This window comes from Hetaerina americana, unplaced genomic scaffold (genome assembly GCF_022747635.1).
Source record: "Hetaerina americana unplaced genomic scaffold, ioHetAmer1.1.p SCAF_7, whole genome shotgun sequence".
Lineage (NCBI taxonomy): Eukaryota > Metazoa > Arthropoda > Insecta > Odonata > Calopterygidae > Hetaerina > Hetaerina americana.
The window spans coordinates 2,597,532-2,669,620 of NW_027287316.1; the positions used below are offsets into that span (position 1 = coordinate 2,597,532).

The 72,089-nt window shown below is 41.6% G+C and overlaps 1 protein-coding gene across 2 annotated transcripts; it reads left to right on the plus strand.

The window, feature by feature from the left end:
* The first annotated feature begins 778 nt into the window (after positions 1-778).
* On the plus strand, positions 779-34,905 carry LOC139696255 (androgen-dependent TFPI-regulating protein-like). 2 transcript variants are annotated; one of them, XM_071594936.1, is made up of 5 exons: positions 781-1,024; positions 22,444-22,590; positions 27,389-27,606; positions 32,096-32,247; positions 34,316-34,905. In XM_071594936.1, exons 1-5 carry the CDS (start codon positions 875-877, stop codon positions 34,375-34,377), a joined length of 729 nt encoding a protein of 242 aa, XP_071451037.1. In that variant the 5' UTR covers positions 781-874; the 3' UTR covers positions 34,378-34,905. The 2 variants fall into 2 exon arrangements, with proteins under 2 accessions (XP_071451038.1, XP_071451037.1); XM_071594937.1 differs by lacking the exon at positions 32,096-32,247 and having other exon boundaries at positions 779-1,024.
* Positions 34,906-72,089: the final 37,184 nt, after the last annotated feature.

A 72,089-nucleotide genomic window follows, 5' to 3' on the forward strand; every position in this document is an offset into this window, starting at 1 on the left:
GGTATCACTAATGCTAATGACTGATAATTGTGATACCGGTCGCCCTCTTCACCTTTCGGTGCATCGCGTGGTGCATTATACTTGTTGAAGCGACGGGTTGGATGCAGTATCGCTCACCAGCGATATCCCCCTATCACTCCCTGCCACGCGCTCCTGCGATGGCCTGCCAAGTGGTAGACAGGTGTAAATGCATACAATAGTTTTATTAGTCGAATAATAATAGGGGTATGGTAATCATCGTAGGATATAGAGCGAGGGTGATTTTTCCGCCCAACACCCAAGAGACGATTTAAAATCATTTACGTCGATTTTATTACCAAGCACTTATCCTGAAAAGGTTGAATTTTGGCCCTTTATGTCGAATTTCATGGATTAAATATCGACAAGAACAATCGGAAACACCAAAATCATCGTTGGAGGAAACCTCGCTTCGTTTGGAATCGAATCTGTGATATCCGAGTGAGGAGGCGATGATGTTTTCCCACCGTCGCGATCATTGAGGTACTTGTATGTATTCTTGTGACGCGGACCCTTTTAATGTTTTCCAGGAGTTTGATAATTTTCCCTCTGGCGCAGAGAACAATACGTTTCTAAATTTTTTATGACTGCACTGTCTACGTTTCATTACCGACGCAGAATTCTATTGCGAAACTTGACCCGAAGCACCCATTCCTCTGCCCCCACCGCCTCCGACAGCCTCAATCCTCAGCCCCCGACTGCCCCCCCCCTCCGTGGGCGGTGTGGGGCTTCGCGGCTTACCCTCCGTCTCCGCCGGCCGCCCGCTCCACAGACGTCCTCGGGGCTCCGAAGAGCAGCCGTCGACCGCGTTCCCCGCGTCCACTTCCCGGGCTAGTAGACCGCTCCCGCCGCCGGCATGGCAACCAGGGAATTCCACGTCGCCGCCTTTGGCTACAACACATGCATCTTGTGCTACTGGCTGAGCATGAACATCCCGTCCGAGATGAACGTCAACATGCCGAGCATCACGCGCTGTTGGTGGCAGTACCTGACCGTTTGGAACATGGTGATTGCTTCTGCATCCTTCCAAGGGTATTTCGTATTATTTGAGGCGCAACATTTGTGGCATGGAGAGTGATTATCTGCGCCATTTAAACAGTTTATCATGCCTTTTTAAGGACAATTATCTTCTTAGTGATAACTACTGCCCTCACTGATGCTATTAATGTTAAAAGGCCTCACAAAGTCTGCCCCTATTGGATGCAATGTATTTGACCTTAAAGTGAAAATAATCGCACGAAGTAACGGAAGCATGTCCCTTCTTCAGCATCAGCTAATATTTTATTCAAAAGGTACACTCCGTGTTTTTAAATTTTTATATCTAATTTTTAGAATTCTGTTAGCCACCGTTAGGGTGTGTGGCAGAGGGGTGAATAAACACCAGACTAATTTTGACCCTTATATTCATACCCCTACCGCGTAATCTTATTCTGATCCCTTATCGTGGAAACAAAATCATCTTAAATCTATCAGTTTTAATTTTAATCTCTCTAATTTTATTGACACGATCTCTCCTGCCGTACTACGATGGCGATAATAATACATTTTCAACATCACTCCTAAAGATACATTCTTCCAATATATACTAGAGCTTCAATCTGCAATATAACCTTCGCTGCATTGAGTAATTCGCAGCCTAGCTCCTCTAATATTTTGGATACGCTACTCAGATTTTCATGACGTTTTACGAATATACAGGGTTGCACCCAAAAGTGGTAGGACTGATTTTCTCTGGCGCGAACGGAGCGGTGGACGGAGGTCTGCCTGGCAGGATAAGGTGAAGGGGGCTCTTAGCAACAGACCGACACAAACCTCAGTTGCCTGCGGGTTGTCGTTGAGTGAGGATACCGTTTTTAGTGAAGCAATTATTTGTCCGCGTCGAAAAACAAAATGAATCTGAATTTAGAGCAACGCTATTCCGTGAATTTTTGTGCGAAACTCGGGAAGACGGCAACTGAGACCCTCGATATGATCAAGCAGGTGTATGGGGACACTGCCTTAAGCCGTTCCACAGTATTTGAGTGGCACAAGTTATTTAAAGAGGGTAGGGAGCTCGTTGAAGACGACCATCCCTCCGGACGGCCGTCGACGGCAAGAACCGACACGAATGTGGACAGAGTGAGGACACTGCCGGACACAGACCGACGCTTAACCAGTGAAGAAATTGCAGACCAGTTGGGTCTATCTGCATCCAACGTCTAACGCATTTTTTCACAGGTTTGGCCATGCGTAAGGTGTGCGCCAAGATGGTGCCGAAAATCGTGCCATGGCGCGCTCGTCGTCAGACAGCTCCTGGCCAAATACGGCGTTGCCACGTTGCCACACCCGCCCTATTCTCCCGATCTGGCACCACCGGACTTCTTCTTCTTCCCCCTGATGAAAAGACAGCTCAAAGGACGACGTTTTGACTCGATAAAGGCCGTTCAAGAGGTTCGACGAGGGTCATCAACGGCATCCCCAAAGAAAATTTCCAGCGGGCGTACGGGGAATGGGAGCAACGTTATACTAAGTGTGTAGCAGCTCAAGGAGTATACTTTGAAGATCATTAAGTCGATGTAAGTATATCGTCAATAAAATTCTTGTAAAAAAATCAGTCCTACCATTTTTGGGTGCGACCCTGCAGCTCCTCTGATCCGCACGCAATTCAATACGTTAATCAAGCCAACTTCGTGAGGATCCCATACACAAGCAGCGTATTCTAAATGAGGCCTAATCAGTGAAATATATCATTTCTCTTTGACCTCTTCATCGCTTCTCCCCAGGTTTCTTCTAATAAATCCGAATTATTGTTTATCTTTTCCACGTATTCCCCTTACGGGTTTAACGCAAGAGAAGTCGTGAGTGAGGGTAACGCCTAGGCGTTTAATTGAGTCTAAACATTCCATTTCGGTGTTCCCGATGCAGTAAACGTTCGGGAGGGAATTATTCTTTTTCCAAAAATTTATCAATAAGCACTTCTTTAAGTTCAACTCTAATTGCCAAGTGTCGCGTCAGCGCTTTATAGCCATGGTGGTCATCTGATAAAGCTGATGTGTCCTCGGGATCACGGATATCTCTATAAACCTCTGAATCGTCGGAAAGTAAACGTGTCTTACTAGAGACTACGGAGTCAGTGTAGTTAACGTAAAGTGGGAATAAAAGAGATACAGTAACACTTCCCTTGGGAACACCAGAAGTAACGTCTACTGAATTTGAGCCAACTCCATCTATCACTACTCTTTGTGCCCGACCATTCAAAAAGTCTTTGATGCAACCCAGGATATTTTTATCTATGACGTATGCTTTTACCTTTAATTAATGTAATTTACTTCGAGGTGTTTTGACGAAGGTTTTCTCAAAAATATTGCTTTTTCACTGCGTCCACTGGAACATTTCTCTCTTCCGAAGTAAAAATATCATGAACAGAAAGCGCATGGCGGGTGTTGCAGGATCTATCTTTTCGGAAACCATGTTTACGTTTCATAAATGACGGCTGACTATCGATGCGTCTCACGGTAAAACTAGTAACTTCGTATCCAGCTACAACAACATTTACGCAATACCCTGCAAGCCGTCGCCAGGACGTGTGGCAGAGGGTGGTAGGTCACCAGACATTCTACATGCATTCACTCTATTTCCTCGAGGACCTGGCACCACGCGATCCACCCAAAAACCGCGTGGAAAGGGGGCGACCGAATATCAATCATGCAACATTACTGCATATATTACGAGTATTACATGGTTAGCAGTTATTCCAATGCCTACACAAAGAAGACAAGAGCATACGTAAAAAGAGGGCAGGCACTTATGCAATTCAGACACATATTACCGGATAGTATTCTAAACATTCCGGACGGACAATTCACGAATGCAATAGACTTCATATACGTACATTCACCTCGTACACCCCACCCGGCACAAGGGAGCACGGCGGATGGTGTTGTGACGCCAGACTAGGAGAGTGTTTTGTGGGAATTTAATCTTGTAAACCCCTATTTTACCCGTACCTATGATTTTCTTAGGCGTTCCCCCTGTTATTGTTGTCGCGAATAGTGCGCGGGAAAACCATTACTTGAATCTGTCGGTTCGACAATCTAACTCTTTAATTTCGTAGCAATTGTCGGCCTTGCCAATGTAATTATAGGGGACCTAATCATATCTTCAATGTCGGATGCAAAACCACACGCTTTTAATACCTTTGTAATAAGTTTAACCAAGCATTGAGTTTTCGCATATCCAAAGGTTCCCACCCCAGATTCTGCATTAAGTGCATGACGCTTTGTGTCCTTTGGTACCAATTTTTCGCGTGCCTAGCAGCTTTTTTCTCTGTGCCCCATTCAATTCCGTAATTAATGTTTTTTGAAAAGGGTCCCAAACGCTCGCCACATGCTCAATGTGAGGGCTTACCAAAGATAAATAGCACGTTTCCTTCACTTTTTCGTCCAACAATAATTTTGACGAATGCCAGCTTTTTCAGCGCCCCTCCACAAATCGGGCGTATACTATATGTTTTCCCCAGGAAAGATCCGACCCTTGAAGTATTTTACTTCATCCAAGACGCTCATCCAAACAGCTAAGAGTGCCTTAGTTGGTAAAGTATGGTTGTGTTTTCTATTGTTTTAGAAAAACATGACGGTAGATTTTTTCGTATTTAATTTCTGCCCCCTTCCTTCACATCATTTTTGAATGTTGTTTATGTCAGTTTTTAGTGATTCACGATCTGGTTCATTCGCTGTTTCTCTGTTGATTACAGTGTCGTGGGCAAAGAGTCGTGTGCTGCTTTTTATGTCGAAGGGGATATCACTAATGTATATGTAAAATAGTTGTGGACCTTTGAAGCTGTGGGACACCGGATATTACTTTAAAATAATTGGAACTGGTACCGTATATCACTACAATAAGTTAGCCTTTTCCAAACTGCTGGTTTATCTTTCGCCTTTATCATATTTAGGTGAATTAGCTGTTGAACTATTTCCCCGAACCTCTCTGACGTATGACCAAAATGCTTCCGGATTCTCTCTAAAATTTTCCACTAAACTTTTCCTTTTGAATTCGCTTAACGCTTTCTGCAATATATTCTTGGCATTTGTCTTAGATATCTGGTAATCATTAGTGAACTCAATTCTTTTGTCGCTAGCGATATAATCCATAATATTTTCATTTTGGCGTGACATAGCCTTTGACTTCGCAGTGATTTTGAAACATCCGCGCTATCTTTTATATATTTACTGGAAATGAACTCGTTTACTACTCTATGCGTGATTTCAAGGAAGTGATTACACGCGTTTTAATATTTCGGTGATTTCTATTCAAAGGATAAACTTGATATCTTAGTGAAGAGTAGTATTTCAGAAAATATTATTTCGCTGAAATTAAGAAATATTTGCATACTTTTTTGAGAAGGTATTTCTCTTCAAAGAAATTATCTAAATATATTTAGAAACGAGTTTGAAAATTTTCTGTGAAACAATTGCGATTACCTGAACATTTTAACATTTCTAAGATTTACTGCAGTGACTTTATTTCTTTGAACCAGCCTGTTGAAACGATGACAGTGGGCACTGGCTGAGATAAAACTCGGTAGTTGATTCACGCATTGTCAGTAATAACGTGAGTTGTGATTAATGGCACCACTAGCCCTCACAAAGAGTTACAATGTTTATAGAAAAATCACTTGGCCTGTTATCTTCAATTGTAATCATGTATCCCTATATCAAGTGGAAGAGCGTTGAAGATCGTCATATCCGCTCCTTCAGATCACTTCTATTGTTTTCCAAAAATGTGAAACGAGGGAGGATTTGAAAAGTGAGAGGCAGAGGAGAGACTTACAGAGGCTGTGGTTTTCATGGAATCATTTTTTATGGAACTCTGGTCCATTCTCTGCAATAATTAACAATTAGCTATTATTATTCTGCTAGTACCCTGCAAGCCTAATTTTTACCCCTACCGTGGAGGGAACAATGTTATTCTGATCCCTTATCGTTCGTGCTTTAAATGGCATCTTAAATCTATTTTTTCTGCACTTAATCTCTCTCATTTTATTAGCACGATCTCTCCAACCGTAGTAGGATGGCGATAATAATACATTTTCAACATCACTGCTGAAGAGACGTCCTTCCAATTTATGCAAGAGATTTAATCTGTAATTTAACCTTCGCTCCATTGGGTGATTCCCAACCTAGCTGCTTTAATACTTCGGTTACGCTGCTAAGTTTGTCATTACAACGTTTTACAACTCTAGCTCGTCTACGCTGCTCGTGATCCAGTTCGGCAACCAATCCAATTTCGTGAGGATCCTATTCATAATACTACCATCATATCGTATAAATGAGGCCTAACCAACGACAGACAACATTTCTCTGACCTTTTCATCACATTTACCAAGTACTCTTCTAATAAATTCTCATACTTTGTTAGCTTGTCCACATATTCGCCGTAGTGTTTCACTCAGGAGAAGTCGTGAGTGAGAGTAACGCTAGGCATTTGAATCTATCTTTGAGTCTACCGCACTTTAGATCCCCACTTACTTAAGTATACTAAATGGTAGCTAATTTTTCTAATTGGGTCAAATTACATTTTTATATCTTTTCGTGAAGTTTTTCTGATCGGTTCAGAGTTCCAAATACCAATGGGAAAAGTAGCGAAGAGAAAACATCAGAGGGTAGCCGCCGTGGGATGGGTGGAATTTTGGCGTGGCGAAAATGTGTCAGAACTGGAGCGTTTACCGATATAAGACATAGTTTACAGGGAAATTTGAGTTTGTGGCGTTAATGTGCTGGGAATGAACCTGATGGAACATGAACCCGAGGCGGCTTGGACATTTTGCTTTTCGATGACGACTATCGCGTTGTCCAAGGGGGTGAAAATGGAGAGGGTGACAGAGTCTAAGGTCATGCCGCCAGTGATGTTTTCTTGGGGATGTCTGTGAGGTACGTAACTCAGCAACATTTCTCTTTCCTATTTGGAAAGACATAACATCGCTTTATGGATAGCTTAAGAAAACTGAATTATTTCGCATTTATTTTACTCAGCTCATTTATATGTTATGCTAAGTGAGAAAAAATCGATAAAAATTGTTCGTTGAGGGAGAAGGAAGGGGCCAAGTGGGCAACGCTCTCTTCATTGAAGTCGGTGAAATCGCTGACCTTTTTGGCAGCCGGCCACGATTACAGTTCACCGATTACTTCCATCCAATCAGATCGTCGCGAACTATAAGCTTCGTAGTACTAATCCCCCGTAATCATATAGGCCATAGTTTTAAACCCAATTTTTTTCAACACAGCCAACTTAAAATGGAACAAATCCACTTTCACATGGAGAGGGAAGCCAAAACACTATAAATTGGGAAAATCCTCACTGTACCAATACACGATATCTGGAATGAATAAGGAGAGCAAGGGTCCTAGAAAGTGAGACTTATTTTAGACGCCAAGTAAATACTTTCGAACAAAAGTTTTCTTTTAAATGAAAAGTTTCTTTCTTCCATTTACTTTTCGAAGAATTTTGGCAGCACAGCCTTCCATTCCATTCCGCCAGAGAGATGATGATGCAGTGAAATTATTAATGCTATTGGTTTTATTCATCTTGGAGCACTTTATATTGAGTGTCCGCCGTAGCAGTAAATACAAATGAAATTGGGAGACATTCCCATAGCACTAGTTACGAACAAACTCTTCCCCTGGTAACCTGATGCTGTTCATAGTCTACATCTCAACCGGATAGTGGAACGGCAAGAGAACGGAATGTTAGTCCATTTGCTGAGTTTATTGGCATATTGCATTCGCGGGTTGGGAACGTCGTGCGTGGCGTGTTCTACTTCAGCGATCAGGAATCGCGCGAAGGAAAATAGATTCCTCGCATCAACGCCTGCGCGGTAATCCCTTCCCCATAGTTCCTCGTCTGCCTTTGCAGTATAGTGTTGGTATTATCCCCTTTGAGCCACTATTAAGCTCGAAGCACTTGTAAGTTCTCCTCTCGTGTTTGCGGGAGTGCCTTCGTCTCCGTGCATACTTCCTTCACGAAGGGATTTCAACTACCCCGCCGTTTGCTAAGAAGGGTGCCCAACCAAACGAGCAGCTCATTTATTCAATTCAGAGTTTGATTTTTTGCGTGGGGTCCCGATTTCCTGACGCGTATTCGAGGTGAGGTCAAACTAACGCGAAGATTTGTCGTGACTTTTTCATTCGGATTTGCCGCATTCGTTCGGCAAGTCCATCGTATTTTTCTCTGCACAGCCTTCAAACATGTTCTCCGCACATCAATTACAATCTCAGCATGACTCCCAACTGTTCTCCATCAAGATATGCTCCCCTACTCCCAATGCACTATTAACTAACTCTCTTCGTCGATGGGTGCCAAAATGTGTGGATTACTTTTCCTAACATTTTATAGCTGAATATATTTGATTACTGATTGGAATTAAACGAAAGATAAGAGTGTTCATATGTAAAAAAAGGAAAGAGGATTTTCATCTTAATTTTCTTACATCTCCCGTACTTTGGTCAAAAAATCTTGATGATAACAATGGATATGACGTGATGATGAATTGCAAGAATATTATAGTCCACGTATTTCTGTTTGTACTGTTTTCCTCAGACAACATTTTAAGGAATAATTTTGATATTCTGCCTATTATTGCTACATACATGGACATTAGTATTAAACTAATATCTTAAACTTAATTGGTGGAAAAAAGGGAATACTGATTTTTTTGTCGCAGGTATCCTTGTGTATGTATGTATCACCGGATGTGAATGGAGCGCTCCCGCCAGGGGCGACGAAATGGTCGTCGGGCCGACCCGCGGAGGCGCAGAGCCGCATAGTGCGAATCTGCTGCGAAGGTCGCCGAAGTGGGTCGCGCCACTTACTGCAGCCGACGAATGATTATTTCGTCCGGCGGTCTCCAAAATCTACTCCGTTTTGACTGGCGTTTTGGAAAATGACATAGATTGAACACCTTTAAAATTTCTCAGCAAAGTAAATAATTTGAAATTAGGAAATTTTTGATGGTTTCTCTGTCGCATTACGAAAGTGAAATCTTCTCGGGCTCTCCGTCGAGTTAGGTCCTTCATCACGGCCGACGTTTCGATGGACGATTCGCTCATTCTTCGTCTTCAAATCGACGTCGCTTCGCAAAACCTATGACACCCCTTTTCCGAATTTCGAGCAAGTATTCCAATCCCAAACTGAAAATAAGAAGCGCTATTTCATTATGAAACACACAGATCAAGTTTATTTGGGAAAAGACTGAGCCCAGTGTTCCTGGCAGGATGAACCGAAACAGTCGCAACAGAAACGAAAGGAGTGAAGGTCGCTTGTGATGAGGTTTCTGGACTTTCGGGTGTGCTTAATAGAGTTTAACGTATCAAATTCAAGTAAACGTCTCTTAGCTTTGAAATCCATGATTTCGAAGCTAAGAGAACAATTCATTGAAAAATTCATTCCTCATCATTCAAAAGGCAGATGAAGGCAACGCGGTGTTGATAATGAATGAGTGTGAATTCATTGAGAAATGTGAAAAATGCATTGAAGAGAACGGAATTTAGGAACTGCAATCAGACCCGACGGCCAAGTTTCAACTTGAGTGCAAAAAATCTTTAAAATCTTGTTCAGTTCATTTAAAGAGTTTGAAGCAGATGGATCATATCAAATGAACCCTTCAGTACCTCGGATTTTCGGGTTACGGAAGATACATAGACCTGGATTTCCGATCAGACCGGTAGTTTTAAACGTGACTGCCCCCAACTAGCGAGAAAACTAAACAACATTTTCAGACAGCACTCGCAGCAAAATACGGAGTGAGTAATTCCATCGATTTAATCGACCGGCTATCAAAAGTGACCACCCCAAACAAGTGCATCTTAGTGCCGTTCGGTGTGTGTGACCTTTTCCCTAGTGTCCCACCCAAGGAAGCGCTGGACATTGCAGAAACCCTCCTTTTTCAGAGGTCCGTGCCTGCTCCAATCACCTTTGAACTGTATAAACTCTTGAATACAGGTATTTCACAAAATTATTTCAGTTTTTACGGTAAATATTTTGATCAATCCAATGGCCTAGCCATGGGCTCCCCTTTGTCCCCGCTACTGGCGGATATTTACATGGACCATTTTGGAAAAGGTGTGTTCTCCTCTGGTAATGGACTGACAAAAAAGGTATTGCGTTGGCATCGATATGTAGACGACGTGCTTTGCGTGTGGGTAGGTTCCAAAAGGCAACTTGAAATGTATCTATCCTATCTAAATTCATTGAATCACAATTTGGCATTCACTTGCGAAATAGAAGACAGCAATTCCCTCCACTTCCATGATTTAAATATTTATAAAATTGGCAACCTCTTATGAGTTCTCCTATCTTTCGGAAACATTCTTACACTGGCCAAGTGATTCACTTTCACTCAAGGCATTGTTTTTCCCAAAAGATATCCCGTTCTCCACTCCATGATTCACAGGTTGGTGAACATTCCCATGTCAAAAACGAATTTGGAAAAGAACTAGCTACAGTAAAAACAATAGCTAGAAATAATGAATACAATGAGCAACTCATTGATAAATTGTATTTTAATAAACTTAATCGACTGGCAATCAGAGACATTTATAAAACCCAACCGCCACAAGTCTCTGCTGCCAAAAGGCGTAGAATCCTATATCTGGTTCACATTGCAATGTGAATTTGCAAAAAACTGCCGAAAGATAAGTTTAAATTAGACTATTATTATAAATTGAGCCTCAGGAAACTACTTTCCCCCACAAAAGAATAAATTCGAAGAAGTGAAAAAAGCGGAGTGTATAAGTTGAGATGTGAGAGTCGTGCAGTGTATGTACGAGTATTTTGGACAAACCGGCCGGAAATGTCAAGAACGGGTGAAGGAGCACTAAGCCTGGCTGAAGAACAAAAAGTCAGCGCCACATTTTGCAAAACATTTATTGGAATATATACCCACGGTGGTGACTTTAAATTTGAAATTTTACGTGTAGAAAAGAAATGACTCAGTCTAGACTTAGCTTTAGAGCAGCTTGAAATTTCAAAAAGTGTACGCTCCAAAGAGAATATTGTTAATGACCTTTTGTACACCTCTCACTCCCCCCTCTTAAACTCAACACTTCTCGATACCCGCGCTTATGAGGGTAGGAACCCCTCTACTTCCCCCCCACACCCTCCCTTGACCTCAGAGGTGTGCAAAAGATTTTTGAATTTGTCTGTAGAGGACGCAGGAGAAGGAGACCAAATTAGAATAGAACGTGGAATGTTAGGACAATGATGATGACAGGGAAATTGGAGAATGCTAAGCGAGAGATGGAAAGGGGAAATATAGATATTTTAGGTATATGCGAGGTGAGACGGAAGGATAGCGGGGATTAATAGAGTGATAATTATAGAATAATATACAGCGGCGGGGACGAGAGACAACGTGGGGTTGCCATAGTATTAAATAAAGAGGTAGGAAGAAGCGTAGTCAAAATAGAGCAGGTAACGGATAGATTACTACTAGTAGAGATAAAAGCAGAACCGACGAACTTGGTTATTATTCAGGTATACATGCCACCGAGCAACCACAAGGAAGAAGAGGTCGACAGGATATACGATCAGTTAGACGACATAATCGCGTGTGTTCCCGCAGGGAAACATTTGATAGTGATGGGGGATTGGAATGCGACGGTAGGCGAAGGAAGAGAAGGTGATGAGGTCGGAGAATACGGTTTAACACGAAAATGGCAGGTGACCATGAAAGGTATCAGCTAGATTATATCCTGGTTAGACACAGGTTTAGGAACAGTGTGATAAATTAGCACAGCTTCCCGATGGCGGATGCGGACACTGACCACAATTTAGTTGTTATGAAATGTAGCGTCCGATTCCGATGTAGAGTCCGATTGTGAATTCCGATTATTCGCTCAGATATACCTCTAAGCCCTTTTTGAATAGAATACGGCAATCACGGCAGAAATGCTAAATCGCGGAAGGCACGTGGGCCGATCACGTAACACCTGACCTCTAGGAGAAGGTGGGTGCGGTTTTTACCAGTACCCCGCACTTCCTGGACCGTTATAGACCCCCGGCGGGTGACGATGATGTAATATGAATTCATTTTGTATAAATAATAGCTTAAAGTACCGGCATTAATGTTAATTTCGTACAACCTAAAGAGACTCCGGTCTGTGATGTTGTGAATCAGGGTCGAATTCGCAACCAATAAGCAACGTTTAACACTATAACTGAAAGCAGGAGGTTTCACGGGCTTTCCCTGCTCGCGGGCAAACGCCGGAACAACTGACAGTGTAGTGAGAGAATAGACTTTCTAAAAGCAAACACGAATGTCATCTCTTTGATTTTCTAATGAATTACTGAACAACCCATCCGTTAAACTGAAGAAGCCTAAATAGTACGCGAGTCGTTCGATATGTCCTTGGAAAATTCACGAGATGGAGCTCGTAGTAACGGAAAAGGTTTATTAATATTAAACCTCATCTCCCACTGACAAGTTAAAGTTTCGGCTCCGTCCATCGCGTGGATTCATTTTCATAGTCGATTGAAGCGGCAAGCTATTGTTTGTTTAGAAGAGTGTAAAACATTTAGCAGGAGTCCATGGCACATCTGCTCCTGCTTTTTCGACTGTTTTCAGTTGGATAATTGAATTCAAACTTGGCCGTCATATGAACACCATTTGGGATGTCCAGCGGAAGTGACTTCCTCCGAAATAATTGACAGACTCCACGATATGGTTTTGAATGATTGACAAATGATAGTTTTGCGAAATAGTTGAGGCTACAGGCATATCATAAGGCAGCACAGTGTTTTCAGTTTTACACGAAAATATTTGGTGCAAAAAACGGCTTCACGGCAAGATGGGTGCCGCGTTTGCCCTCCGTGTGGAATAAAGGCAATCGGGCGGTCGATTCATAGGAAGGGTTTGACCCTTTGCCGTCTTTTTTATGATGTCTTTCTGTGTCGATACGTAGTTGTGGCCGAAGCACTCCTAGACTCCAGAGACAAAGGCACAGTCGACGGAACATGGGGTTTCTGAAAGCGACCTGGCCCCGAAGAAGGCGAAGGTGAAATCGGTAGGCAAAGGGATGGCCGCGGTCGTATGGGATACACGCGGAATAACTTGCATCGAATAATTGCAAAAACGACAAATGGAGAATATAATGCAGTGTTATTGCAAATTTTAAAGAGTCACATTTTAACGAAGAAAAAATTCTATTCCATGTCGACATAGAACGGGCGCACACCTATACAGTTTCGATGACGAATATTACGGAATAAATGTTCGAGTAATTACAACTTCCACCGTATTAATTAGCTTTGACCCCCACGTACTTTTTTCATTTCCAAGCTGAAAAATTTGGTTCGGTGGAAAACGATTCACGTCGAACGAGGCGGTCATCGCCAAAACATATTCCTATTTTGAGGATCTTCCGAATTCCTACTTTATTGACGGGTTAAAAAAGTTGTGGGAAGTTGGAAAAAGTATATTGAGCTAAAAGGAGATTATGTTGAATATTAAAAAATACTACCCGAATTAATTTGTTTTCTATTTTCCCTTTTCACTCATCCAAGGACCTATTTAGTAGCGCAAACCTCGAGCACATATAGGGTTCATTCGGAAAGTGATGCAATGATTTTTTTGTAATTTATTGAGCAGATTGGCATAAATACTTATAATTCTTCAAAGTAGTGTCCTTGGGCCTCTATACATTGTTTCCAGCGACTCTGTTATGAAAGGTATGCGCCCTGGAAGGCGTCTTCGGGGACCTCTCGCAAGGTCTTCGTCAAGGCTGTTTAGATTTAATCTACGGACGAAAAATGGGTTCCTTTCAGTGCCGCCTCAATCCAAGGGAACAAAAAGAAGTCTGCTGGAGCGACGTCAAGGCTACAGGGGGGTGGAGCAGCGTTCGCACCTGGTGTCCGGCCAGAAACTCGATGACTCGTTGTGGCTTCATCTACATCTACATAATACCTCGCAAGCCGCCGCAAAGGCGTGTGACGGGGGGTATTAGGTCACTAACCGTAATAGGGGACAATACCACATGCAAAAACAACAACATGGAAAACTACACCCACAGCGCACACAACAGCAGACGACAAGTTCAGTTCATTGGCAACCATTCTTGATACTCAATCGACGCTCAGAGTCCAACAATTGTCGAACACGTGTCATTTTGATATCGGTTTAGCTGGTTTGACGGCCGCCCAGACAGCGTTGCTCGTCGTGAACCTCTTCCCGGCCCTCCTTAAAAGGCCTTTAACCACCTCGAAACTGATGAGTAGGACGGAGCAGAGTACCCGTAAGCCTCAAGAATTATTTTGTTAGTCTCCTCAAGAGATTTATTGAGTTTAGCACAGAACTTAGGGATAGCATTACGTTGCTCGATCGTCGATTCCATTTCTTTCGTGACACGGTCGGCGGGCGGAGGTTTACAATAACTGACGTCCTGACGCTCCCAAATAAGTTGTAGAGCACTGTGGCAGGGTCCTTGGGGTCCCCCCCCACCTACTCCAAGTGGTTTGATCCCACTCCGACCAATAGGAGAGTAGCGGGAAAGTACTTTCGGAACGAACCCTGTAATCCAGAGTAAGTGTTCTGATACATGCCACGGAATGTTGGCTACCTGCTGATATAAACGGCTGCAGCATTTTCCCAGTAAATTTCAACTTTCGAATGCGGTAGACGTGTCGACCCGAGGGGGAATTTTACGGCGCAATGTAAAGTATTTTCCACAGCAGGCCATGCGTATCTGATAATATAAATGATAATACCAGAACTGCTGAGGCAAGCACTCCTGCCCATCGACAACACTGGAAAGTTACTGAATGATAAATCTAGCCATAGTGCCACTTGCCACCCAAAACTTCTAGGGAAGAATAGGTTTACTTGTAAGCATGCATCTTAAAATGATCTCGTCATCTGAAAAATCCCTTCCCTCGTGACAGAGTGGGAACGAAATAATTTCTAATATGGCGCACGTTATAACACTTCTTCCTTGTACCCCCCTGCCACCCATCGTTTTGGTCTATTCTGGGCTATTTGTGTAGATTTATAAATTCTAAATCAAGTGGCAATTTTACATTTTCTAATGCATGACCAGAGAAAAATTGGAAATTGGATCGGGATAATGCAGTCGCTATCGTACTGGCTTCCCACCCAGAGAGCTTGGTTTCGAATCCCGAAGGTGGCAGACATTTTTCAGAGGTATCCCGACCCCTGCTTGAGGTGCTTTGTGAAGAGCAATTTGAGAGAGTGCGCCGTCCATCGGATGGGACGTTAAACTGTTTAAACCCTCGGCGCATTTCGTTAAGAGGAGGCTGCTGCCGCCGCCCGGTTTCCCTCCACCCTTCATCCTTTCTCATTCATCCCTAATGGCGCAAATGACCTCAGCTGTCGGTCGCCTCCTTCCCCTAAAAACTACTATCACCCGAGCAAATGGAATTCACGCAACAGGGGGCGTCGAAGGGAATTCGTTGTGTTCGTCAATGAAGGACGATTATTTATGTTTTGAGCCACAAAGTTTGATCCAAGGGAAAATTGTTTTTTCTCCGTTGGCTGGGCAATAATAAACACGTGCCACCCCCTCCCCCCGCCATTCGCCACCTCCCTTCCTCCCTCGCACGTGTTTTTCGTCGAATCATTTAGGGAGGAAGAAGGCCCAACAGAAAGAAGCCGTAGGAGGTGAGCACTTGGAGCTAAGGCCCCGCGTTTAGCGATCGCGTCCCCGAAAAAAACGTGGCTCCGAGGGCTTCAGGTGCACGTGAGTGTAAGTATCTTCCAAGGCCTTTCAAAAACAATTAGTGCTTGTCATCCACGCCAGATTTGCCAATTCTGCTTTGGACAGTCATTTCCTTTTCTAAATCGGTTTCGCAATAGATACTCACGCTTGTAGATAAGCGATGTAATCACATTGAATACCCGTATTAAAGTTAGTGCGGCAGTGCCATCATCAAGGAAATCTAATGAAATGTGTGTTTCATGGGCTTGAAGGGCGGAAATGAGGTGGAAAAAAAGAGTTGGGCGTGGAGAGGGCTCTTCCCTTGCCGCTGATTGCGTATTATGGAGATGGGGGGGGGGGTGTTTGGTAATATGTTGGTCCAACTCACGAGGGGAAGCGGTGGTCAGGGCCAGGGGAGAGCACTCTTTTGAAAAATTCTTTTGGAATAATATTATGAGATTACAATGAAAGTTTTACTCTTGGTAAATCATAGAACAAAAATGTACAGTAATACTTACGTATCTTTCAAAAATTGCATCTTCTTTCTTGTTTTTGCGTAAATCATTTCAATCTGTGAAGAGTTCCCTTTATTTCCCTGTAAATATTAATTCTGGACAGACGGCCTCGCCCACCACACTTGAAGAGGTATTTTTTGTTTTGCATGCAAGAGATAGAGAGGCCGAGGGCCCTTTGACCCCTTTTCGCCAAAATCTCTTTTCTCTCTTTTAGGGCAAAATGGTGTCATTGGCTCTTCTCGTGGCATATTCCGCCTCCAGTGGTTTTCCAGTGAATATTCTACTTCGATCCACGCAGTTGATATATCGATTTTCGCATCATTAGACGCATTATTGGACGATTCACGATCGACCGACTCGCTCGGAACTCATCGTAAGTTTAGTCGTCGAATGGTGAATTCGATTGTGATCGAGCATGCGTTCGCTACTCCAGGTGATGATGCTGGGAGTGCTTGTCGTCATGACGCCGCCATTTCCGTTCCCCCACCATGCCGCGGTGCCATGAACACATTCGCATCCACAAGCGTGTTGGTACGCGCGCTGGATCCGGCCTCAATCACCAAAAGCGGACTGGTACGCATAATGCTTAGCGTCACGTGTCAATTGATCCTGCTCCATTCTTACAGTTTATTTTTCTACTTTTTGGCCAGTTATCTGTATAAAACGGCCGTGACTAATCAACGCAACGAGATACTCGTATGAACAAAGTGGTTGAAGGCGGTTATTTGGGAACTTTCCGCTGACACAGCGCCTCCAAGCGGATTAAGAAGTAACTTACTGGAGGAGCGTTATTCTAAACGTACGGAAACCTTTTGGAAACAGACCTCGTATTATCTAGTCGCAATCTTCCCCAATGAAGACGTTTTGTTATTACTGTTGATCTGTTTATGTGGCCTTTGGTATCAGTCTCCGGCGCTAGGTATTGGTGGCATTCATCCTTTTCATCCATTTTACGTTTGCAATCACTCAAGTCCCCAAATATTGGTAGGTTGGAGAGTCGGTCAACTAGTGAGAATTTACTTAATAAACATTGCACGTGTCATTCACAAAAGAATTGCGAGGAGAATCACGGCTTATGTAATGAAATATTAGACTTAGCACATGAGAATGAGAAGGTAAATTTAACTCCTAGAGCAATTAGCATCACGATGGGAAAATGCAATGAATTCGAAAAATATACCTATCGCTGTAGTGGCAATAAACCGCCGAAGTTGAAAAACAAAATGGCCGGTTTTGACCGTATGATTAGAAATACTGAAGCCAATGTATCGCGATTATAGCAACTGAGAACTGGTTATCTTAAGGCGTTGCATACGAGGAAATCTTTCCTAGGGGCTTTAGAATTTACAGAAGATACGGAAAAAATAGGAATGAGGGGGGATGTTCATAGCTGTTGAAGATATTCACAAAAGAAGAAATGAGTCTTTCCCGAATAGTAGCATTGAAAGTGTTTGATGGTCCATAAAAAGCCTTCGGTCAAAAATAATTTACATTTGTCCCTACTACAGCAACCCCGATTCCGGAGAAACGTCATTTTTGGAACTAGAAAGAGTGGTGGATAGTTTGAATTCCTATTTACACATTAGAAAAATTATAATCGAAAGGAATTTCAATCTTATATTAATAGGCTGGATGAACTATAGCTTCATAGTAGTAGGTATGGACAAGGAGTCATGCGAGTAATTGCTTCGTATTTTCACATCACATTCGTTAAACCAATTAGTACCGACACCCAACAGAGATAACAATACACTTGATCTAATAGATGGACATTTATCCGAAGACGTCATAAACACAGCAACGCTTGGAGACCTTATCGGCCACAAAATACTGTCATTTAAATTAACTTGAAGACTAAAAAAAATCAGAAACCAAAAAGAAAAATTTACTTCCTTGACCGGGCCGATTACGAAAGATTAAGACGTGGCTTACAGCAGTCTAATGATACATTTTAGGGAAGTAGAAGAGTTAGAGACAGTAAAAGTTTGTGGGGTGCTTTTCTCGACATCGTCCGAATTACGATAGAAAAACGCATAAATAGTAAATTTAAAAGTGGCAGAGGGAACTTAGATGGTACAACGTAGAAGTGCGTAAAGCATTAAAACACCGAAGGGCATGGTATTCCGAAAGAAGCAGATCACACAAGGACTTATCTAACAATAAACAACATGAAATGATGCATAACTATAAAAGAGCCAAATATTTAGCAAGAATAACATGTCACCGTGCTTTAATCGAATTTAAAAATAAAAGATTGGGTGAATAATTGAATATTACGCCAAAAGCATTTAGGCCATACATGTGCGGGAGATTCAGGGAAACATGTTGACAGTGCCATCTCTAAATAACAACGCGAAAAAACTTAACACCAGAAAGAAACTTTTTTAGAAAAAGTTAAAATATTGAGCCACCGTTTTCATAGCGTTTTTAATAATCGTTCACGGGAACAATGCGGGTCACTACCCGATCCATCCCACGAACCCGTGCCTGAAATTTCAATATCTTCTCTTGGAATCTAACGGCAACTTAAAGACATCAGTCCAAACAAATTGCCAGAACCTGATCAAATTCCTACTCGTATATACATATAGAACGATATCGTCAGAAATAGCTGCTATGTTAAAATAATATTTGATAAGTCCCTAAACGATCGCGCAATAACCAAAGCCTGGAAAATAGCCAATAGCACACTTATATTTAAAAAAGGCGACAGAAAGGATCCTAATAATTACCGACCAATCTCTCTAACATCCATCTCAGACCTGATGTGTTGTGCACCTAATGATAAGTTCAATCAGGAAATATATCGATTCTCAAAATTTACTGACAAAAAACAACACGGTTTCCGAAAGGGTAGATCTTGATATACCCAACTGGTGCTTTTCGTTTGTGATATTTTGGTCTCGGGAGAAAATAAATTTCAGGTCAATTAAATATTTGTAGTTTTTAAAAAGGAATTCAACAAAACCCCTCATAAGAAGTTGCTCCAAAAGTTGGGAAGCTATGAGATTTCTAAATGTTTAATAGATTGGATTACTGAACTAACTGAGTTATAACTTTTTAACATGCCGCGAGCAATAAGTCGTAATAGGTGGGGTGGAATATCGGACACAGTAAGCGTAGCATGGGGCGTCCCACAAGGAAGTGTTATCGGACCGCTATTGTTCCTTTTATGCATTAATGATATCGGGTCTCAGGTTTCCAGTAAACTTTGTCTATTTGCTGACGATGCCGTGATGTATAGGGAAATGTCCAGTCATGAAGATGGAATAGCATTAGCTAACGACCTAAATGGAATTCAAAAGTAGTGCGAGACATTGGAGCAAGGATTTAACTTGAATAAATGTGTTTTGATATTTTTTTGAGGAAAAGTACTTCACCAGAAAACACCCAATACAGGTAATCAACGTTACACACGTGGAATTCTGGTCTAACGATATCTACAGATATGTTCAGCGTAAAATATATTCGTGACCTTTGCGGAAAAGCTAATAAAAAGTTAGGATTCATTGAAAGAGTTCTTGGGAATAGAAATGAAAGGGTCAAGGAGCTTTATGTAATTTCACATTAGTTAGGTCTCACCTTGAGTATGCTGCAAGTGTATGGCATCCTCATGAGGCAGGCTTAATTTTTTTCGGCAGCTTTTGACCGAGTGCCTCACGATAAATTATTGTTAAAGTTGGATTCGTTACCATTGGACTTGAGGGTTAAACAAAGGATACAAAATTTTCTTTAAGGTAGAACTCAAAAAGTAATATTAGGGGATACATTTTCAAATGAGGCGGGCGTTTTACCAGGAGTTCCATTGTATGTAAAAATATTTGGTCTCTTATCTGTTTTTATTGTGCGTGTATGTATGTAATTTTCGTTGCAAGAGTAATCATTGACCAAACTTGACCGTTGCCACCAGGAAAATCGCCTAATTGCAACGTAATTCTAAAATAAAATAGAATAAAATTTTGGAACCAGATCAAGTGCAACGAAGAGCAGCTAGGTTTGTGAAAAGCAGTAACAGACAAGATAGGTGTGTCATGACAATATCGGAAGAATTAGGATGGGCGCCACTAGTTGCCCCTTGGCTAAAATATATGTTAAATTTAATGCGTAAATTTGAGGCATGTTACTTATAAGAGGATGTTATGGACATCATTCATGCCCCGACTTACTATGGTAGATCACATCACGTAAGTAAAATCAGGGAGATTTTCGTCGAACAGATACCAATTTTTCCTTGGACCAATATCCTCGAACCGAGATCATAATAAACATGACAGCAATCGAGTAGGAGATAATTAGTATTGGTGGTGTATATATTTATTGACATCTTGCATGCTTCTTCCTACATGTTATCCTTTTTACTCAATAGACTCATCTTTTTAATAGTTAAACAACATAATTTGGAGAACTAATGAGTACATTGAAGAAAATAGGAATAGATTGGAGGGAAAGGAGGCTAATCCGCAACCTGTACATGTCTCAGACTGCTCAGGTGCGAGTGGGGAACGGGGAGTCCGGATGGGCAGTGTTAGGAAGAGGTGTAAGGCAGGGTTGCCCGATATCACCGTTGCTGTTCAACCTGTATGCAGAGGAAATGGTTAAAGAGGCATGGGAAGAACTGGAAATAGGAATGAAAGTGGGCGGAGAATTCGTAAAATAATTTAGGTTTGCGGATGACCAAGCTTTAGTTTGCCAGTCAGCCAAGGGGTTGCAAGCATTGCTTAGTGCATTGCAAATTCAGTGCAACCGGTATGGGATGAAAATCAATATTAATAAAACAAAGGTTATGCGATTTTCTAGAAAGAAAAAGGCTTAGCTTAACATTAAAATAGGAGGGCAAAAACTAGAGCAGGTAGAACAGTTTACGTATCTCGGTAGTGTTTTGGACCAACACGCTCAAAGTAGTAGGGACGTAAGGCGATGAATTGCGTTAGGCAAAGAGGCTTTCACAAGGAGGAGGGAGTTGATGATAGGGACGTTGAGTAAGGATGTTAAGAAAAGACTCGTAAAAACTTTGATATGGAGCGTAGCTGTGTACGGCGAGGAAAAGTGGGCATTGAAACAGGAAGATGGACGTAGACTGGAGGCTTTTGAAATGTGGGTGTGGAGAAGAATGGAGAAGGTGAAATGGACAGAGAAGAAAACAAATGAGGAAATACTTGGTATGGTGGGCGAAGAGAGGGGTTTTTTTGGGAGCAATCCTATGGAGGCAGGAAAAGTGGATGAAGGGGGTATTGGCCGGCAGTGGGATGTTGAAAACTGTGATAGAGGGGAGAATGTTGGGCAAACGAGAAAAGGGAAGGAACTGGATAGGGATGTTGGACGGGATGAAGGGAGGAAGAAAGTACTCAGAGATGAAGAGGGACCGGATGTAAAGTAGGACGCTGTGTTTTGCTAGCAGTCAAAAAAATATTTATTTAAGAGCTGTGTCCATCCAAAAACCTACCTTCATCGGTAGATTACCTAATAATAATAATACTGATATTAAATATTGTTGTATATAAGTACTTTCTTTCGTATAATTTAGGATTTTGGAGGGCATGAACTAAAATATTTGCGTAGAGGTGACATAATTTTGTTTTACATGCAGTGTTATTCTAGTTCATGGGTGGTGACCTAACAACCCCTGCCACACGTCCATGCGAAGGCTTGCGGGGTGTTGCGTGAATGTAGATGTAGAACGCCAGACATCAATCTATAACCTTTTTTTCATCGATCGCAGAACTGTTTTTTCAAGTATGACGCAAGTGTTTTGAGAATTAAAAATTAAGAAAATTAAAATCTACAGGAATGAACCGCCACTGCACTCAGGATATTACGTAAGTTCCCAAGGGAAAGACCGTGATAAGATTGAGAATCTAAGCGAACCGTAGTGAATTTAATAAAATTCTGTATGTACCTGAGTAAATCGTATCAATTGCATTTTATAATTATATTGAAGTAAACTATGATTTTCGAAAGAAAATCAATCGCATTTGTGGGCCATTACTCGCTGAAACGAACCTTCCCACGATAACGCGATGCTGTGCTGAGCTGAGAAATGGGCGCCTCGACGCACTGGTCACTTGGTATTTGAAGTCCTATTCAGGCCAGAACTGGGCCCCAAAATTCATCCGGCTAACTTGAAGAGCCATGGATCAAACGCATTAATACGAGAGCCCTTTGCGCTGACCATCCACGCAAAGCAATGCGCTCTCCACTAATGGAGACCTTTTTATACTTCAACTCAGGTGTTCCAGCACATCTATTTCATCATGTGCATCGTCGATGACTTCCTGCTGAGGAACACCATTCGAAAGGATCTGTTCTACGTGAAGGAAAGATTGACGCTCGTGAGGGATATCTTATTCCAGTCGCTGGTACTCCCCCTGGCCATGGTAAGCCGTTCTAAGTGTCCTCGAGGAGCAAGAGAACGGGAGACATTCAATTACTCGGAATGTATTGTCTACTTTTAATCTCTATTTTTTCGTCTTAATGAAAGTTATTTCGTATTGCTATGCATCCATTATTAACTAATTTAAGTTTATATAATTAATAATGTATTAACCGTCCACCTGTCATTAGATTCGAGGTTTTCTTTATGGACACCCCAAGGCATTTATTATTGGTTGCGCTTTTTAAGGGTGGCCCCCGATGCCTCCGCGTATGTGCGATCGGTCCCACTTATTTTGCCAATGATAAAGTACCTTTAGGATGGGCGCCACTAGTTGACAGTAGGCTAAAATATAGGTAAAATTTAATGCGTAAATTTGAGGCAGGTTACTAATCTGAGGATATTAAGAACATAATTCATTCCCCGACTTACTATGGTAGATCAGGTCACGTAGGTAAAATCAGGAAAAACTCGAAGGTCACCATGCTAGGTGATTGAGGGTAGAGTTTACCCAGAACTAAGCCCAACTGAGGACTAAGAGTATGTATCACCTGTCTCCTTATGATTTCTCCCAAAACTCCCCTCTCCTCCCCCACCATACCCAGCACTTCCTCGTTTGTTTTCCTTCCCGCCCATTTCACCTTCTCTACACCCACATTTCATAAACCTCCTATCTACGCCTATCATCCTGCTTCAAACACCAGATTTCCGAGCCGTACAAAACAAAACCAGAAATTTTATTTAACTATAGTGCCACTACAATTTAAGGACTTATTTTTTGATGTCACGCACTTAGTGTACAATCACTCCTGCCACGCACCCTAGGCAGGCAAGATAAAAGCTCAGGGTGTCCAGCGGCGTCCGCCCGAACTGAACCGAGGCCCTCCGGTCGGTAAGTTCATCGAACTCTCCACGAGAATACTGTCCCCTGGAATTGAGACATTATTAAAGTAATTATCGCATGTTAGTTTAAGCAGAAGTGATAATTTTATTCGGTACATTTCTCTCCAATGCATGGGATTATAGCCAGCAACATTAAACATTTGAACTCAATGGGTTGATGAATTAAATAAGATATTAGAAAATAAAAACAGAATCGGACATATTGGCAGAATGCCGATAGTCCGCATAATCAAAAAGGGAAAGAAAAAAATGCATCCAAGAAAATCTTTACACCAATGGTATGTTAAGGTTTTTTGGAAATTCTTGGGACCAAGAGTGAAAAAGGCCAGTTACGAAGAATAGTTGGCAGAAATATAAATTATCAAGTTATAGTAATCTTGTGTTTCGCGGAAATTGGTACTGCTTAGTCCCTTCATTATCAATTACCTATGCTTACTGGTAGAATTTCATAAATAAAAATAAAAACTTAAATTTTTCAAAGGCTAGTTTTTGTATGACGTTAAACCCAAGAACCGTACAAATATGCCAGAAATGTTAAAAAAAGATTTTCATGCTGAGGAAAATATTTATCCAATCAGGAAGCACATCCCATAGGGTTGGCCTGAACGAGAAAAATGTGAAAACACTCTCCCTTATCTATTTATTTTCTAGCTTAAATAAAAGATTCCGGAATTAGGTGAGAGTGAAATAGTATACATATAAACGAGAAAGAATTTTCCCCTGTGGAAGAATATGGAGTAGATTGACAGGATCCTTCTGAAACGAAGAAATTTCTGAGAATAAAATTGTGAAATTTATATTTGAGTAATTTCTCTAGATTCCGTTGTTGCGGACGATAAGATATCCATTGCACTCTAGCTCAGACATTAATGGCTGAAGTATCAAAGAATCCTTCTTTAGCCGGGCTGTGAACAAATACCATAGTTAATACCTCTACTGTTGTCCCTTGCTACGCCTATAATTCGACTTCAAATTTAAACGTATGGAGTGAAGAAGAAAGAACGTAACGAATCGTTTACCTTGCCTCAACATCGTAGTTGGTCAACCAATGAAGGTAGGCAATGGAAGGTTTGTAACAGTTTTTACATAACACTTATAAAATCACCATTTATTATTCCCCAACGCTTGAAGTAAATTGTGTGTTTGCCAGTGGCACACGTGCCAATGGGGAGACCTCTGGGGGTGTGGAATGAAAGATTTCAAAGTACGAATAATAGCCAGACAAGGGATTCGACAGTTTAATTGCAGCTCCGAATCATAGCGGATGAAATGAAACCTGAAATATGAGTGAAGTTCTGCCATCTGTGGGCAACAAATAAATTTATTTTTAAACTTTTTTAAATCTCATAAACTTCAAGATAAATATATCATTTTTGGACGTACCCTATGTTAATTTCAGAATTCTACCCTAATCATGTTCAAGATTAGAAGCCAGAATCTGTCCCCGGGCAAGCCTCTGGGCACTTCAGCTTCAGCCAATCTGTGTGATTTTTCGGCCATGAAAAACTTCCAGAGAAACACCAGCGGCACAGGGAAACTAACTAACTTCCCCCCCCCCCCAGTACCCTAATGTGTGATTTTTTGTGCCGTTTACCATAGTACAAGCTAAGCTCTACCCTCACCTATCAAACCAACCTTCGGTCGGTTGATAACTGTATTCGTGGTCCCATATATGTATATATATATATATATATATATATATATATATATATATATACATATATATACATATATATACACACAGATGTAGATTTTTAGAATATAGAGACACCAAGAAAGGACACTCACAATTTGTTATTTGACTTTTCGACAGCTCGGCTGTCGTCTTCAGAATGGCGTTCTCGGGGGAGAGCGGAGAGGACATGTGCGGGGGAGAGGTAGGGGAAGGAGAGGTAAGGGACCAATAGAAAATGAACAAGGGGGTGGGGGGGATATGTAGGCAGCCATATGATGCATTCAGTGGGCTTGGTTCAGTCCGGGCGGTTTAAATGACTGGGCCACCCAGATATGCGCCATCTCGCGGGTTCTCACCGCTATTGTACTAGCAGGTTTGGGAAGGATTTCAATCACCGACACGGAGAAGTAGTCGTCAAAAGATTAATTGAGGGAAGCAGTGTGAGTAGAGATGGGATAATTAAGAAAGGTGGGAGATTTGGTGGAATATCGGTGGTTATTCATGCGGAGAGAGAGTGCGGTCGTGCATTCGCTCACGTAGAAGGTAGGGCAGAAGTTACAGGAGAGGCGATATATAATATTTTTTGAGGTACAGGTGGCGAGCGGTTGGGAGTTGGTACTGAGGGAGGGGGAGGGTCTTAGAAGGTGACAGCATTTGCAGCGTGGGCGGTTGCATGGTGCAGATAGGGGCGGGGGAGAGACGGGGGTGCTCGCAGTTTGATTTGTGGACTTGAAGATGTCTCGCAAGTTCGACGGGCGTTTAAACGAAACAGAGTTACGAATTAGATGTTTAATTTTGTGTGTTCCGGGGAAGAAAGTGGTGATAAGATTAGGGCATTTTGGGCGGTTTGGTTTGGGGAGGGGAGTGTATTGGGTTGACGGTTTGAGGATTTTACTATTTAGTAGTTTTTCAGGGTACCCACGTGACCTCTTCCCAATTATCAATAACACTCAGTCCACATCACTTTTATTCCCACACTGTCCCTCTGTTTCGTTTAAATGCCCGTCGAACTTGCGAGACATCTTCAAGTCCACAAATCCAACTTCAAGCACCCCCGTCTCTCCCCCGCCCCTATCCGCACCATGCAACCGCCCACGCTGCAAATGCTGTCATCTTTTAAGACCCTACCCCTCACTCAGTTCCAATTCCCAACCACTCGCCACCTGTACCTCAAAAAATATTATATATCGCCTCTCCTGTAACTTCTGCCCTGCCTTCTACGTGAGCGAATGCACGACCGCACTCTCTCTCCGCATGAGTAACCACCGATATTCCACCAAATCTCCCACCTTTCTTAATTATCCCATCCCTACTCACACTGCTTCCCACAATCTATCTTTTGACGACTGCTTCTCCGTGTCGGTGATTGAAATCCTTCCCAAACCTGCTAGTACAATAGCGGTGAGAACCCGCGAGATGGCGCATATCTGGGTGGCCCAGTCATTTAAACCGCCCGGGCTGAATCAAGCCCACTGAATGCATCATATGGCTGCCTACATATCCCCTCCCACCCCCTTGTTTATTTCCTATTGGTCCCTTACCTCTCCTTCCCCCACCTCTCCCCCGCAAATGTCCTCTCCGCTCTCCCCCGAGAACGCCATTCTGAAGACGACAGCCGAGCTGTCGAAACGTCAAATAACAAATTGTGAGTGTCCTTTCTTTGTATCTCTATATTCTAAAAATCTACATCTGTGTATTTATATATTTGTGCGTCGCCGAAGAGCGTTCCATTTCGAAGATATGATGCCAGGAAAACTGTCATAATTTTAAATTTCATGGAGTGAATTTTAATTGTTACCCTCATTTATTCCACTTCACCGACATTCCCTGAAAATACTATTTCTACTGAACTAACCAATTATATCTATGGGCGAAAGTAATCTCAGATTTCGGCAATTGGCATTTACCGTAATTTATCCTGGCTTGATTGGGAATATGATGCATGTTGGAAGTGAAAGTCACAACAATGTATCCATTGGGAGGGTACAGAAAATATGAATAATGAATACCGATCAAAAATTTGCCAAATTTAGTGGTTATTATCTCAAATATTGGACGGTTTGTGTCCAGGAAGAGTTTTGATGAATACCTGAATGCGCACTCCATGGTGTCGAACGAGACACATTTTAATTGGGTGTTCTTTATAAATATTTTTGTCTCGAATTGAACTCCAACTTATTTTGTCGTGATTATTGTATTAATTTTCTCTCTTACCCTTTCGCAGTTTGTCTTTGCGATTTTCTGGATGATATTTGCTTGCGACAGGGAGCTAGTGTATCCTGCCGCCCTAGACTCCGTGATCCCCTTCTGGTTTAACCACCTCCTCCACACCGTCATCGTATTCTTGCCTTGGGCGGAGATGCTGATTTGTCGGCGGGCTTTCGACCAGCGCAAACTCCGCTTTCTCTGCGGCTTGGCCGTAGTGGCCATCTACAATTGCATGTGAGTCTCACGCCTAAGTATATATATATATATATGTATGTACTGCTCGCCTATGACGACCACTCCCCCACCCACCCTGACTCTCCAGGGCCTCGGGGACAGCAACGCCCCCTGCGCGATCCGTCAAGTTAAATGTTGCTTCTAAGACATCACAGAAAAATCTTCACCACGACATGTGCCAGTCAAAGTTTCGCCGATTGTAACCCGTTTAATAGTTTTTCTATCTGAAAACTTAGATCCTTTAATATCGCAGTAGTAGTATTTAGGGGAAGGAGGCGACCAACAGCTAGGGTCATTTGCACCATTAGGGATGGACAGGAAAGGATGGAGAGAAACCCGGCGTCGGCATTAGCCTACACACTCTAAACGGAAGGTGCCAAGGGGTCAAGCAGCTTGACGTCCCATCCGACGGACTCCTTTAATATCTTCTTTGAAATTCGTCGCTGGAAGTTTTCGGGCTCGCGTTGTTTCCAAAATGGGGCAGTATTATTTTTCATTTTCCCTTGCATCCGAGTCCTAGGGGACATGTTAAGAGCTTCGTGTGGTTGTGATGAGCAGAGTTTCACTGTCCCTTTGTAAGCAATCGCTGTTACGCCGCTTATAGCCCTTACGAATGGATCCAGGGAATCGCCAGTATTTCGTAAGTTTTGCCTATAAATATCCTTTAATATGTATTTCCGTGAAGTCCCACCACAGCACTGATCAACCCAAAGGTTAGTTTCACAGACGAGGATACACCTTGCTTAGTTCTTAGCCAAAAGGCGGGCAATGTTCACATATCAGGCTGGAAGGGGGACTAGTTCCTTTTCCTGCGACTACCAAGGTTTCCGAGGAAGATCTGCTACCTGAAAAATTATAGCTTGAGTCAAGCTAAGAATACCCTAAAATTAACCAATGAATCGAACCGGGCTTCCGCGGAGTTAAGAACTTCTAGAAAAATAAAGAATCATTCTTCAATTTTAATATTAGGCACCAATTACTTAAATCAGTGACAGTTATTGCACATAGTTTGAGTGGGGAGAATGGTAAATTTTTAGACGAACTGAAGAGATAAACGAGGCATATTCGAAAAATCAGGGCTGCTTATGATACTAAAATACTGCGGGGGCGTTGTTCGCATTTAGCGACATCTGTTTACTGTTTATAAAGCCACTAGAGTTATTGTTTTGATTCATTGATTGCTTGCCTGTCGGCAAATTCCGGCAACAATGTCCGCGGATATTGTTGCTCCCACCAGTTGGGAAGTATGTGCTGTTATTGAATTTTTGTGAGCAAAAGGTCAATCACCTAACCAAATTCATCGGGAAGTCGGCCTGGTTCATGGACCTACAGTAATGAGTGCAGGAGTGCTTTGACAATGGTGTCAAGAGACTTCAAAAACTGGAGAACAAATATGCATGACAAATTGAAATGAGGGAAGAAAGTTGTAATTCCACACACACTTCATAGAAAATATGACCTAGGCTTCGCCGTTGAACATCATCATCGACCTGATGATGACGTCCAACGCCGAAACCTAGGTCGTGCTTTGTATGAAGTATGTTTGGAATAAAAATAAACTTCTTTCTTTCAACATTTTGTGTAAACTCCATAAAAGTTACCCCAGAGACAGCAAGGAAATGCATGACGAAGACTCAGTGTCCTGAGCGGCGAAATCATTCAACTAGTGGTCCAAGGACTGGGATCTGATCGTCGATTGTCGACTAGTGCTCTAGCTGATAAATTTTCTCTTGTGGGATGCAATACTATTAAAATTATTTGTATGGAAAAACTCGGATATCACGAATTGTGTGCAAGGTTGTGTTTACTGGAAATGTTTACCGAGCAACACAAAGAGACGAGAATGTTGAATGGACGGGCATTTTTGGACTGCTACCGACAGTTTTTGTTCACTCGCCGTACATTATCGGCCAAGCAATATCCCTCCTTACCTTGTGCCTGAATCGGCGGCTTGGTGGACAAGAGTTTGAAGGCAAGGAACTCGGGACCTTCACGAATTTCATGGACTACACATATCAGAAGAAAATGCGGAACCAACTTAAAAGGGCTCAGCTTCATGAAACGGCTGGTGTGAAAAGGTAATGAAAAAGTTAAGGGGAGGTGTTGTTTCACTTAAGTTGAGCTTCATTTGGAATGCGCCGCAAATATTTGGGATCCTTGGGAGAAAAAGTCGACTGAAGAATCAGACCAAGTCCAGAGAAAATCCGCTGGATATGTCAAAAATTGTTATAATGAGAAAACGGCTGTGACAGGTCTCTGAGGGGATTAAGGCTGGGAGCCGCTTTAAATGCGAAGAGAAGAAGCGAGACTTAGACTTTTAGCAAGATTAGGAACGAGCAACTTCAACTTTTACACAAAGGCAATTATAATTGTGATGAGTAACATAACAATGACCTTCTTCTGTGCTACATGTGGTTGCATTCTGTTTTACGGGTGGTGTCCTAACAAACACTGCCACACGCCCTTGCGACTACTTACGGGGTGTAGTGTAGGTGTAGAGGTTATATATATGACCCCCACCCTATTTGAGTAGGTAGAACCACAAAGATTAGATAAATGTGATGGACTGCAGTACAGATAGACAAGAATATTCCTTCTTTCCCAGGACAATCTGGAATCATAGTAGTAAGTAAGTATTGCTACAAATGGGATCAAGATTTGATGCTGTATAGGTATCGACTACATTCTAGGTGCATGTCCTTATGTACATTATTCTGTTGAGTAAGTAATGGCATGATTATAATTTAAAATAAATTTTACGTGAATAAATATGTCTGTATGAGCGCTAATGTTTTTTTTGGGTTTACATACACTACCATTCAATTTCATGGACAATGTCCCCTGCCACACGCCTTTTCGCGGCTAGCGGGGAATTCCGTAGACTTGACAGACGACCCTTGTCGATTGGTCAAATTCTCAGGCGGCGTAATTACATGATCAGGGATTAATGAAGCGGGTACAGCGACACAAAAAGTGTTTAGCAGTCAACGTCGATGGCGTGAAAAAGTGAAGTAAGTTTATAGAGAATTAAAGCCGAAAATGAAAACTTTTTCTAACGAACTATTGTTTATGGCCAATAGGTTCTTAAAAAATAACCCTCATACAAAAAATATCAGAAAGTTTGTGTCCCGTAACATTTGCTATGGAATGACCCCTTATTCATTTATAGCCCGTCAATATCTTTAGGTAATCCTTGTTTTGCCGAAGGATATTTAATTATTTTTTACGCATTTCTTTCTTTAGAAAGCTCTCCTTGCAATTTCGAGCCATTCATGTATGCATCTAAATCTTAGGCGTTACCCTCACTCACGACCTCTCTTGGGTGAAACGCTTACGGGGGATATGTGGACATGCTCATAAAAAATTAGGATTGTTTGGAAGAGTATTCGGTAAATATGATGAAAAGGTCAAAGAAAAATGTTGTCTGTCGCTAGTTTGGCCCTGATTTAGAGTATTCTGCAAGTATATGGGATCCTCGCGAAGTTGGATTAATTGCCGAATTGGATCGCGTGCAGCGCAGACGAGCTAGATTGGTTGAACGTTGCTGTGATAAACTTGTGATGGTTAAATCTACGCAAAAATGTGCGTGGTAGGAGTTGCCAGCGGCAGGGCGGGAAGGTTAGGGTTCGGGAGGATGTTTATGAGATGAGGGAATCCTTGAATGACGCCCCATGTTGGGGCACACACGCGCATACCTGTATATGCACGTGTAATTCTTTCAGAGGTTTCCGCGGCGTGGGTTACATGAGCTCTGCATGCTTCTCGGGTTTCAGAACGTTCGTTAACTGGTACTGACAACAGTTTTGACCTTAAGATGACAGTCGGAATGCTGGCGAAGCTTTTGTCAGTCTTAGTCAATAAACACGGTGAAAACCCGGGAAGTAAGCGGAGCTCATACAAGGATATACATTTTAGCATAAAACTGTGTTCCAAACCCTTTTCGATTCACCCACGACAGAAGTTCTCAGGGATATTAAACACGAAGGAATAAATTGAACACCAACTATTTATGATAGATAGCCAAAGTGCTAAGGCAGTATATGCAGAATTTCAGAGCAATAAGAGGAAAATTCTAGCAATGCATCTCACGGTGCCCACCTGTGGCTCATCTGGTAGATTACGTGGCACTGTGCTGTGGACCGCGTGTGGCATCCATCACTTCCGGGGAAGGGGGCGGGGAGGGGAGGGGGGAAGGAAGGATGGGGCTTGAGAGTACAACAAAAGCCGGAGTGTTTTGAAAGACACTGCGTTTGATACATATCAGTCTACGTCGTTCAGGGTGTGGGAAGGGATTCGCCGTCAAAATATGCGAGGCCAATACAAAACGCATGCAGGCGAGCGAAACTATCTATTCCCCAAACGTTGCGGGCGGCAAATGGCATTTTTGATCTCTATACAAGCAATGCTCGAATCAAATGTAAATAAACGGCCATCATGTTTGATTTAATTTATCATTTGTTCTGACCAATTTTTATTACTTCTTTTGCAGATTGATTGGCGCCGCCTATTGGCAAGGCTACTGGACCTACCCATTGATCAATTTAATGACGCCAGTTCAGAGGACCGCCTTCTTTGTCATCCTGTATAGTGTTTACACTATGACGTATATCATTGGATGCAAAGCTAACGAGAAAATTTGCGGTAATACATTAAGCCCTTCGGAAGCGGCTTTGCTTTCCGAGGGAAGCACGTGTAAAATAGATCGCGCCTTCGCCGTGCCCCTGGGGAAGGGCGCGGCCGGCGATGACTCCGACCGTGTACCGTTTTCGCCACACTCCGAGGGCAACTCGCCACGCAAACCGGAAGCAACTCGGAATCATTTGAATTCATTCAGCCCCTATTTTCCATAGTCATGGGAACCAAGCGAGTTTAAGTCAGCTAACTACTCGTATAAAATCGTGCTTCAATCGATTGTAATCGCGTTTAAAATGCTTTCCCAAGAAAATGAAATACATATTTTATAATTAATATCTTTTACTTCATCAGAAAATATTCGAATTCTGCATTGGAGGCGATAGCCGTGGCAATAGAGACCTATGATAAATGTTCATCAGGAGGGAGACAATTTTTTACCCAGCATGATACGCCATTCACTTTCGGGGAAGTTAAAACGGTCTAAATTTAGTTAACTTCCCTCCTTGGTAATTTCCCAATCGCTCACCTACTTTAGCATACATATTCACTCCTTACTCACTCCTCGGCATGTTCAGGCGTTTTGCATGGTGCTTCTGTCCCGGAACCTTCCATCTCTTGAGAGTCTCCTCGGCCGAATGCACTCATGCATTATTGCCTCTCCCCTTTCCCTCACTCATCTTCCCCCGCGTGCCTGCACCTTCCCTGCAAGTCCTAACGCCGCCCAGTCCATAGCCACGCCCGAATAGGAGGCTCTTCCCACTCTTCTCCATCACCCAATCAATCAATGCATGTATTTCGTTCTCTTCAACCTCCCTCATTCTCATCTCCTTTTTACGGCACTTGAACTCGCCTTTCATGACTCCCGAGCCAGAGTATTTAGGAGAAATGTATACGTCCCCACGGATTCCCTTTCTGCATGAAAACCTCCTTTGAAATGTCATTCTGTGTCTCTGGTTACCAATCAGTTAGGATTGGGTGGCGACGGCCCTTCATGCGCCTATCGCCTGGCCCTCCCATCCTCCCGAGTTCCGAGAGCCGACCACATTGCATTACTTCCATTCATTTCTTCCACCCTCTCCGATTTAGGGAGCCCCCCAAGCTCGCCTTGCATCGCTTCCCTGATCGCAGTTCCTGCCTCGTCGGCGGCCGGCCACCCGCGCCTCCCGCCTTCCCTCCAGTGCGCCCTCCGCCCTCCTCCGACACTCAGTGCCTTACTCGATCGCTTCGTTCACTTCCACCCCCAGCACCACATCTGCAAACCCTCCAGACGTTTCCTCCCGTCGGCCCCCCCCCTCCCGCCTCCAGAGCAGCCCTATGCTCTCGTTTCATCGTTGAAAGAAACCCTTGCATATCTGCCCCAGAGGGGAATTAGGCATTTTTCAAACTGCTGCATTAATGTTGACTCGCTATTAATTTTTTAATCCATCGTGTTGTGCGTCCGGAGACGGTCGAAGTTTCAATCCTATGACCATGGCCTGAGGAAACGAGCAGATCAATTCGTCATGACGAGAATATGCCCTTTAGATGCGAATGCTTTTGTGAATTGCCCGCTTTTTTTCGTGTGCAGTTGAAGGTGAAGTAGACGAGTGTTTCAATCCATCGGCGGTTGAAGATCAGACATCGAATCGAGTGGAGAAGTAATCAAGGCGCATCTTTCATTAAATTCTCAACTAAACGCGCTATTTCCTCCGAATCAAGTCCGGATGTGTAGGCATACTATATTATCTTCAACATTTAACTCATACCATTTCAATGAAAATGTAAAATTTATCTATGAGCTATCTTTCACTAGCTATTCATTAGCTTTCATATCAAAAGCTAATGAATGTCTCTCTATGATGTGCAGTCGCAGTGATAGTTTCGTCATGATATGCGGCATGCCACCGTCGCAATTTTCGGGTGCCCCACGGAAATAGACCGTTACATTATGCAGTCAATAAATTCACATTAAATTAAAAATTAGGGGCATATTAATTATTTTAATGTGAATTGGTACGTATTGCAAAGGCTGTGCATTTTTGTTGAGTGTTATAATGCACCTCAGGGTGTTAAAAGAACGGCGTGTCTTTTCCAGGGATGAAAACAGGTTGTAAGATGGGCGCATTTCGAAAAGAAGTCCGTGTGAAACCGCAATGATCACTCGGCGAGGGAATGGATGGAGTTCCTCGACTGCGGACGGCTCTGAAGACGGACGCGAGATTCGGAATCAGTTTCGGCGGCGCGCAGGGACCGGTGCTCGCGGTTTCTTCGGAGGATGAAGAAACTCGACTGAGTAGAGAACTCTCCGATGACGCGCTTCGAGTGTACAACATGTCCGTGCTCGGCTCAGGACGTGCAAGCCTTAAAGCGGCATGCACTATGTTCAATACTAAAAATAGTGCATAATGCCATAGATGTAGAAATAAAATTTTTATTTTAAATTCCTAAAGGGACACCTTATAAAAAATATTATTCTCAAACATTTTGACCGCGTGATTATTGACAAATTTCGAAACTGTTACCCGCTATTTACATGTGAACCAACATGACTTGGTTGGTCACAATATGAATATATGGTAATGGTTAAATGTGTTTTGTATTGCCGAATTTAAAATTAAGTGAGCAAGTATGCCGATGAAAAATGCTTGTCATTATAAAACGCAAAAGTTTCTAGGTACATCATTTCATTTAGTTTATTTATTTAGCATTAGTCCGAAAACAGCACTTCGGCCTTTACATCGGACTTTGAACAATGGTATAACAATTTGGCAATTACATACACCCAAGCCCTAGGTGGATGAATTATCACCTGAGCGGGAATCGAGCCCGCGACCTCTGCGTTGGCAGGCGATGCCGGCCCTGGTGGTCACGTTACCCAGCCGCCACCGGGGCCGGCAAAAAGATACATTCCTGGTCGGGTTTGTTTCAAAGAATGGCCTGATTCTAAGGGTCTCCAGGCAGGCGGGAGCTATAGCTTTTCAAAAGTTACCGTATGTCTTGTATTACATTATATGTTAAAATTGCGACCGATTTTTTAGGTGCAGAAACGTTTCCACCACCGTTGTAACATTATTTGTACTTACTTACGAATGCTTACATTTATTGAATGTCAAAAGTTAAAACCACCCGATCGGATGTCCAGATAAGCCACAGAGCCTACGAATTCATCCAGTATAACAGCATACTATATTTCATTTGGAAATTTCATAACTGACTTTATATGGATACCTTCACATTAAGCGTTCCAAAAAATACAAAAACTCATGAAACTAGGGAAGCCTGAGATCGGCTCCTTCCATGCATGTTGTGCGACAACTGTTTTCCGTAAGTTCGAGTGGGAATTTCGGTAAAGTGGCTCTTGGCAATCGTAGCCCACTGACCTAGTAAGACTACAGGGAGATAAATGGTCCTCAGCACCCACCTATCCATTCAAAGGAGCAGAGAACCAATGAGAACTCCCGAATCCGATTAATCCGCCCACCTTCTCCACCCGAGCGCTCACTCCGTCGCTAAGCTCGCGTCATCCATGCCCAATGAGATTAAGGCATTTGAATATGAAAATACCAACTCCATAGAAACTATTCCATATCAAGTCCATAGAAATTAAGATTGAGTTATAGTGCAGTGAGACTACAGACCCAATTAAAGTTAAACAAATTTTAAAAGCCATTTTTAAGAAAAAACAAAACTGCAAAGTAACAATATATTGAATACTTGACAATTGCTAGCAGTTGTATGTTTCCAAGGAAGATATTTAAGATGGGAATTAAGTCTCATTTTAAACTTGAACGATCATAAACGTTAAAACAGGAAAATTGAAAGCGGACATTTTTTTAAATGAAGTAAGCCTTCGTTATCCTGAACAAATCTCCCCAAAGAGAGGAAGGTCTGTGGTCATTCTTTCGAAAAAGATAGATAGATAGACAGAGGTCTTCATTTGGGCGAAATTGAGACCAAATGGTCCCTTCTTCCATCTAACCCAACGTCGTATACATATTATATTAGGCATTAAACTTATAGTTACATTCATATGTACACATAAATACATATAGACAGACATCAATTCATTTAGCACAGATTTGCACATCGAAAAGAAAAAAGTATATATGTATATATATATATATATATATATATATATATATATATATATATATATATACATACACACACACATACATACCTATATGCATACACAGACCTACACATATACATACATATCCACACACACATACATACACACATAAACATATATACATGCATGCGTACACATGCATAAATACATACATAATTACGCACATATACACCCATACATACATATACATATATATAAATTAAGAATACACCTCCATATACTCAAATTAAATGACAGTGAAGATAGAGAACAATAAAATGAGGAAAGTCTAAGCAAAGAATGAGGTTTGTGGGAAAAGCTAGGGAGAGCGTGGCATTGCTCAACTAGTAAAAACCCACGTAGGAAAAACACCCACGAAGAGAAGGGGGGTGTGAAAAACCTGCGAAAACCCTATTAATTAGAGGAAAGATACATGTACATTGTAACAATCGTTTTTACATAGTATACATATTATTAAGTTACTGAAATTGAAATGGAGAAATTAAATACATTGACAACACATGCGGAGTAATGAGAAGCGTGATATTTCTAAAAATAATGATGCAAACTCCTACCGCTTGAGATGACAAAACAAAAAAGCAGGGGAAAAAAGTAGACACAGTGATCTGTATAACAGCTGAGTGGAATGACGGAGGGTATTCTGGTTAAGTTAAGTACCTGAGGAAAATGAACTTGTGAAGTGCTCTTCTAAATATTGTTGCTGATGAAGAGCTTTTATGTCATCTGGGAGAGAGTTCCACAGACAGCATGCTGTAACATGAAAAGATTTGTGATAGATTTCCGTGCGATGGTGTGGGACAAGAAGTTTATTATTACCCCTAGTATTTCTGTTGTGGATTGAGCTGATGAAGAGGAAATTTTTGTATAAATATTTAGGTGTGTGGTTTGAAAGTATTCCGTAGAAAAGTGAAAGAATATCTAAATTCCTGCGGCTTTCTAGGTTTAACCAGGATATTCTATTAAATTAGTCGGAAATATGATCGTATTTCCTAAGATCACTTATGAACCGCACACAGGAATTATGGGTCCTCTGGAGTTTGGTTTTCAGTTCGCCTGAGAGGTCTTGGTATACTACATTACAGTAATCAAAGTGGGGTATGAGAAGAGAGGACACAAGAAGCATCTTTAAGGAGGGGGGAGCAATGTGCTTTAACCTTTTCAGTGAATGCAGGGATGAGTTAATTTTTCTGCAGATAGAAATTGCATGATCATCCAAGATAATGTTTCATTTATGGTTAAGCCTAAATTATTTACTATCCTTAGGTATGGTATGATAGATCCTTGCAATTTTAGTGGTAGTAGTTTATCAATACTTATTTTAGAATGTAGTTTATGGTATCCAATTATAATGGACTGACTTTTGATTGGGTTTATTTTCAATAAATTTTTTATTCCTAATTGTGACAAAGCAGCTAGATCTGCATTAATTTCGTTTATAATTGTAGGTAGGTCTTGAAGGCGGGAATGGTGATATATTTGTAAATCATCGGAACAAAGATGATGATTGCAATTTAAAATGCATTTACTAATATCGTTTATATACAGGGAAAAAAGTAAGGGTCCAAGAATTGATCCTTGTAGAACACCCCTGTGTATTTGAAGCCAGTTAGAGGATGAATTAGGTGTAATGACTCTTTGGAATCGGTTACTTAGGTATGAGCGAATCCACAGTAATGACGAGAAAGAAAAATTCAGGTTTTTAAGTTTTGCTAAGAGAATATCTTTGTCAACAGAGTCAAAGGCTTTGGTAAAGTCTAGGAGAGTCATTATTGTCATCTCTTTGCGATCCATGGATGGATCCATGGATGTCATCTGTTTTTTTAAGGAGAGCGGTAGCTGTGCTGTGAGAGGACCGAAAGCCTGATTGTAGAGGATCAAGTAAGTTATTTTCATTGAGAAACTTTGAAATTTGTTCGTGAATCTCGAATACTTTTGATAAAGGAGGCAAAATGCTGATTGGTATGTATTCAGCAATGTTAGTGGGTGTGGATTTTTTGGGGATGGGACAGACGAGGGCACGTTTCCAGAGTAAGGGATATGTTCCAGTTAGAATAGACCAATTAAAGATATGAGTTAAAATGGGAAATACAATGGGAAGTAACTTTTGTATGAGAATAGCTGAAATTCCGTCAGCTCCGTCTGAGGAGGACTTGATTTTTTTGAGGGCCTGGAGGACTTCCATTTGTGTGACGGGAGAAATTTTGAATGAGTTTCCAGCAGAAACTGGAGTTGGTTCAGAATTATGCAAACTGTATAAGTATTCATTTTTTGCATTAAAGTCGATTTCCGTCGGTGGGGTTGTGAATAAACGGTTTAGGTCGTCTGGGGAAATGTCAGCAGTTAGGGAGTGTTGATTTTTAGTTTTTCCGACACCAAGGTACTTCAAGCTTTTCCAAATATGTGACGGGGGCTCTTTAGATATTTGGAAGGCATATCTGATTTTGGAATTTCTAATGACTTGTTTAGTTTTGTTACGCAGTTTTTTGTAGATATTGAATACATTTTCGTTTTTATGTTTTTTAAACAGGCTATTGACTGCGTCACGCCTACGCATCAAGTATTTTATTTCATCGGTTATCCAAGGAGAGCGTGGTTTGGACATTCGGATTTTTCTAAACGGTGCATATTTTTCTCCTAAATCATTTAAGAACGTATTAAATAGTTCTACTTTTTTTATTTATGTCGTCGATGAATTCTATAGACTGCCATGGTATTTGTCATCTATGGACTCGAAATCGCGAGTAAGAATGAATTTCTGCTTAAATTTAGGACATCTAACTGAGTATGTTAAAAATAATACATCATGCATGGATATTCCTGGGGCAGAAAGTTGCCCATATGTTGTGATTTTGTCAGGGTTGGCTGTAATTATTGCATAAAGCCAAGTGGCTGATGAAAATGTATGATGGGTAGGCTCTAGGGGAAGTATGCTAAGACCGAGGTATGACATAGTTAGTAATTGTTTTAGAGTCATGAGTTGAGGAAAGAAAGTTGGCATTGAAGTCACCAGTAATAATAACATGGTCATAGTTCGGAATGAGGGAAGATAATGCTTCTTCCAAGTCGGAAAAATGACCTAAATTGGGTGGGCGGTAAACTATGCCTAAAAGAATTTTTTGTAGGTTGAAGGTTATCTCTAAGAATGCAAATTCGGGTCTTTTGCAGTAAATGGAAGAACTTTTTGATATAATTTAAATGAGAGATCTTTTCTCACGTAGACACCTACGCCTCCACCACCCTTGCCGATACGATCATGTCGATAGAAGTTGTAGCCAGGGATGTCGATGGACGTGGTAGACATATGAGGCTTAAGCCAAGTCTCAGCGATGGAAATTGCATGAACGTCGTTGCCAGGTGAACGAAGTTGGCACAATTCGTCAAGGTGTGCAGAGAGACTTTGGGCGTTGAGGTAAATTATTTGAAAAGAACGAGGGTGAGATCTAAAAATGTCGCATAAGGTTAATTGATTGTCAAGGAATTTACTTGGAGCCACGTATCGTTCACGTAGATCAATGGTTGAAGAGGAAAGACTTCGAGACGTATTTTTACCTTCAAGTTGGAAAGAGACGAATTCCGGTGCCAGAGGATTTAGCGATCTGTGGTGGCTTTTAGGGAAGAATTCTGGTGCAAAAGGGTATAGGGGTGAAAGAGTTGGGGAAAATCCGAACCGGTATTTTGTGGGTAGTTGGGTAAAATGTGATGACTCAAGGTCATTATCGGGGAGTTTAGCCGTGTATGAGGGACAAAGATTAGAGATGTTACCTGTGGGGGTCAAGGTATTTTGAGTGGAAAGGAGTGGGAGAGCATCCTGCGGCGATGGTGTTACTATATAAGAGACGTTTTTATAGAAAAACCATCTCGTCAAATCTATCGTTATATGCGGAGAACTCGTTTATCAACTCCCAGAGCTCCTCCCAGAGCACATTCTCCAAGGCTACGTGTGAAATAAGTCTGTATCGTAGCAGGGTTCGTCTTTTGAGCATAGAATATTCTGCCTTTGCACAGTCTTGGAAATTGTAGCCTCGCATGTTTAGTGAAGTAACAAATTCTCATAGAAAATGCTACATAATTAAGAAATTTATGAAATGCTGATTTCAAGCTAAAAAGGATCGCAAAAGTGTGTTTGTGTGAGAAATTTCTTTTTTTACTTTTTGGTAAGTTCACGGATGGCTCTTGATTTTCTCACTTGATAACTTGTGCTTCTGAGGTATATTCTGAAGTATTGGTCGCGGGTTAAGGGAACAAATGGAAAAGAAATGAAAATGGGGTTCCATAGCATTAATTAGGATACTTTTATTTTCTACGATACTGCCCTTAATTCAATCATACTTTTAAAGAAAAAACGATTGAATGGATAAAATATTCCGCCTTTGATCGACTTCTGGGAAATATTTCAAATGCAAAATTTCTGGAAGGGCACTTTTTATCGAATTTTCAAGCATAGGGAAATTTTGAACTTTTCCTTAGTGCTAAGCGACGCAGAAAAATACTTTTCGCTGGAAAAGGAGAAATTATCTCAGCTAATTGCAACTTTCCAAAATCTTAAATTAGTCTAGGAGAAATCTTCATTGACGGCCAAATTCTTCCACTTGGGATGAAAACGCGCCAGATAAAATTCTGCGAATATGCAGATTAAAATGTTTGAGGCTCTGTTCCAATGGTACCCCATTCGCTTTTCTATGAATGTTAACATCCATTAAAATCTAATTAAATGATTTTAAAACGTGTCAAGGTGAAATTTCAGAGTAATAATTTTCATAGATACCCGTTGTCTAAAGGGGTTAATAGGCCAACGGATAATTTTTGCTATGACCCGGAGGACCAGGTAATTTATACGCCATATTTGAATAAGATACTTTAACAGAAGATGTGGAAAATCACCACGAAAAGAAAACTTACAAGAATGAATTAAATCAGAGCGAAAATTCGAAACTTTGAAATAACGGGTGATTTTCGTGGGACTTTGCCGTTTTAGTTCGCAATTGTGATTTATACGCCATATATCTATTAATATACCCCTACTTATGGCAGAAGGCGTGCAAAACTAAATCGAAGGAAAAAATGTTGCAAGCATTAAAAAACTTCGAAAACATGAAAAAAAATGAAAACATGAAAATTAAAAAAAACAAGATTTTTTAGAGACCATTCCGTTTTGATTACCCTGTTGTGATTAATACACCCTAATTTTAGTAATATACTGCATTTTATTGCAGAAGGAATGCAAAATTATAACCAACGTGAAACCTTATCGAGAATCAACAAAATCTGATAAAAAATAAAAAATTCAAAAAAAACACCGTGTTTCCGTGGGACTAAACCGTTCAAATAACCTAGTTCTAATTAAAACGCATTAATTTGAGTAATTGACGGCAACTAATGGCAGACGACGTGCACAATTATTACCAATGACAACATGTTGCGAGAATTAACAAAATCAAAGCGAAAACCAAGATTGAAGAAAAGAGATGATATTGTGAGACTAAACCGTAATTAACGACTCATTGAGTTTTATACGCCAAATGTTAGTCATTAAGTGCATTTAACGGCAGAAGACGAGCAAAGTCATATCATATGAGAAAAATTTTCCAAATTAAAAACAAATATCTGAAAATAATTTAAAAAAATAATATGTTTTAGGGGACCAAAGCGTTTACATGACGCATTTTTTAACTATATGTCATTAATTTAGTAAAATTCTGCATCAAATGGCATAAAATGTGAAAAATTAGAACCAGCGAGAAAATATGTGTAGAATTAATAAAATGAGGCATAAAACCAGAAAATGAAAAAAATACAAGTAGTTTTCGTGAGGTTACCCCTTCAAAAGACGCAGTTGACATTAATAAACCATACTTTTATTAATAAACAGGGTTCTTTCCAAAAGTATTTCAATTAAATTTTTCGCGCCGCCCTTTTAGTTGAAGAGGAATCAAACTACTTGGAGTAGATGGACGGGACGGTAAGCTTTGCCGCAAAACCGGTCCAGCGCTCTCCAAGCTGTGCCGGATGTCAGTTATTGTAAACCTCTGCGGGCCGACCGTGTCACGACAATATGGAATCGCCAATCGAGCAACGTTACGCGATAACTAAGTTTTGTACTAAACTGAAAACATCTCTTGAAGAGACTAACAAAATGATTCGTGAGGCTTACGGGGACTCTTCTCTGTCGTACTCACAAGTTTCGAGGTGGTTAGAGGCCTTGAAGGAGGGCCGGGAAGAGGTTTATGGCGAACAACGCTCTCTGGGCGGCCGTGAACCAGCAACACCGACAACAATGTGGCTGGGGTTCGACAACTGTTTGACGCTGACCGTTGATTGAGTATCAAGATGGTTGCCAATGAACTGTACTGGTCGCCTACTGTTGCAGTTCACGTTGTTACTGAAGACTTAGGAAGATGAGGCAAGTGTGCTTCATACTCGCGCCCAAGGCGTTGTCAGAGTTGCCAAAAGACCAACCGAGCGAAAATTTCAAGTGAACATTTCCAAATTTTTAAAATGAACCTTATTATTTGGAAAATGTCGTCACTGGGGATGAAACCTAGGTTTTTTAACACGACCCAGAAACAAAACGCCAAAGCTCTGAGTAGCGTACCGACCAGTCCCCCTAAACCCAAAAAGGCACGGATGAACAATTCAAAAGTGAAAACAATGCTCATTGTCTTTTTCTGGGGTAAAGGAGTGGTACATAAGGCTTTAAAAAAATTTGAACGAAATCTCAAAAAAAACGACGTTTTCGTTAGGCCTAATACTTTTATTACGAAATTGTCATTTAAACGGCATAATTTTAGTAAAACAGTGCAACTCATGGCATGAAATATTTACATTAAATCTTAGGAGATAATTTTGCTGGACTGAACAAAATTTGGACGCAAACACAAAAATCGAGAAAAATCTTTTTGCGTGGAATATAATATATCTAATAATGAAGTAATTTTAATACAATTTATTAAGATAATGCTGCAACTTATGATAGAGACGTGTAAAATTATAACCAATGAGAAACTTGCACGGAATAAAATATTCTGAGGGAAATTAAAAATATGAATAGAAAATAGATGTTTTCGTGAGGACAAACCTTTTAAAAGATGCAATTATGATTTATTCGCCATAATTTTGGGAAAAGGAAAAAACAGGTCTTTTCGTGGAGAAAAACCTTTTAATAACTTAATTGTGATAAATATACAATGATTTTGGTAAAATCTGCAGCTTATGGCAGGACATGTGCAACATGTTGCATTACGAGAACATGTTTCATGAATTAACAAATGTTATTGTAAACACCAAAATAGAATAAAGGAAAGGTTTTTCTGAGGGCGGAACCATTTCAAAATTGAAGTTGTCATTCACAGCTATTAATTTTGATATGCTTTCCAACATATGACAGAGACGTGCCAATGAGAAAATTTTGAGTGAATTAACAACATCTGAGCGAAATTGCAAAATTGAAAAAAGAATTTCGTGAAGCCAAACCGTTTTAATGACGAAGTTGAGATTTATACGCGATAATTTTAGTAAAACACTGAACTTAAGAGAGAAAACTAGCGACATATGTCAATTTTGGTAAAAATGATGCAAATTAAGGGCCGAAGTCTTGCAAACTTTTACCACACGTGAGAAGTGTGCTGTGAGGAACAAAATCTCAACGCAAAAACTAAAAAAAGCATGTTTTCCCTCGGAAAAACCGTTTACATGATAAATTTCTAGTTTAAAAGCCATATTTCTTATAAATACTCTGCGAGTTACAATGGACACGTAGCAAATGATAACCAACGAACAAATTATGCAAGCATTTAATAAATCTGAACGAAATCATAAAAATGAAAGTAAATGGAGATATTTCGTTGATGTCGCAGTTTTGGAAAGTTAAAGGCGGAAGATTTGCAAAATGATATTACGAGAACATTTAGCTTGAGTGAACAAAACCTAAATGTAAACACGAAAAAAGGAAAAAAGATATGTTTTTCGTGGGGAAAATCGCTTTAAAATGATATTAATAAGAGCATCGCGCTGTTATTAATATCATTTTATTTCAAAATTTTCTGCAGCCTATGAAAGAAACATGTCCAATTTATAAAGAACGAGAAAATTTTGCAACATTTAACAATATCTGAGTGACTTCACTAAATTGAAAAGAAATAAATGTTTTCCTGAGGCCACATTTTTTTAATGACGCAGCTGTGATTTAAACGCGACAATTTTAATGACATACTGCAACTCATGACAGAGTTTTACCTGAGGAGTAATTTTCGCTAAATGAAAAGATCTGAGCGTTAAGACACAACTAAAAAAGAAGAAATGTTTTTATGGGGCAAACACATTTAAAAAAATGAATTTGTTATCTATAGCCATGCACATATTTATACATATACTGCAACGTATGATAGAGAGGTGCAAATTTATTATAAACGAGAAAATTATGAACGCATTAACAAAATCTGTGACATAACAGATCTTTTCCTGTAGCGAAACGTATTAAAAACACAGTTGTGTTTTAGTCTTCATAATGTTGGCAAACTAATCCGAGGTGGGGCTGAGCTGGGAAAAATTATGCCCAAGGTAACAAATTGGCTAGAAGGAACGAAATCTCAACGTAAACACTGAAATTAAAAGGCATTTATTCCTAGGAAAAACCGTTTTTATGACGAAGTTAAAAATAAAGATTTTAGCCATTCATTTCGGAATAGCCTGCAACTTAAAACAGGCACACGCCAAATTATAACCAACGAAAAAAATTTGCAGGCATTAAAAATATCGCAACGAAATCACAAAAATGAAAAGAAATGGAAATATTTTTGTGAATCCTAACTGCTTCCATATCTCAGTTGTGATTTATAAGCCCTTCATAAAATAAAGTATTGCAATACAAGGCAGAATATGTGCAAAATTAAACCAAAAGAGAAAAATTTGCTAGGATGAAAAAAATCTGAACTGCTTTTATAAATAACCTATAAAAATTTGAAAAAATAAATGTTTTCGTGGATAAGAACAGTTTCAAAAACGCAGTTTCGATTTATCCTCCATAATTTTAGGAAAAGCGAACAAAACCAGTATTTCCATGGAGAAAATCCGTTTAATGACGCAATTGTGATTAATATTCCGTCATTTTGGTAAAATACTGTAGCTTAGGGCAGAAGAAGTGCAGAATTATACCTTACGGGAACATTTTACCAGAATAAAAAAATATGATTGTACCCACAAAAACGGAAAAGAGAGGTAAGATCCGTGGGGTTAGATTGTTTTAAAGAGGAAGTTGTTACATAGAGGTTTTCGAATACTCTGCAACTTATGACGGAGGCGTGCAAATATCAAACCAACGAGAAAATTGTGCGAGAATCAACAACCTCTTAGCTATATCAAAAAATGTTTTCGCGCGGCCAAACAGTTTTAACTTCGCAGTTGCGATTTATAAGCGATAATTTTAACTAAACGCTGCAAGTTATGACTGAAGACTAGCAAGGTCATACCCAAAGAGGAATTTATCCTGTATGAACAAAATCTTAACCTGAACACAAAATTGAGAAAAAAGATATGTTTTCGTGGGGCAAAACCATTTAAATGATGAAGTTGTTATTTATAGCCATTTATTTAGAAATATACTGTACTTATGACAGAGACGTGTAATATGATAACATGTGGGAAATGTTGCAAGATTTGAAAAAAACTTGAGATTAACCACAAAAAATGAAGAAAATGATGTATTGTTGTGAGGACAAATCGTTTTGATGTCGAAGCCGTGCTTAATACGCTGTTAATAAAATTGTTTAATGCAACACATAATGTTTAACCATTAAAAATTAAACGTAAAGAGAAAATTTTGCTTGAATGAACAAAATTTGAACTTATACAAAAAATTGAAAAAAATGATTTTTCAATCGTGGGTGATAATCGTTTTAAAAACGCAGTTGTGATTTACGCGCCATAATTTTAGGAACAGGGAAAAAAACCAAGTGTTTTCGTAGAGAAAATCCATTTTAATGAAGCGATTGTAAAAATCATTCGCCTTGACTGGGACTCGAACCCAGATCCCTCAATATCCGGTCGAGTGCTTTAGCCACTTAAGCTACCGAGGCGTCCTCTTAAACTCTGAAATTTTTGGGGCTTTTAAAGGAACTAGATGTTATGACGAAATACCGTACATACAATGTCACATGCATTCGTAGTCGTGCGCGAGGCGCCACTGTCCACGAGGTTAAAGCCAACTTTAAACACGTATGGTGTTTTCCCTTTGACAAATTCCAAAGAAACTGCGGGAGATGCCGCAACAGTAACTTTTAACGGAGTCATCCGCTAATGTGCATTAAAATGTTGCATTAAAATGCACATTAGCGGATGACTCCGTTAAAAGTTACTGTTGCGGCATCTCCCGCAGTTTCTTTGGAATTTGTCAAAGGAAAAACACCATACGTGTTTAAAGTTGGCTTTAACCTCGTGGACAGTGGCGCCTCGCGCACGACTACGAATGCATGTGACATTGTATGTACGGTATTTCGTCATAACATCTAGTTCCTTTAAAAGCCCCAAAAATTTCAGAGTTTAAGAGGACGCCTCGGTAGCTTAAGTGGCTAAAGCACTCGACCGGATATTGAGGGATCTGGGTTCGAGTCCCAGTCAAGGCGAATGATTTTTACGCTCTGAAATTGTTGCATTGAAGCGATTGTGATTAATATTCCGTAATTTTGGTAAAATACTGCAATTTATGGCGGAAGAAAAGTACAAGTATACCTTACGAGAATATTTTGCGAGAATGAACAAAAACTGATCGCAAACACAAAAACGGAAAAAGATATGTTTTCTTGGGTCAAAACTGTTTTAAAGACGATGTTGTCATTAATAGCCATTTATTCAGAAATACTATACTCTGCACCTTAAGAAAGAGAGACGGGCAAAAAATATAATCAACCGGCGAATTTCGGGAGAATTTACAAAATCCAAGGATAAACACAAATTTACGTAAAAACAGAATCGATTTTTTCTGGGGCCATACCGTTTTAATAACGCATGTTTGAGTGGTAAACTGAGTCACATTCCGCAACTTAGGGAAGAAAACGTGCAAAATTTTAACCGATGAGAATGCATTCGAACAACTAACAAAATCTGAGCGAAAACACAAAATTGAAAAGAAAGAGATACTTTCGTGGATCCATACCGTTTCAATGACGCAGTTGTACTTCCATAGGCATTTTTTCAATAATATGCTGCTAATTATGGCAGCAGACGTGCTAAATTAAAGCGAATGAGAATTTTTTTCCAAAAAATTAACAAAATCTTACCGAAAACACGAAATTGGAAAGAAAGAGATGATTTCGTGGAGCCTAATCGTTTTAACAATGCAGCTGTGATGTATACGCCATATCTTTTGTAAAATTCTGCAACGTCTAGCAGAATGTGTGCAAAATAAGACCAACTTATATTATAAACCGTATTTGGGAAAATAAGGGCGAGAGGAGAAAATTGAAAAAAGAGACGTTTTCGTGGGACCAAGCTCTGTTTATGGTTAGGCACAGATTTAAGAATAATGCGGTCAATTCGCACAGCTTCTCAAGAGCGGATTTGGACTCTGATCGCAATTTAGTTGTTATTAAGTGTAGCATCTGTTTCTATTAGATATGGCAGGGGCGGCGGTTCAGGGGATGTAATGCGGAAGCACTCACTGGATTGACAAGGATGGAGTGCATGTAAAAGCCGAAATATCTTGAGTGAGGGAAGAGTATAATGAATAAAATTGAGAATGTATCAACAAAGGACCTCGAAAGCCACAAAAGAAATTATAGGAACCGTAAAAAGGAAAAGGACAAGTAAACCGTGGATCGCGGATGAGATTATTAGAAAGATATATGTGAGAAGGAAATGGAAGAATGTAAACACAGAGCTAGGCAGAAGGAAGTACAAAAAGTTAAATAATAAATTGAGACGAGTTAGAAATAAAGCAAAAGCAGCTTGGTGGAAAGCGCTGTGCGAGGATATAAAAAATTTGCAGGGGAAGGGTGAAATCGGTACGCTATACAGCAAGGTTAAATCACTATCGGGAAGTGAGAAGGGAAGATCTATGCTAACAGTTAGAGATAAGTCGGGTAAGATAATATTTGAGCAAGAAAACATCCAAGAGAGATGGAAGGAATATATGGAAAAACTGGACGCCTTCCGGGACCTCTCGCAAGTTTTTCGTCACGGCTGATTGGATCCCTTCTATGGACGAAAAATGGCTGCCTTTCAGGGCTGCCTTCATCCGAGGGAACAGAAATGAGTCTGCCGGAGCGACGTCTTGGCTCTAGGGAGGTGGGGCAGAGTTGGCACTTGGTGTTTGGTCAGGAACTTGCGGACTCGTTGCGCGCTGTGGAAAGGCGCGTTGACGTGATGGATTTGCCAGGTAGCGCAGATGTCTTTAATCCTCCTGATGATCCTTTTAACAATTAAAAATGCGAAACACAACAGTAAATGACAAGTTCAGTTCATTAGCAACCATCTTGATACTCAATCGACCGTCGGAGTACAACAATTGTCCAGCACGAGCTACATTAATGTTGGTATTGCTGGTTAACGGCCGCCCAGAGCTTTGTTCGCCGTGAAACCCCTTCAGGCTGCTTAGACGCCTGTACGACGGTTGCTATTTATATTTTGAGCCTTGACAACATTAGACGTTTCCATATGAAAGATTGACCCTTTTAGCACCAACTTGCTGAAAAACATTTTGTCGTTTGACCATAACATGTGTTGTTTACAGTGACTCGAAAATTTTATCTCAGCGAAAAAATAAAGTTAACTCATGAGGACTTTCGTGCGATGATTTTTACGACATTCGGCGTGGATTATCAAGACAGGAGTGGATCAATCAACTTACTTCCACTTTTAGCGATGAATCCCCATTCTTGACCACTGTGAAACGCTGGTATAACGAATGTCATCATTGCCACCGTTCGCTCAGCTAGAAAAGCCGTGAAGGCCGTTCAAAATCAGTTATTGTGCCAGAAAACATTGATTATGTGCAAAACCTCTTCATGTGACTTTTGGTGGGATTGAGGCATCCTTGGGGATTAGTATGACACGAGCATCAATAAGATAATGCATTATCATTTAGCTGTGGTACAAATTTGTTCTTTTTGGATCCCACGTAATTTGACAAAAGCTCAAAAATATGCTGGCGTAAATTGGTGCAAAGAAATAGAGTCGCGGTGCATCGAAAGCTGTGCATAGCATCTACATAAGTGACGAATGCATATGAGCCCGAAACAAAACAGCAATGCACCGTGTGGGTCTTCCAAGACGAGGCAAATCCGGCAAAAGTGATTCGTGCACGAAGCGCACACATCAAAGCAAATGTGGTGAGCAATCCGGCGAGAGAGAGACAACAGTTTTTATTTGTGGCCGTTTTTTGTACTTAAAATGCGCAGCTTCTTGCCGTTGTCAATCTAGATTTGACAAAATAAATTCTTCATCTTATTTTTGACCGATCAATTTTTCCATTCTAATGAAAACTTGAGCTACCGAGGAAGATTTTGGAAGATTGTCTATTCTCCGTTATTCAATTCAATAGTCAATTCCATTTTTGTTTAGTAATTGTTGTTGGGTTTCTTACGATGAAATTTGAAACGGAATTTTAACCTGTATTTTGAATTTTCTTTTACATGTATGCTCCATTTTGGATAAACTGTGTGCCCCTGGGATTTCTAATTCAGATTTCATTTGGAGTTAATGGTTTGAATTAAATTAATAGGAAAATGTGCAGTTAATTTTTTCACTATCATTCCTAAACTCATTTGCCACTTAGGAGACTCTACGGCATGTGTCTCTTGTCACGTTCCAGAGAGAAGTCGATGAAATGAGCGGCGCCTTGCGCACTTGCTCTGAGCGCCCAGAAGAAATGTATGTACTAACTTTCAGTTTGTGGTGCTCTGTTTCCAGCGCGCGGCTAATTATTCACTTACGAATGGAGAAAAAGAACGTTTTTTGTTAACTCTATCAGCAGGTCCCGCTACTTACCACTTTCCCAAAGACTAAAAATTGGGAACTCCGTCTGAAGTTATCTCACGACCCTTAAACGATCTGATGGTAGAGATACAAGGTCTATCCAGCAATTACGCGAACTGATGCAATCTGGCCGCCATGGCATGGATCATAGCCCCGCCCACTCGCGGCGCTAGTTGCCTGAGACCCGATGAGCCGTCTGTGCTTGGCGGATCGTCGTGCTGTGCGTATGGTGCCAGTTGCGTTAGTTTCTGTTTCCCTTGTTTTGTGTCCTTGTAAGAAACTTGCCAACACCATAAGAAGTTTTCTACCAAATATTTACAACGACTGTCTGCTGCTATCAGACTTCCCCGACACTTGGAAATCAGGGACCCTACATGCAATTTTAAAATCAAAAGAAAAAGACCATGCGGATTCCAGCTCTTTTTGTCCTATCACACTCCTCCCCGAGCTAGGGAAAATATTTGAAAGATTAATTAAAGAGAGAATACAAATAATTCGCGAGGACACGCTATATCATCCTAATCAATAAGGCTTCAGGAAAAACCGAAGTACATCGGACGCAATTAAGGCCCTCCTAAATAACTAAATGATCAAAGTAAATATACATTAGTGGTTTTCATTGACATAAAAGGTGCATTTGAATCTGTTTGGTGGCCTTCTGTCCTTCAAGAGCTGAAAACACTAGAAATTCCTTCGAACCTAACTAGACTCTTTTCAAATTACTTTACAAATAGACAGGTCGAATACAGAATGAAAACTATTTCAACAAAGAAAATCCTCGCCAGGATCTTCAGGATCTGTTTGGGGTCCGTTAATGTGGAACCTTATTACTAATCAGGTCTTAAGGACAGAATTCCCCGTAGGATGTAGATGAATAGCTTTTGCCGATGATATGGCTTTGTCTGTTGAAAAGAGCTAAAATGGAGCAGCTGACAAAGAGGTGTGTTGGATAAATAGAACAATGGGGAATAGTTAATAAATAGGTAATTAATTCCCGAAATGCAAAAATGTGAGGAGGGGACATCACTCGGAAGAAGCAAGCAACGATGAGAAAACTAAAACGCCTCACTGCCGAGGAGGACTTCCAAGGGGGCTTTAAAAAAATGGAAAAGAAGATGGAATAAGTGCATAGCAACGAATCGAGAGTACTTTGACCAGGGGACAAAATCGATGTAGACTAAAGTTTGCAAAATAAAGTTTGTATGGCCTCAGTTCGCGTATTTATTTGACAGACCACGTATATGGAGCTTTTGCAGACTTGGTTTTAGCACATGGATGAGTCTTTGAATTCAGAAGTTTCGAGTGTGAACAATTTAGGGGTTCTCTCCCTGCGCCGACATACAGCGCATGGCGCAGGCACTTCAGCGTGTACCTCAGCCGGCCTGTCGACAACTTCTGCTTTTCCAAGTAATTACGTGTCCTGCTGTGGTTTCTCACCGCAATCCTGAGCCCACCAACATCAACCATACATCTACAAGGCAGCCTGCAAGGCGCTGAAGGGCGTGAGGCAGGGGGAGTTAGGTCACCACCAGTAAAATAGTATAAACCCTCATGCAAAACCCACGAATCCATGCCAATCTACACCCGCAAAGTAATATAGTATCGACTGGCATTCACATATAAATGCACCTGCGAGTAAACCTTATATGTATGCAACGTTTTATCTTGTCCAGACTTATGAATCGAATGTCTACACCATTTCTATAGTGATTTTGAATTATTACAATTGTGATTCCTGATTGTCCAGGGAAGAAACGAGTATTTGTATCTATCTGTACTGGAGTCTATCTCTCTTATCTTACTATCGTGGTCTGGCCTACCAAATAGTGTGGGGTGATGATAAATCTTTTAGTACCAACGTTAAACTCGTGCGCTCTGTACCTTTCTTAAAGTCTAAGTCTCGCTTGTTCTCGAGGGCAAAAGGTGGGGGGTGTTAGGTCACCACCTGTAAAATAGAATAAACCACGTGCAAAGCTAACATACTCACGCCAATCCACACCGTTTATGTTCGACTATCTCATGCGCCTGGAGAACAAAAAAGAGTTGTTCGAATGTTTACATTCTTTGCTCTCGAGAAAACACAAACTCAGCGGTTTTTAGTGGGAGTAATTATTGTAAGGGTATCAGTGAGGCTGGACATTCTAAGGGGGAATGTATTCGGAGTGATTTTCCCAATATCAGCCAAGGATATTTGGGTGGACTCGGGATGGATACATGTACACTTCTTCGCCTGTCGTGGGTTTCATTGATAAATGGTGTCCATCGCAGCATTGTTGATACTTGCTCACCCTTTGACCCGAGTTGATGGGCTTCAAAGTAAGCGAGTAAGTACCATACCAAAACCGGCCTAAGGGGCATTACGAAACCACGGTTTTCCATTCTAACCCGGAGAGAGGAATCTCTGGGATAAGGATTTCCGGGTATCTTGAAAGCCGGTTTTATTGTGGACCATCATGATATAATTTTTTGAGGATTTAAAATCGCTAAATCATAAATCTGAGAAGGCTTTAAATCTATGGAAATCTGCATTTCCCAGTTTAGGATGTTAGGAACTAAATGCGAAAATTTACTCCTTTGTATTCTCCCCTGCTATAAATGTCTTAGGTCCAGAGTTTGAGATGCCAAATTCCAAATTTATATTAACGCACATATTCCTGTAAATTGCACTGCAAAAGAAAAGCTGAAGAGAGAATTATCAATTCATTGTTATCAAATTCATAGTTCATTTTTTTCCGCCTTGTGAAGAGTAAATTTACCAAAAGAGACCGCCCAAGTAGTTCTCTCATCAGCCGCTACGCGTCTCTGAACCTGGCATCACCTCTGCCATCTTGTCCCGTTTCCGCAAACCCTGACTGGCCCTCGTGACCCCGTTCGCGCGCATTTTGAACTTGCCACTGCACGCTGGGCGGATTCTCAAAAGCGTCGATGAAGACGTAACAGATGTTTACGCTTACAATTTAACGACTTGGTTTGTTTAGTCATTGAAAGAAAACTTTAGCAGATTATTTTATAATATAATAGACTAATCGATAAATACATAAATAGGTACCCATTATTTCCTTCCCTAGGGGCGTGATGCGTAACACGGCGGGCAGGCCATTTACCAGTAACCAACACTGCCAAAGAAAGGTGATCTTCAGGCATGTACATGAGAAAATTTTATTTGACTTTGTAAATCAGTTGCTGCTTTTTATGTTTCGGAGGAAATTATTTTCCAGATGTTTCTTTTGAATTGTTGTGATTCTCTGTAGAGATTCCTTTCAACTCCATTAGCTATTAGATTAGGGCTGATAAAAAGTTGTCCATTTACTGAAGGTATCCCGAAAAAAATTGGGATAAACCCCTGATTCAAATTGACAATATAATTAGGATGTATTGAAATGCATTAAATGAAACTGTAACTTTGTCAAAAATGTAAAATTTTAGGACGAAATTACAGTTTTTTTTATGTATGTGTTAAAATGTTATCTTAATTATGTTAATCTAAATCAGTTATGTGTTAACACGATTCATACGATCAAAAACAGAAAGTTTTCATCAAATGTGCACTTTTTGTGAATTAATTAAAGGTTGCAGAACTCTACGAATTGAACGTATGCTAGAAAATACTAGGGCAGCTAGGCTGAGAATCAGTAACGGAGCGAAGGTTAAATTACAGATTGAAACTCTGGCATAAATTGGAAGGGCGTCACTTTTGCAGTGATGCTGAAAATGTATTATTACCCCAATCGTCCTATGGTAGGCGAGATCATGTAAATAAAATTGGGTAGATTAAGAGTAGGGCAGATAGATTTAAGATGTCATTTTTTCCACGAACGATTGGGGATCATAATAGCATTGTTCGACCGCGGGAGGTTCATGATCGGGTAAAAATTATTCTGGTGAGTATTCACTCCCTGCCACACACCATAGTGGTTGCTTGCAGGGTATATAAATAAACATCCTGAACAATGAGTGAAATCACACAGTTTATGAACTGGCGCTGACAGATTGAAGTCAAACAATTAATCATCAAGAATTAGAAAATTAATCATTAGGAATTATTCACTTATAAAAAGATTATTAATTTTTATGACGCTTCAACATTCTCAGATTGTATTGTGTCTTACCACTGTTTTTCTTTTCCAATTAATGTTTATTCTACAGATTCATGAGAGATTCACTTGGTAATTGGAAAACGAAAGATACCGTACACAAATGTATAGGAGACATGGAAAACACGCTCGGTTCCAGCTTCGTCATCAGTGATTTCGGCGCGCCATTTCGCAACTCGGTGTTTCTTCTGCCCACAGACCGCTTTGAATGCAGGGGTGGCGTTGACAGCGCAGAAGATATTCCCCAGAAGAATCAATGGAGAGCCCTTTAGGTGACATCTTTGGGACGAGCTAATTGAAATATTTTGCGCGCCTAATGATCTGGTGAGTGCACTTCTGTAGAACCAAGATTCCCGACGACACGGAAGGGCGCTGCATTAACGAGGAGATTATATGAAAAAATTAAGTGGCAAAACTTAACTCGACTGAATGAAGCTGTACGGTTCTTGTGTTTGGGGTGACGCACCCGGTTGGGGGAGGACCAATCAGGAAATGACGAAAAAGGGAAGTAGCCAACCCTCCCGGACGAACCTCTCTCTCTGGACGAAGCTCGTAGTTTATGACCGTGTTGACCTCCGAGAAGACCCTTCGGCTCCCTTTGCGAGTAAGGCAGTTGGGCGTGGTAATAGGGCGAATGAGTCGCGCCATTCAGAAAGCTGCACCGATGGATACATCGGCGAAGGACCGCTTCCTCCCTGATGCGCGCGCACCAGAGGGGGCAACTCATCGAGGGCGCCGGGACAGGAGCACACCCGTATCCGTAAAAACAAAAACACCCCGAAAGGAATGTGTTTTACTGCCTCGTTTCTGCCTCCAGGCCGGAATGTGAAGAAGGATTGTCCACAGCTGCTCCGTGTTTCTCGCGATCAATGTGTTTTTCAGGGCCGGGAAATTTTTTCCCAAAGAATGTGCAGATGAAGTGGCTCCGCCCAAGGGCCGTTTTCACCCTTCTTAAGGGGAGACGTAAAAAACGAGAGTTCTCCCCTCCCTCCCCCACCCCCCGCGCGCCATTGTCTATAAGAATCACGAGAAGAGCCTTTTCCGACCCTTCCCTTGCCCGGAAGGGCCGCGGGATGTTAGGACTCCTCTCTCCCTCACAATTCACCAGCCAACTCCTAGACTGCAACGCTTCATTAAATTCCGTGGATACTTCAATGTATACGGCTTGATTTCATGGATACCTCTTGATTCAGAACCTGTTAGCACGATTCATCTACATTGCCAAGAGATAAATCTAAAATTCAAATGATTCAATAGGTTTAATGTATATTGTAAAATATTTATTCTTTTGCATCTAATCTTTTAGAAAGTCCAAAATATTTACATCCAGAGCTCAGCATGGTTCGGTAAAGGATTGTGTCATTTTTGAGTAATTATCATTTAGTAGTCCACTATTTGAAATTAGATATGGATGGACAGATTTTACTTTTTCTGTGCCGAATATCTTTAAATTTTGTAATTCCTCTAAACGTAAAAATAATTTGCTTCGATCGGGCCTCGAACCCGAATCCCTCCATGTCCAGCCGAGGGCTTAAATCAGTTAAGGTACGTTTAATCTCTGCTTATTAATCAGGGGGCAGCATACAGGGTGCGTTCCAACAGTAATTTAATTATTTTTTAAGTAATTGATTGAACAGATTTACACAAACATTTGAAATTCTTCAAAGTACTGTCCTTCGAGGCTATACTCAGTTTTTCCAGCGACTCTGCCATGACCGGTACGCGTCCTGGTAGACATCTTCGGGGATCCCTCGCAAGTTCTTCGTCACAACTGATTGGATCTCTTCGGATGTACGGAAAACGGCTTCCTTTCAGGGCTGCCTTGATCCGAGGGAGCAACAAAAGGGAGTCTGCTGAGGTGACGTCAGGACAAAGGAGTAGTAGTATTTAGGGGAGGCGAACGTCAGCTGAGGTCATTTGCGCCATAGCGGATGGACAGGAAGGGATGAAGGGTGGAGAGAAACCCGGCGTCGGCATTAGCCTACTCTTTACGAAAGGCGCCAAGGGGTCCGCAGCTTTAAGTCCCATCCGACGGACGGAGTACTCAATCGAAGTGCCCTCCACAAAGCGCCTCAAGTAGGGCTCGAGATACCTCTGAAAAATATTCATCACCGCCGGGATTTGAACCGGAGCCCTCTGGGTGGGAAGCCAGTACGTTAGCCCCCGCACCAATCCTGATCCTCAGTCAGGTCTAGAAGGGAGGTGGGGCAATGTTGGCACCTGTAGTTTGGCCAGGAACTCGCGGACTCGTAGCGCGTTGTGCCCTGGGCACGAGTTTGGCGCACACTTTTCTCATCGCTAAATCTTCAGTACCAATGCGAAACACAACAGTAGACGACAATAATGAATAACTGATCGAAGGACTTTTCCACTTGATAAAAATTTTTATTTTACGACCGGGTTTCGATGTATTACACCATCATCAAGACCCATCATGAGGACGATGTAATGCATCGAGACCCGGTCGTAAAATAAAAATTTTATCAAGTGGAAAAGTCCTTCGATCAGTTATGCATTATGTTCGACTTCCACCGCATCACGCCTGGAGCTGCTCAATTTGTAATAGACGACAAATTCACTGCATTGGCAACCATCTTAAACTCAATCGACGCTCAGAGTCCAACAATTGTCGAACACGAGCCACATTGTTGTCGGTGCTGCTAGTTGACGGCCGCCCAGAGTGTTGTTCGTCGGGAACCTCTTCCTGACCCTCCTTCAAGGCCTTTGAGCACCTCGAATCCTTTGAGTAGGACCGAGCACCCTGCAAGCCTCACGAATCATTTTTTTTAATTTCCTCAAGAGATTTTTTCAGTTTAGCATAAAACTTAGTAATCGCGTAACGTTTCTCCATCGTCGATTTCATTTCTTTCGTGACACGGTCGGAACGCAGAGGTTTACAATAACTGATGTTTTGTGGCTGCCACAGCTTGGAGAGCACTGAGATCGGTTTCAAATAATAGTGTCTCTTTCACGAGCAGTCCAGAGTTTACATTTCTTAAGGTTTACAAGTCCTCAAGTTGATTACCGTTTTCCAGGATCGGGGCACGCTGATGATTCTAAGGAGATGAACGCCCGGAGCAGGCCGGGAACATTAGCTGCGGATGCCTAAGAATCGGCCAAAGGGTATTCCGTCCACCGAATCTCAGATGAAAAGGTCGAGAAGGCAATTCGACACTTCGGGAATCGTCAGAGATGCGTCCGGCGGAGGCTCCCGTCTGAGATCACTCCCCCTCGCTCCCTTAAACATCAGGCACTCCGTCCGTCTCCATGAGGGAGGAAGCCGCGGTGCTGGAGGGACGGGACGGAGGAGGGGGGGACGGGCGCCCTCCCGCGACGACAACTCCAATTACTTTGCCCCCGACCGCCCTTCCCCGCCCCTTTAGGACGCTCAGGCAGTAGAGGGGCCGCGGTTTATTTATTCATTTAGGGTTGTAGCCTTACCGTTTGGGATCCAGACTCTGGCCACTTACCGCATGTTTTTCGCTGCCCATACGTAATTCCGCGGGTTTGGGGGCCTCCGACCAGACAGTCTTGAATATAACCAACCCTCTTCCATAATTATTCCCCTCTGAGGATTTGCCGACCTGGTTCGACAGAATTCCCATTATCTTTAACGCCCATATCTTGGAGTTCCTTGCCCTGACGGCGGAAAATCTGGTTTATAGAATCCATTCCATATCAGCGTCTCAGCAGAGTAAGAGTAGCGTTTCATACATTCTCAGACCCGAGAAACCTGCGAACGTGACGAACAGGTGTCTTTTTTAATATACAGTGGTTAAAATCTTTTAGCCGTTATTTGAGAGAACATTAACTCAAAATTGTTAAGCTTCAAAGTCTTTTATATTTTTGGTATCAGAAAACCACCATTGGTGCTTGTACAATGGATGAGACGACCATTTGATGCGATACGGTTAAATACGTGAATTAAAATGGAGTCAGAGAATCCTCCAGGGTGAGGCCTAAGATTCCTTTCCTTTTCGTTAGGAATGGATGGCATGATTATTTCAGTTCCCTCTTGTTTCACGACGTCCTCCAGTGCCTCCCACCAAACCAATTCAAGAAGTTCGGGATGGCTGGGGAGGGGAGAGAGGATTCCTTTTGCCCTACAATAATAGCAATCGCATTAGTATTCACCGAAAGCTTTATAGCGCCTGTATTCTTTACCATAATTGTCCTCCCATGCCTAACACGGAGTTGGTCTTCATGCACTCAGAGCGATGACCGTGACGTCACTGAACCTTGGACACCCGCAAACCTAGCTCTTCCCATGATTCTAAGCATACGAGTGAGTACATGTTGAAAAGCTAGTTTGGGAATGCACAAATTCCTTACCAAAACTGCCCCATTCCGACTCTGCACTAGAACAGTCGGTGAGGTGTTCAAATAGCGAATAAGTCCCCTATCCCTCCAATATACTCCTATTTTCTGCCATTAATTCATTAATTTGACCCAATTAGCTCTTTCGAGCACTTTCTCCAATTCTATGAGGCGAACCCACGCGCCCTCTTGCTACTCAGCTTCTGTCTAACAGTGGCATCATTGCTGTTATGGCATTGCGCGTAACTCTCCCATTTCTAAAGCTGAATTGATCACGCATTAACTAATTATTTTCCCTCTTTACCATCTTACCTTTGATGAACCTAAGTACAACTTTAGCTGCGAAACCAAACATATTACCTTGTAGTCCCCAAAGATGCTTCGCAGTGATAACCCATAAAAAAACATTGCTATGTTTTCCTTCGCTCTTAAGCTTATCCGCGAGGTTTTTTTTTCCTTTCATACTGCCATATTTGGCTCCAGTTCACTTTAAATCCTTTCCATGCCACAGTGGCACACAATGTGATTGGGCCTAATTTATCCCAGTCTACGGCCACCTACTTTCTTTGTCTAAACTTGCTTGGATAATGTCTCTAATAAATAGTACCTCATTTTTTTCTTGCCATCCCTCATGGCCCTGTCATTGGTAAATTCACTATTTTCCTGCTTACTTTGGACAGTACGCAAAGAGTTTTACTTTTGATTTTCTGATAGTGCTTTTATATTCCTATACAGCGCACCTACAGGAGTTTCTACTTTACTTTGCAAGCTGTAAAAATCCTAGCACTGTGTCTTCCACCACGCTTCTTTCGCCCAATTAGTTTTCGGATTACGTTTAATATTTATTTCTTCGTACTCCCTTATCAAAGTAATGATGATATTAGTTGAACTAAACAATATCAACACTCACAGTTATTACTACCGGTTATATACCGATTAAGGTGGCCATTCGAGGGAATTTGATATTTTTATATAAAATCACCACTGCGCACTTTTTAAATATTAATTCGAATTCCGAAGTGTCACACCAGTATTGCAAAGGATGAAGGGTGGAGAGAAACCCGGCGTCGGCATTAGCCTACTCTTTTCGAAAGGCGCCAAGGGGTCCGCAGTTTAACGTCCCATCCGACGGACGGCGTACTCACTCAAAGTGCCCTCCACAAAGCACCTCAAGTAGGGATCGAGATACCTCTAAAAAATATTCAACACCGCCGGGATTTGAACCCCCGCCCTCAGGGTGGGAAGCCAGTACGTTAGCCCCCGCACCATCTCGATCCCCTCTAAATAATTTTATTACCCTTTTTCAAATAAATAAATTTCTCTTTTGGGCTCCTTCGGACGCCATTTAGGGAAAACTAATTATTTCACTCCTCTGTCGTCAATTATGCTTTTCAAATACAAAAGTTTAATATAGTTTCTATCCATACTAAAAAGAATTCCACAGATTTTCTATGGAAAATCTGTGGAAAAGTGCAAAGTTATTTCAATATGAATATTCAATACTTCCACGAAGTGAAGTTTGAAACAGTAGAACATATAGTTTCTATATAGAAGACTTTTTAGGTTATATTTGTTGCCAACAAATCAAGAATATTATCCCCAAAACAATTACAACGCGCTCTCTGAAAAATTAATAGTCTTAAGAACTTTTAATAATTACAGGAGCTCTCTGAATACCTGATATTTAAGGTAAAGGGGTGAGAGTGATTAAGAGGCATGAGGGCTTGAGGAATGTCTAGCGGACGGAGAGGAAGACATCGAGCGGCGGCGGACGAGCAGAGGGGAAGGGCTCGAAATTGGTGGAGGGCAGAGAGGGCGGGAGGAGAGTTGAAAGGGTGGAATCGGATAGCTAGGGAATGCCTTGGTGTGAGGAAAGGCCAACGCCAGGGACGAAAGGAGGGGGAATGGCTCATTAGACGGCACGGAGACAACAAGATATCGCAAAGAACTTAAGAGGGAAGTTACGTCGAGAAATCAAAAGAGGTTCACGCCAAGCGCGGCACTAAATAGTTCTAAGGGCCCTAACCTAAACCAAACTTTATAATGATTATTAACTTTGGTTGAATGAAACTGGAATTTTAATCCATGGAGGATGTTGATGTATATGATGTCTCATCGCGGAATGTGGAAAAACTCATCTTAGGTAGAGTAGTTCACTTGGTCGTTCCATCTCTTGGCACGTCTGGGTGTACCACCACGATATACATGCAACTCGATCAGCATAGAGGGGAGATTTGGGCGCCCCCGCCTTTCTCCTAATAAGGGGGCGGGGCGAAGGGCGATGACCAAGGACTCCAAGATTGGAAACCGCGCGGTTTTATTGAACTATTCCGTGTATTTATTTTCTCTCGTTGGCATTTAAGCTCTGACTTGGAGTGAGAGGAAATTTACGAAATTTCTCGGGAGTAAGGAACCCACGCGGGAAATCCCAGGAATCCCCGACCCACAGAGAAAACACATAAAATTTGGAAAAAAATGTATTCATTTTTCAACATAATCTCCTTTCAGCTTTATATACACTACTCCCAGTGATGCTCAATAACTTCGATGCCCTTTCTATGATAAGAACTGTCTTGCTCCTTAAAATAGTCATTAACTGCCGACGTCACTCCTTCATGGTTTGAAAATCTTTGACCACCGAGCCATTTTTTCAAGTTTGCGTACAGAAAATAATCCGAGGGGCCTCTCTATCTGGCGAATAGGGTGCATGAGGAAGCGATTCAAACTTTAATTTATGAATTTTGGCCAATGCAATAACGGATTTGTAAGCTGGTACATTGTCTTGATGAAGATAGTCAATGAAAATTAACCCGCGCGCATCCCAAAAAACCGACGCCTGCAGGTGAAGCGGTCTTCGCCTTCTTTGGAGACGGTTCTCCGTTTTGAATCCATTGTTTTGATTGTTATTTTGCCTCGGGTGTGAAGTAATGGACCTATATTTCATCCATGGTTATGAAACGGCGCAAAAATTCTGCTTTGTTGCTGTGAAACTTTGCTAAACACTCAATTGAAACATCTTCACGACATTGGTTTGGCTCGAGGGTGAGCAAACGCGGCATCCATCTTGCACACAGCTTTCTCATGTCCAAGTATTCAGTTAACATGCGATGTATCGCACTTTTTGAAATACCTTCTATGTGTGCAAGTTCGTGCACTTTCAGTCGACGATCGTCCAGCATCATTTTGTGGATTTTCTTCCCCGATTCTGGAGTCGTCACCTTATTTGGTCGACCAATGCGATGCTCGTCTTGACAGCTCGTACGGCCTCGTTTAAACTCTGCTACCCAATATTTTACTGTTGTAACCGAAGGAGCAGACTCACTCAGAGTAGAATTTAGTTCAGCTTTTATATTGTTTTGGCTGAGGCCTTTCAAATAAAAGTATCGTATCACATATCGATGACCAATTTTCTCCATTTTCACAAATTCACTGAAAGCGTTCACAATTGATGGCTGCCAAACAAATACTAAACAACGTGTCGTCTTCAAAATTGAAACATATGCCATATAGATAGCGTTCTTTCTAATACATTGAATACACTAAATATATTATAGCTGTTGAAGCAGATTTTAGCAGGGTATTGGTGATTTTGTCGAGTCCTGGGGATTTGTTGAATGGCAATGATTTTATTATGACCATGATTTCGGAGGTGTCGGTTATTGGAGGTAAGTCAGAAGGGTTATGAGGTAGGAAATGTAGGACTTCGTCTATTTTGTAGTTTATATTAGAGGTGGAGTCGTCTAGTGTCTTTGTTTGTTGGAGAAAGTCTGCTTGTATTTCGGTTTTTTGTTTTGGATCTAAGATGAAGTTGTTGTGTTTAAATGGGGGAGAAAAAATTTTGTTTGGTTTCCATAGGGATCGTGTCAGTTTCCAGAGGGAGTTGTCTTCAAGGTTAAGTGTAAAAGATGTGTCTCCCACCCGTTGGTTTTTATTTTACTAATCTCCCTTTACTTTGTTGCTTAGGTGCGTGTATTCATGTTTGTGTTGGGGAAGTCTAGTTTGTTGCCAAAGTTTGCGATTGTGATTTCTTGCGTAAATGAGGGTCTCGATGAAGTGTGGGAGTTTACGATTGTGAACATGTTTTTTAATTGGGACAGTGCGAGTTATTTTGCTGAAGGTGTGTGAAAGGGAATCGGTTATGTGAATGGCGCGCGTGTTCAGTTCTTCGTAAGAAGGTTTGTCTAGTGGGGTGAGTGGGTCAAGTATGGAGCGAAGGGGGTCTGGAAATCGGTGCCAGTCAGTCAGTTGTGTGGTAGGGATAGCGTCGAATTCAGATTTGAGAGGGATGTCAAGTAGGGTTGGTAGGTGGTCGGAGTTAAGGGCGTGAATTACAGATGGGGGAGCTATGAACGGAAGATTAAGGGAGATGGCGATGTCCAGGATGTCGCTGCGAGCTTGCGATCGAGGCGGGATGTGGGTTGGTTCCGATGGACTAAAGATCGCGTTTGGTTTTTCCAAAAAAAATGCCTGCAGTGTGCGGCCATTCCGGTTTGTAGAGTGACAACCCCAGATCTTATTTTTGCTGTTCCAGTCGCCCATGAACAAAGCCCTGTTGTGAAGCGAAAAAAGTTTATGGAGGTCATCCCTGCTCAAGTGTTTGGAAGGCGGGTGATAGATGGAGTAAATATTAAGTTTTCCTTGTGAAGTATGTAGTGTAATACCAAGGACCTCAACGGTGTTGAAAAAGGGAATGGATAATGGGGTATGCCTAAGTACTTTATTTACAATTATAGCGATCCAAGCGTGTTTCCGTCAAGTCTGTTTATGTTGTAGTTATGAGAGTGTAGGGCATGTGTGGTTTTAGAAATGTTTCTTGAAGGAGTGTAATGTCTTTTTTGTTTTCATTTATATATTTGATTAGTTCGTGTTGTTTGCGTAGAACGCTGTTACAGTTCCATGAGAGGGTTCGTAGGTGAGTTGTTGTGCTCGAAGGTGTGTAGCTCATGGTTCGGCCTGGAGGAGGAACATTTTTTCGAGGAGAAAGAGTTTTTTTTTCCTTAAGGGAAGAGAGAGAGAGGACATTTTCGTCCACGTTTTCTTAAAAAAGGACATTAGTAACACAGATTCATTGGAATCTGGTTCTGCTGGAGTAAAAGGAGCTGCAGTTGTGCAATTAGGTAATGAAGGAAAGGAAGGCGGATTTGTGAGAGCAGCAGAAAAGAATTGTGGAAGACGGGCCGGGGGAGGAGCCGTGGCTAGTGGTCGGGCGCTCCCTGAGTGCAACAGCAAAGCTCGTTTAGCATTCTTGTGGACCGGACATCCTCTGTCCTTAGCTGTATGGTCTTATTTACACAGATAACAAGTGGCTGGGGTATCTTTAGATTTTTGACAGTCTGAGGTGGCGTGAGGTTAGCCACAGCGTACGCAGTTAGGAGGAAGGGTGCAGTGGTTTTTGGTACGGCCAATTGCTTGGTATCTGTGACATTGCACAGGTTGTAGCGGTTTTCTAAAAGAGCCAATTTTTAAAGCAAGACTAGCTAAACTTGATTTTGCGAGAAGGGCCTGGGCATCAACCGAATTCTCTCTCATTAAGTGACAGGTCCGTGTGGGATACTTGGGAACGGCTTGTACACCTGATGCACGTTCGGCGTCTGCAGGACGAGTTGACTAGATACGGTTCACCGAAATAATTGGGAAGCCTTGATTTATAAGTTCGGCTAGGATGTCCTCCTCTTTGATAGAGGGAAAAAGACCCTTCAAGGAAAATTCTTTTTTCCGTTCCCCAGGCAGTTGGTATGTCACATAAGGCACTGGCTTGTTCTAAAGAATATTACCAACTTGGTGGTAGTCTGCAGCAGTGGAGTATTTAATTATTGCTGAATTAGGACCTGCTGAGTAACAGACCGGAGGAATGGTGCAGGTTTTGATGAGTTCGCCGTGAAGCGCCGGCCAATTGTTGGTGTCAGCAACACGAAATGATGGAACTTTAGGTTTTGGGGATTTGGTGGTTGAAGGCTGGGAAATTGAAGCAGGTGCGCTTGTGGTAGGCTGATCGTCGGTTAAAGTGGTGAGGGCTGCATAACTATTTTGTGTGGTTATGCTCGGGGCCACTTTCAATGAGGGTGCAATATTAGAGGTGGGCGGTTTTTGTTCGCTGGTTCTGAGCGGCTTGAAGAGCTAGGGTGGGGTTTGGCATGTTGAATGGGCTCGTTAGCGGTAGCAGTGGGAGGTTTACTCAATAAATCGGGACATTTCCTGAAGATAGAATTGATGAAGTCTTCTTTGTCATCATTGGACAGAGAGGTGAAAACATTGAGCAAATTAAGGTTAATTTCCGTTGACTGTTGTTCTTTGGCGTTGGCACGGGCTTTTGCCGCCATTCTCGTCGAGTAGACGGCGAAGGCTCTGGTTAGGATATCGATTTCGGTATTGTTAGACCGAAAACCCAGGATTTTTACATACAAGTGATGGGTTCCTGTCAGCCCTAAGACGTGGACTCTCCGGTTCAATGAGACGTGCATTGGAGGTGCAAACCTCTGTCAAGTTTCCCCGGACAGGACGGCCAAAGAGTGATATCGTGAATGAGCACCACCGGGGGGTGAGAAGAGGGGACTAAGTGGTCGAGGCGCCCCACCGGGCGCCTCGACCACTTAGTACTTAAGCACCAATATTTGGAAAATCTTGGTGTTGGCAGTGATATCAGTAATTTGGTCCTAATAAGGGCCGATTACCACGTGGTTTGGAGCGTGAGTAGTGGTCCTTAAAAGGTCCGCCCGCTTCCCGAGAGTAGAGTAGTCCTATGAGGTGCTGAGGTCGGTGCCAGTAGAATTAAGGTATCCAAGAGGTCCAGGTCGGTGTGCAGAGTGCCCAGAAGAGTCCAAAAAAGCAATATCTGCAAGGAGAAAAAAGCCAGTAAGTTCCAGTCCGGTCGACGTAGAAAAGTTTAGAGGTGTCCAAGAAGGCAGCTCGATTCTCCGCGGTTTCGCACAGTTCCAACAGTCCCTACTCCACCCAGCCTCCTCAGTAGTCAGTCCAGTATCCAGTTCAGTCGGTGCAGTCCATTGCAAAATACCTCTTACTCATTTAATTTATACCTCACGTAGATTTTAAAGTGCGCAAGAGTTTAGCTGGCCCACTTCGGAACTAAGGTTTGCATGCCAATGGGAACGTGAGCGGTAGGGCGCACTGCGCCCAGAAATAATAGTGGCATGATGAGGAGGGGAGATCTATCAGGGCGCCCGAGGGAGGGGGCGAAGGGAGGGAGTGGTTGGTTGGCCGGGGGCAGCGGGGGGCAGAAAGAAAGGGTGAAACTGGCCAAGGAAATCCTTCGTACTCCTGCCACTGGAGAAGGTGGTCACGGTATGGAAAATTATCATCAATCTCCAATCTCCACGTTAGTTTCCATCTTTATCGCTTGTTCTGTGTTTTTGTCCATTTACTCGCCTGTCTATAAATGCAAAAAACGCTTTCCTTTCGAATTTCACATCTCCGAAGAACAGTTCACAATTATCTCTCTCCTCACAGGTGATCTAAGGAACTAGCGTCTGAAATATCAACATATATGGAAATGTTATTTAAGAAATCTAAATGTTATCGAAATATGATATTTAAGGAAAATGGCACCTGTATTTAAAATCGGAGACCAGAAGGAAACGAGCAATTATATACCTAAATTCTGTATTTACCTCACAATCACATGATACAAAGTCATGGAATATATAGTTACTAGTTCGATAGTAAGGAGTTTTTGATGAAAAATCAGCACGATTTCCGAAAGGGTAAATCCTGGGAGGCACAACTCACTCTGCTTGCTCATGATATCCTTATTTCGGGAGAGAGCATTATTCCAGTGGGTGCGGCTATTTCAGCTTTAGAAAACCTTTACTTTGGGTACCTTATTGTAAACCAATCGAAAGGCTAGACTTCTATGGTATAGAATATCCTGGATTGGATCAAAGTTTTTGGAATTTCCGTTTACAAAGAATGGTAATAGAGGGTATTAGCTATAATGAAGTAAATGTCACTTTAGCGTATATTTCTCCAAGATAGTGTTATTGGACCTCTTTTATTCCTGCTTTACGTTTATGACATTGACTCCGTAGTAATTAGTAAGATACGTTTATTTGCCGACGATGTAGTGGTTCACCGGATCCTTAGGACAGAGCAGCTCCATCAGATGACCTTAATGCTATACAACGCTGGTGCGACAATTGGCAAATGGGATTAAACAGAAAAAGGTGCGTAGTCATAATATTTTGGAAAAAGAGCAATTCCCTCTCGAACACCTGCTGCACCGGGAACACAGAAATGGAATCTAAGACTTGTAGTACTTAGGCATTAACTTCACTAACGATCTCTCCTGGATGAAACATACGGGGAATACGTGGACAAACTAAAAAAAGTTAGGATTTATTAGAAGAGTGTTGGGTAAATGTGATGAAAAGGTCAAAGAAAATGTTATGTGCCGTTGGTTAGGCCTCATTTAGAAAATGCTGCAAGTAAATATGGGATCCTGACGGAGTTGGAATAATTGCCGAATTGGATCGCGTCCATTGCACAGAAGCTAGATTTGCAAAACGTCGTTATGATGAACTGTGTAGTGTACCTAAAATATAAGAGCGGCTAGGCTGGAAATCACTTAACGGAGGGTAGGTTAAATTACAGATTAAATCTTTTGCATAAATTGGAAGGATGTCTCTTTAGCAATAAATTTAAAAATGTGTTGTTGGCTAAATTGTACTACGGTTGGATATGGAATGTAAAAAAGTAAAAGTAATTAAGTGCAGAGCCGATCGATTTAGGATTTCATTTTATCAATTTTCCCAGAAACGATAAGGAATCAGAATAACGTTGTCCGAGGTCGCTAGGGTGGAAAATATGCGGGTCAAAATTAGTCTGGCGTGCATTCACCCCCTGCCACACTCATTAGCGGTGGCCTACAGGACACTAAAAATACAAATACAAATCTATCGGAAACGAATCGGAGTTGGCTGATTGCCTCAGCAATTAAATTATTTTTCACGATACCATCCATTTTTATTTTTCTCTGCGCAAACTCAATTTGGGGGCCAGTCCATTCCATATAATAACCTTTTCCTCATTGATAACCCCCAATTTGCCATATCCTGACCCCATTCACCGGGGTGTGGTATCACCCGATGATGCCTGAAGAGTCTGAAACCATGGTCGTCATTTAATATTTATTTCAGAACTGCTGTCTCTGTAATCTATATTTCCACTGAGTAACGCCTAAAGCAGTCTCATGGGAGTTTTGAAGTCTGCCTTCATCTTAAACTTAGTTATACGGTACACTAACATTAATAATAATAATATCTGGCCCACTCTCCATCGGAGTTATCGTATTCCCCTTTTTTCTTTCATCCCCCTTACGGGTGATGGCGCCGTTGCCCTCCTTAAGATTAGGAGCGCACGTTCTGCACCTCGGCTGTCGGGGTCACGCACCCCCCTTCTGACCCACTTCCTACCCTTGTGCCCTTCCTGGAATTCCCTGCCGTCGATCTCCTTGGATCGATAGAACTCCCGACGGCCCCCTGTCCCTAACCTTCCACACGGGAAACCTCACTTCCATCCGTTCAATGCTTTCACGATCTTTGGCTCCTTGTGGCCTCTCCTTAGCTGGTACTTAGCATTGTAAAATTTTTAAAATAAAGTGTGTAGAATTACAAAGTCAATTATTTCATTACATTTCAATATGTCATGCGAATTCCATAAACTTACGCCTGAGACAACAAATTTTATTAAGTGCGCCAGTAAGTCAATTATTTCATTACATTTCAATTTGTTATGCAAATTCCATAAAGTTACGCCTGAGACAACATATTTTATTAAGTGCGCCAGTAACACAGTTATGGCAAGCCTCTACAGAAGACTCTCCATAAATACCGGAATGCGTCATTGAACATCTTTTTCAACAGCCGCTGCATCTCCCTTGGAGTTTCCCCGAAATACATTAACCTTCAGTGTAAGAAAACCCAATCCTCGGCTGGAAAGTTCGCTATAGGAGTAGCCAAGAAAGCCTGGCTTAAGAGGGAGTTACACGAATGATATGTTAAACGAGATGCTATATCCCATTATTTACTACTGTTATACTTGGAATTGTCCCATAAACTTCATTGGATCGAGTGGCTATACTTTGATAATGAAGTCCGCCAGACATGCAGTGAGATTTCCTTTCAAAAAAGAGCGCAAATCAACCGTAAACTTGAGTTCCTACTGAAAAAGCAGGAGCCGAGTTCAAAATCAACAAGTTCTAAGTGTGACCACAAGTTTGGGCCTCGAATCGTTAATCTTTCCGGGCATTCCTTTTCTAATAGTGAGATATCTTTGCTAGGAAAGGGCCTAAAGTACGTACCTAAAATTCCTATTTCTGTTGAAGACATTAAAAACCTGGCGGTTGACTTTAAAGTTACCCTTCAGAAAGAAAATATCGCGGTTAAACAAGTCCTTTCCCAGGAGCTCCTTAAATTCTCACAACTAGAAGTAAAAAAGAAAAAGTATTCTACCGAGTACGAGGCCTTAAAGTCCATTATACATTCGGTGACAGATAAAAATTTGATCATCCAGAAAGCAGATAAAGGCAGCGCAGTGGTTCTATTAGGACGAAATACCTGCATCACGAAATGCGAAGACTTCATCAGGGACAATAACATTGTAGTACTTCGTTCAGACCCAACCCCCAAGTTTCAACAAGAAATTAAGAAAGTGATTAAATCTTGTGACTTGTTATTCAAAAGTTGTGAAATGTTGAAACTAGTGGAAATGAATCCCTCAGCAACACGGTTTTTCGGGCTACCTAAAGTTCACAAAAATGGGATTCCGATCAGACCTGCAGTATCAAATATGTCAGCTCCCACCCACATACCAGCGAAACGGCTTAATGTACTCTTCAGGGAGGTTTCCAAATGTTCCACGGAATATGGTGCAGTGAATTTCTTGGACCTTGCCAACAAACTTATGAAAAAGGTCATCCCGAAAAAGTGCATGCTTGTTTCCTTCGATGCACGCAACCTTTTCATTAACGTGCCACCCATGGAAGCGGTGAACCTTGCCGAAGACATCCTCATCAGGAAATCCATCCCAGTGCCAGTTATAAGCGAACTCTGTGTATTACTTAAGACGTGTGTTTCCCAAAATTATTTCATTTTTAATGGTACATATTTCCAATAACCCAAGGGTTTAGCCATGGGCTCATCCTTGTCCCCACTCCTGGCCGATATTGATAAGGACAATTTTGAAAAATTTTGTTCTCCTCAGCTCACCCTCTCATTAATAATGTATTTTGTTGGCTAAGATATGTAGACGATGTCTTCTGTGTGTGGACAGGTTCTGATAGGAAACTAGATCAGTTTCTAGCACATCTAAATTCTATCAAATGTACAATTCACGTGTGAAAAAGAGGAAAAAGGTTCCCTGAATTTCCTTGACCTATCGATTTCCAAAGACAAAGACTAGGTTCCATTATTAGAAAAGAAATGAATACAGACCAATTAATTAATTCCTCTTCAAGGCAATGCTTCACCCAAAAGCTTTCGGCATTTCATGCAATGATCCACCGTTTAACCGCTATCCCTATGTCAAAATTCAATGTAAATAAGGAACTAATATAATTAAAACGTTAGCAGTAAACAATGGTTATTCAGAAGATCTAATTAATAACCATTACTGGAATAACCTTACAAAAATAGCCGTAAGCCTCATTTACAACCCCGAACATTTAAAAGATCCCACTGCCAAATGACGGAGAATACTATATCTTGGGACTATTTCTCAAAAAGTAATTAAAAGTTTTTCTGAAGAAAAAATCAAATGTGCCTTTTACAGTGGTTCATGCCTTAAGAACCTGATCTCTCACACTAAAGACGAAGTCCCCAAAAACGAGAGGAGTGGAGTGTATAAGTTAAAGTGCTCAGATTGTAGCACAAAGTATATTGGGCAAACAGGACGGAAATTTAAAGAAAGGATTAAAGAACACCAAAGATGTGTAAAAAATAAGAACATAACATCCCTCTTTGCAAAGCACCTCATCGAAAGTGACCACAACAGTGACTTTGTGACAAAAATTATTCATTTTGAAGAAAAAGGTCAAAGGCTCGATGCTTTGGAGCAGTTAGAAATTTTGAAATGTTTCCGTTGGAAAGATGAACTTGCCAACGAAATTTTGTATCCCTCCCACTCCCCACTCCTAGACCTACCACTCTTCTAAGTCAAAAATGCAATTCTCTTTTCTTCCCAGCTACATTGTAACCTTTTTACCCCTCCAACCTCCATCTCTGACAAACCCCCCTCCTATGATCAGAAGGTATACATAGCCAGCGTGCTTCTATGAGGACCACTTGACCTGGCCGCACCGACCGACCACCGACCTGACTTGAAGGAAAGGAAGACCTGACCTGGTGATATACCTACTGAGATCCCGACGTACGCCTCCCTTGGACTATTCTACTGGATACTTCTAACCCTGGTTGCTGACAACATTGAATAATCGAGGGACAGCACAGCAAGGCGCCCGTGGCGCCCAATATGGACATCTTGCCGCTGCCAGCGGACGCTATAAGGACTCCTCTCGACCAGCAGCCGGAAAACACTTCTTCAAACCCTGTTCATACTGTCGGCGCTCTAAATATGGACGTTCCCATGCATCAGAACGGGCCGTCTGCCCCTGCGGCGAAATTCAACGACGGCTGGCGACACGTCAAGGATCCCAGAGGAGCCGGGAAGCGTAGCGCACGATTCCTCCCCATTGAAGAAGCAACTAATAAGCGCCCGGTATGCACGAGTAATAAATACCTACCGCTCGTGACGGACACGGACATCTCTTCTGCTCCCGTGGCGATGGAGGCTGAAAATTCATCTGCACCATCTGGATCCCCAGCAAGCCGAAAAAAGGAACCACGCCCCCCGGCACTCATCATATACGATGTAGTAGACCACGCGGCCTTGCTGAAACATGTCCGATCCAAGGCAACGGACAAGAAGACGACTGCAACTCTCGCCGCTGCTGCGTTCACCGTCCCTGTCTATCAAGACAAAGACGCATCTATACGTGGCGGCAATTCGCCCAATCTTTATGTACGCTTCACCGGCATGGAGTGGCAGAATGACTCAGACGGCCTTCCACCACTTGGAGGTGACGGAAAGAGGGGCACTCAACAGTGTACTTGGGCTCGGATGGAACTATGCCGCAGAAATTCTCCACGCCTTAACTGAAACTGCGCCCATCGGAGATGTCATCAAGACTCGCGCGACGGCCTTTCATGAGGAGCTTGAAGGCAAAACAGAAGAGCACTTGCGGTCGATCGGCGGCTTAAAACCTGTCTCCTGGGAAAGGTACAAACGCCCAAGAGCAGCAACGGGACGGGACGACGACCAACCACCATTGAAAAGGAAAAGGAGTTGATTGG

Bases quoted from the DNA above. Each gene is read 5' to 3' on its own strand.
- LOC139696255 (XM_071594936.1), top strand. From the start codon at position 875: ATGGCAACCAGGGAATTCCACGTCGCCGCCTTTGGCTACAACACATGC. The intron at 27,607-32,095 runs GTGAGTCTCACG...CTTCTTTTGCAG, and splicing joins GTGGCCATCTACAATTGCAT to ATTGATTGGCGCCGCCTATT. The intron at 32,248-34,315 runs GTAATACATTAA...TGTCTTTTCCAG, and splicing joins AGCTAACGAGAAAATTTGCG to GGATGAAAACAGGTTGTAAG.